Source organism: Bidens hawaiensis, unplaced genomic scaffold (genome assembly GCF_021521415.1).
Source record: "Bidens hawaiensis isolate Kalapana, Puna unplaced genomic scaffold, B.hawaiensis_p1.1 tig00013365_1, whole genome shotgun sequence".
In the NCBI taxonomy this organism is placed as follows: domain Eukaryota; kingdom Viridiplantae; phylum Streptophyta; class Magnoliopsida; order Asterales; family Asteraceae; genus Bidens; species Bidens hawaiensis.
The window spans coordinates 513,851-585,939 of NW_027492133.1; the positions used below are offsets into that span (position 1 = coordinate 513,851).

Below are 72,089 nucleotides of genomic sequence, written 5' to 3' on the forward strand. Positions count from 1 at the left end.
AGTATTCAATTATTTGTTTGTATAATACTTAAAAGACGTTTATAAAGAGTCCATGCCACATAATTGTGTCACATAAGATTTATTTTTTACAGTTGTGCATGTCACGTAAGCAACAGACTAACGAAGTGAATCGTTCGTTAGTTGCGGACCATTAAAAACAAATACGCATTTAGTTGGGACCGCCATCAACCAAGTGTAGATGTTGAGATTGTAATTTGCCAATAGGGCATAATTGGGGTTTTTTTTTTACCAATTCTCCTTAAAAGTAATATAAAAACAAGCATATTTTTATCTTATCTTAATCTTAAATATATATAAATGAAACATTCCTACATTCTCTCAAGCTACCAAATTACTTTATTTGTAAATTAAGTCTTCTCATGCATTTGACCCAAATTCACAGGTATGGGTCTCACCAAACCTAGATAGCCCTTAAATGGGTTATAACATCTCATTATATTAAAAATTAATTTCACTAACTATTTGATATGAAAATCCGATAAAATAAGAATATACTAAAAATTAATATCTGACTTTTTTTAAAGATATTTATAATTAAGAAACAATTCTATAGGAAAAAAATAAGCGCGTCATGGGTCTCACAAAACCCAGATAGCTTTTAAACCGGGTTATAACATCTTATTAATTTGTGAAACTCTTTTATTATCAAATCCTAAGTATATTATTAACTACCTTACAATAAATAAAATTAAAATTTTAAAAGATATATAAATTTTAGAAACGAATAATGTAAAACAACCCTGTAAAAGGTTGTTTGAGCAATAATGAGTGAAGTATATTCTTAATGTTAAGTTAGGGTAAAAAAGAAAAAAAAGTGTAGATGAACAGTAACACGTATACTAATTAATTAAGGAAAATACACAGAATAAAAAATTAACATAGATAAGGTTACAACTCACACTCCTCCTAAAAAAGACAAAATATATTTTAAAAAGACAACCAGTCCATTGCTAGCATGCTATTTCCGCAATTTTTTCAACATATCTAGAACATTATACTCAATTATTCACCTTTGCTTGCATCTTTATCTTTAGTTTCACACAAGTGTATGGACCAAACGACTCGATGCTAAAGTGACATTAAAATAAAGTACTAACTTTATTTCTATGTATTTATGTTCATAAATTTTGGTAGGCCTATAAACCACTATTAATGAATCTCTCTGTCTGCTGCCAGAATATGACTGCTGGAGTTGAACAAACGGCAGCAATCATCATCGGGGCCGGTCCAGCCGGCCTCTCAACTGCGGCAAGCCTCCACAAACTATCGGTCCCATACGTACTACTCGAAAGAGAAGATTGCATTGCTTCATTGTTTAACAAGAAATCATTAGATAGGTTTCATCTTCATTTACCTAAACGATTCTGTCAGCTTGCACACATGCCTTTTCCCGCAAGTTATCCGACGTTTGTCCCTCGATTGGATCTCTTGAATTACTTCGACGATTACGCGAGTCATTTCGATATTAAACCGAAGTTTGGGAACTTAGTGAAGTCAGCTAAGTATGATGAAGATAGGAGTATATGGAAGGTGGAGGCTAAGATAAAAGGTATTGAACTTATGTATTATTATTATGGGAAAATTCTCAACATGATTAGTTTTGATCAACAGATTCCAAAAACAGTCATGGTTTCGGAAAAATTCTCAAAATGGCCATGTTATTCCGTTTGATCCGACGGAAACAAGAACTGATCCGACGGTAGTATAGACTATCAGATGTTGACACGCATTGAAATTTTTCGGCGGATCCCACTGATTATGAAAGTTTCCGATGGATTCGTGAGGTAGCCAACGTAATAATAAATAGTCGTGTCAGACGGTGCAGCTCATGCTTCCGTCGAATCCGACTGTTTAATTTGTCCGACAAACCCTATATTTTTAATTTGGGGTTTTGATTTCAAGTTCTAGAGTGAAATTGAACACTATGGCTGGGTAAGCAATTTACACTATAGAGTTGCTTGATTTTGTGGAGAAATAAGAAAGATGGAGATGAAGGTTATGGAGGTTTAGAGTTGAAAGTTCGAAGATGAAGAATTCCGCCGAATCCATTAAAAATTCTGTTGGATCCGACGGTTCTTTAACTAATTTTTTCAAATCCATTAACACGTTGACACGTGACGTGACTTTACTGGTCAACGAATTCCGTCGGATCCGACAGAAAAAATGACTATTTTGGGTATTTTTTTCAAACCATGGCTAGAATTGAAAAATGTTGATCAAAATAGACTATTTTGTGAATTTTTTCTATTATATATATATATATATATATATATATATATATATATTATTAAGGTTTGTTAGTGTGTGTTCACGCCTACACAGACTCATTTTTAGAGTTTCTTTATAATTCCTATGTATTGTAAGACAATCTTTACCAACAGATTATTTAATATTTTATCATTTTACAATAGGCGATGTTATGAGGGGCGGTATTTGGTGGTGGCTACGAGAGAAAACACCGAGCCGTTTGTACCAAAAGTTGATGGGTTGACTGAGTTTAAAGGTGAAGTTATTCATTCGACTGAGTATAAGTCTGGTGAAAAATACGAGAATAAGAATGTTTTGGTTGTCGGAGCGGGTAATTCCGGCATGGAAGTTGCACATGATTTGGCGGAGTGTGGTGCAAAAACCTCCATCATTGTCCGAAGTCCGGTAAGCTTTAATCTTCCTTGCACGTGACTACTTACGCATTGTAATTAAACATCATACAAGTCATAACGTTTATACAGACAGTAAGAGAGTAAGAGGCCGAGTCAGAATAAGGCATAAGCCCTCAAAAATCCCATATGAATAAAATGTAGTCAAAATTACTTATATAGGAATCTTTCATGTTACTACTGCTAAAAATTTTGCTTAAAACAACCTTTATTTTATAAAAAAAGCTGCATTAGGTGAAGTTGCATTAGACCTGATGCAACCTCTTGGTTTGATAACGCAACTGTTTCTTTCAAATGCAACATTTTTAAAAGGTTGCATTTGAAAGAAACAGTTGCGTTATCTGATAAGAAGGTTACCATAGGTCTAATGCTACTACACCTAATACAACTTTTTTTCTTAAATAACGGTTGCCTTAGGCCAACTTTTTGGTATTTACTATATGTTTTCTGTTGGTATTGTAGATTCATATACTTTCAAAATGGTCGGTAACAATTGGATTGTTGTTATTAAAAAAATTGTCACTGAATGTGGTGGATAAGCTTCTGGTTTGGTCTAGCAAGCTAATGTATGGAGATCTAACAAAGTATGGGATCCAAAGGGCCAAAGAAGGTCCATTTTTTTCTCAAAGTGAGAGACAATCAGTTTCCGGTCATCGATATGGGTGCATTCGAACATATTAAGTCCGGCAAGATTCAGGTCTAATTTTCTTACCCTTATAATTACAAATACTAAATTTAGGACTAGAAGAAAAGGAAGAAACCTAAATCGTTATACAATCACATATTTCCGTATTTAGCATTAGGGGTGTTCATCAGCTCGAATAATGAATTATTCGAGCTATTCGGTTCGGATTGTTCGGATTTCAAATTAGGACCCTATCCGAAATCCGATCAGATCGGAATTATGGGTGTTTCAATCCGATCTGAATTGATTTCGGATGGATTCGGTTTGGATAATCCGAAATTACCCGAATAACCCGAAATAAACCGTATAACAAACATTCAAACAACGTCTAATTACATAAAAAATACAGAACCGAAAAATTAATATAAAACACACACAAACAAAAGTCAAAATTCGAACAAAAGTCTAATTAAATCCATGATCCATCATTGTTTTAAAAATTAAAACAGTACACGAATAAAGTCGAACTTCAAATAATTAAAACACAAGTTATTTGTTCAGATTATTCGGATATCTGAATTATCCAAACTATCCGAATTTTTTAAAATCTATATCCGAATCCGTTCCGAATTAGTTATTCAGATATTAGGATCGATCCGATCCGAATAAGAATTCAGACTAGGTTTCGGTTTCGGTTCAGATTTCATTTTTTTTTTTTCGAATTTCGGATTTCTTAAACACCCCTATTTGGCACGTGATTTTAAATTTCTAACACGTGTTTCTATTTCAGAAAAAATGTTTTGGTGGAAAATACAAATGTTATAACTAAATCAAAACTTAGAGTAATGTAAAACCTATCATTAAAAATAGGAAAATTAGTTATAAATAATCTCAACTATGTCATATTAATAAATGATAGTTCTAGCTAAAGGTGTACTTGTTTTCAATAGTTCGTGACTAACAGATGGTTAACTCCGTTAGTCTGTTACTTACGTGGGACGCTCTACTTTAAAAGAAAAAATCTTACATGGCATAGACTTTTTATAAACATCTGTTAAGTATTAAATAAACAAAATTTTGAACTCCATATTTTCATTCACTAACACGAATACGAACTAAATGAAGAGACAGAGAGTTTTCAATTTTTAGTTTGTATAATACTTTAAAGACGTCTATAAAGAGTCCATGCCACATAACTGCACCACACAAGTTTTATTTTTGGCATATGTGTGTGCCACGTAAGCAACAGACTAACGAAGTGAATCATCCGTTAGTTGCGGATCATTAAAAACAAATACACATGCATTTAGTTAGAACCGTCGCCAGCCAAATGTAAACGTTGAGATTGTAATTTGCCAAGAGGGCATAATTGAGATTTTTTTTCCAATTTTCCTTAAAAATAATATAAAATCAAACATATTTTTATTTGATTTATAAAGAGTAAAGTATATTCTTAATGTTAAGTTAGAAAAAAAAAAAACACACTTTAAGAGAAAAAAAATGTGTAGATGAACAACACGTTTACTAATTCAAAAATTAGCCTTATCTATAGATAAGGTGACAACTCAAGCAAACATGGAAGTACCGATAAAGACATGTCACTTGTTTCGTATACGGCATAATCACATGACATATGATGTTATTGTTCGCTAGTACGGTATACTACATGTATTTGAATGAGTTTTTTTTTAATTATTATTATTATTTTTTTTTACGAGATATCAAACATCTATACTGATTTTGATGTTTTTGTCTTGACTCACGCATGAATACCAAGGAAAGCTACTATTATGGGAAAACCCTATTAAGTCAGGTTTTAAATATAAACAATAAAGATCTCAAGATTTAACCACCACCTCATAAAGAGAACAATTGCGCATAGTCATTGATGTATGAAGTTACATAAATATCAGCCACATGAATCTACGAAAATTTTTTTATTATCTTGTTAAAAATAATATAATTCTAGATGAATAAAACAACCCCTAGAGACCTCTTTTGTATTGTGAATCTAAATTTGGGTTTACACATAAAGACTAATTTCGATTAACACAGGTAAATACAAGTGCGACTAATATTAGAAGTTAATCTTAAAACAAGTTTAAAATTTTAATAAATCATAGAAAAAACAATATAAAATACAAATTTTATGTTTTAAATTTAAATAAGACTAAAAATTACAAAGAAAGCAAATAATAATAATAATAAATAAATAAATAACCATCTAAGTATAACACTAGTTTGTTTCAATCACATATTGCATAATTTTAACCAAAAATATAGGTAACATTGTTTTAATCACGCCTCTTGATATCTCGTAATTATCTTAGTAACTTAATTTCTCACATGATCCATCCTCTAATTACACACACACACACAAACACACACATATAAATTAAAAACTAAAGTGAGCGTGTAGACCTTTGCTCGTGCTTGGCTCGTTTAAATACCGGACCATGACGATCAGCTCATTTACAACCGAGCCAAAAATCGACAAAGCATTTGTCCATCGGTCGAGCTGTTTGGAAAGTCCTACCACAAGCATCTAAAACAGGACATGCCCTTTAGTTCTCCATGACCAAAATTAAAAATAAAACAAAAACAGTAACTTGGGTTCCCCTTTTGTAGGCTTAAGAAGTAGTGCTTTCATGGTGAGTCAGACTACATCAATAGTTGCTTCATGTAAAGTGATCAAATACGAGAAAACGTGTCTTTACAACCAATACGTGTTTATACAATTTGAGTTTGATACTTTGGTTTCCTTACTCCTGAGCCCGTGGAGACTCTTAGTCAAGTTCGACAAGTCATGAATAGTAGCAGAGTCGCCTCCGAGAATCCCTTTAAATTTCGAGGCCATGACGAGGATAAAAAAAGTGCATTTCGTATCACACTTTTAATTATGTGGTAAATAATTTTGACAATTTTAACAACTGAATTGCATTTTCAAAGCCCAATACAGACAAAAGCAAAACGATTAAAAATTATAATCATAAAAAGTTACTAAAACAACATGAAAGCTTTTTCATAAAAACAACTCCACAAACGGAAATTTAACCCACGAACCTTTGTTTTCATACACCACCACTCTTTCCATTGCACCAAGGAGTTATTTTATAGAATTATATTTTAAAACAAAATTATATATATATATATTGTATATAATTTTTTTAACAATTATAGGCTTATCGGGAGAATGGATCGGGGTTTGTCGCCCTCCTCGACCCCCTTTGGGCCGGCCCTGAGCAGTAATGTTATGGCCATAAGATCTATAAATGTAATTTTTAAACGCTATTCAAAAAGGGTTAGTTGCGTTGCTTATTGCGTGTTTGTCGTCTATTTCAATGTAACCCCTACTCGTTTAAATGAAAATGCCAGTTTGATGCAACTTAAAAAGATAAATTCAAATGATCTAGTGGTGGTGTGGTAAGGGAGAGACTTAGTGTTCCATGTGACCCAGGTTCGATTCCTATCCCAATATTTAGTTTCAGAGGCACCAAGGTGATGATGAGAGACTAGGTGAGTCGGTGACTTTCACTACTTGGATCCTTGAACTGAACGATTTTTATCTCACTGCACTGTCGTGCCTTTGGTCGAGTATTCACGGGCGCTGGCCTTAGGTGAGAGTTTTCCTGGATCGAAAGACGAGTGTATCCCACTGTGGCGAATTTAGCCAGTAGCCTATTTGAAGGATACGTTTACCCGTTAAAAAACAAAGAAAGAAAGAAAGAAAAAAAAGGGGAAAATAACTCATTTAACACAATTTTCAACATTAAAGTCGTCAAGTTAAGAAAAACAAAAGTCCATATTATGATGAGTGATGCATGGACCAAATTGGATACATTATTTGTTGGGTTGAGTGGCTTACCAAACTACCACGACAATAACAGGACCACACTTTCCAAGTCCTATTAATAACATTTGTAGCATTATTAACAATGAACCTCACCTTGTGCACCCAAACATCATGACAACCAGTGTTGAAACTACGGTAGCAATCATCGTTGGTGCGGGCCCAGCCGGCCTCTCCACCGCAGCAAGCCTCCACAAACTTTCAGTCCCATACATACTTCTCGAACGAGAAGATTGTATCGCTTCAATATTCAACAAGAAGTCATTCGTCCGGTTTCATCTCCACTTGCCTAAACGATTTTGTCAGCTTGCACACGTGCCTTTTCCCGATAACTATCCAACCTTTGTCCCGAGAACCGAGTTCTTGAAATACTTGGACGACTACGCGTCACGTTTCGATATTAAACCTAAGTTTGAGAACTTAGTGAAGTTATGATGAGGATAAGAATCTATGGAAGGTGGAGACAAAGGTAATAAAAGTGTTTATGGTATTGAATATTTTGGGCTAAAACGAACTTAAATCTGGAATTTCGGTTTTTTAATTTTTGAAAACTGTTCAATTTGGTTTTTTCGGATTTGCCATTTGAGCTTGTAAATTTTGGGGAAAAAATTTTAAAAATGACCAAATTAATGAACTTAGACTTAATTCATTTAGGCTAAAATATTTGAGTTAGATTTATTTAATTCTTATAAATTACAAAAAATACAAAATTGAAAATGAAAATCTTTATATTCGTTAGTTTTTTTTGGTTTCTATTTGGGCAAATTCGAAACAAAACCGTAAGTTCAGTTCTTACAATAACATAAAATCAAACCGGAGGTTTTGCAATGTTTTTTTTTGGTTCAATTTTTTCTGTTTCGTGCAAACTTATTGAATATATATATATATATATATATATATATATATATATATATATATATATATGTATATATTATCCTCTATTAATAGATAATAGGTGATGGGATGCGGTGTTACGAGGCACGGTTTTTGGTGGTGGCTACCGGAGAAAACACTGAGCCGTTTATACCAGAGGTTGATGGGTTGAGTGAGTTCAAAGGTGAAGTTATTCACTCGACTGAGTATAAGTCTGGTGAAAAATATGAGAACAAGAATGTTTTGGTGGTCGGAGCTGGTAATTCTGGTATGGAAGTTGCACATGATTTGTCGGAGTGTGGTGTCACAACATCCATTGTTGTCAGAAGTCCGGTAACTATATTAACTATTAAGCTTACATCATTTATATGTTTCTTTAGGTCTTGCATGTTAAGCTTATAAGTATAGGTATGATATTTTGTTCTCCAAATTAGATTTGAAGTGACAAGAAAAAATTAACAATTATTTTTATGGGAAATTAGTATAAGTTGATATATAGAACAATTTAATTAAACTGAATTTGAGAAGTGGTGGTGGTTTCAGGATTTTAAGATATTGATATGGTACCAAGTTGTAAAATAAGGTTTTGTTTTTTAAGATATTGATATGGTACCAAGTTGTAAAATAAGATTTTGTTTTTTTAAGATATTGATATGGTACAGGTTGTAAAATAAGGTTTTGTTTTTTAAGATATTAATATGGAACCAAGTTGTGAGATAAGGTTCTACAATCATTTTTCAATAATAAATCCAATAACTATGATCCCAAATTGAGTGAACAAGTGAAGAGGTAGGTTCCAGCAGAGCCCAGTTGGACCCGCAAGACTCACCTCAAAGAGGGACGTCTGCGCAGTTGGACCCGCAAGACTCACCTTAAAGAGGGACGTCTGCGCAAAGACCAACTCGATCCGCAGGACCCACCACGCTCAGAGATGACGACCTTACGCGCAGTACGCAAGCTGTTCCCGCAGGAAAAGCCTCCCAATGGTGACGTACCCCGCCTGTTTCCGCAGCTGCGGATACTAGCCATCAGGGAAGGCTACCCGCACTAATAGCAAGGCTACACGCACAAGGCACTAACTCTTAAATGATTCAGTAATGTCACCTGAAGAAGGAATGAGCAAGCCGGGAATACTCCCGCCCAAAGCCGGGAATACTCCCGCCCAAATGAGCCAGTCCGTACGCTCCTGGAGGATCTTTTGTACTATACCTGCCAAGGTATGGACAAAAGATCTGACCAAAGCAGCGACAGCTCACTGACAACAGTACGACGAGCAGCACGCTCTAGTACTTAATGTCACTATCAGGCGCTGCCTACTCACCAACCCTTGTCGTGGCACGTACATAGCCTGCAGTTGGTGGAAAAGGAATAGTACACAGCCGGCCATGTCACTATCAGCCGCTGCCTACCCACCAACCACTAGCATGGCACGTGCGTAGCCCACAGTTGGTAGAAAAGGAATATTATACAGCTGGCTGTACCTTCTTGGACACCTACATTCGGCTATAAATACTCCAACACCTTGGAACGGTATCATCATTTTGTATCTTATCTTCTCTCTAGCTATTTCTCTCTATATACACTTATATTCAGAGCAATCTAGTCTGATTCTCACGCCGGAGGGTGGTCACAAGGAGGTACCCCCCCCCTTCTCAGTGACGAGCTCACGGTGTCTGTTTTGCAGGTCATCAGAAGAATAACCATCTTTGCCGGACGTAACCCTCGTGGGAAACATCTACTTAACCCCCAGATTATCCGTAATCTGCCCGGGGTCACTTATTGTTTCTTCATTGGCGCCATCCGTGCATAAAAGCTAGAACTTATTTTTTTTCAGTTTTTTCAAAACTTCTGGAAAGATGGTTAAGGTTACTCCGGTGCCAAGGCCAGCGAGTGACCAAGAAACCCCGGTAACCACAACCCCAACTACTGGGGGGAACACCGGCGAGTACACAAATTTTAAGAGCACTACCCCGGTTACCCAAGCCGGGGCAAGTGCAGTAAATTTTACGAACACTTCCCCCGGTTACCCAAGCCGAGGCAAGTGCAGTAAACAATCCTTCACTGGGGTTCACCGATACCCAGTTGGAGAGACGACAGACGAGGCTCCCCCACCAAACACTTGATCAAGTTAAAGCGTGGGCGGAAGCACGTCAGAAAGAATTCCAAGCTGAGTTGGATGAACGCTTACGTTCACTCCAATAGGCTGACGAATTCGGAAGTACTCGACAACAGCTCAACATGAGTAATGAGTGCGAGTATGATGATAGGGAAGAATCTGACAGTGACGCAAACCCACGCCATAGGGCGAAAGGGAAGCGTAAACAAGCAGATTTCCACAGAAGAAATTTTGGAGAAGCCTTCAAACCAAGGAACGTGGGTGGAAGCCCACGTGACTTCTCTAAAACCTTCAGACCAACTGTTGCAAATGCGGGAACGTCCAAATTTGCAAGGGACATTGCGGAAGCAATTGCCCCGAAAAGTGCCAAACAAATGTCCAACATAGGCACATATGATGGTATATCTGACCCAGACAATCATTTGAACATATTCATAGCGGGGGCAACCGTCAGGAATTGGACGGAACCCACGTGTTGTTACATGTTCCAAATGACGCTTGTTGGGGCAGCCAGAGCGTGGTTTGACCGTCTACCGGTCCACCACATCTACGATTGGGCAGACTTCCAACAGAAGTTCAGCCAACACTTCAGTCAACAAAGAAAGTATACCGAAGAGCAATGGACGATCCTCAACTGCATCCGAGAGGAAGATGAGTCTTTACTCGACTTCATCACTCGCTTCAACTCAAAGAAGCTGAGTCTGGGTACCATAAGCGAGGATCTTGTTCGCGCAGCTTTCATCCAAGGCGCCGAATACCCAGAGCTTATCCGCACATTGACGGGTAAAGATGGCATGCCATCCACATGGGATGCCATCATGACAGCAGCTAAACGCTTTGCGTAAATGGAAAAGCAACTGGGTAGAGATCTTCCCCAGAGCACAAACCTCTACACTCAGAAAACAAGAGAAAACAACGTCCTTACCGCCCGACTAAACAAAAAGAGGAAGCTAGGTATTTGGCAGTCAAGGGTAAACTTTGACACCTCATCCGGCTCGCACCCTCGGTTAGGCGGAAAGGATAACATGCAGTTGTCGAACCGGAACTCCAGATGGACGCCACTCACCAAAAGCGTCACCGAGATATTCGCCACAGAGAGGCTCCCATGGCCAGAGGCTCCAATTATCCGACAGCGTCCAAACGCTGATCAAAGCAAATCCTGTGACTTCCACAGGACAAAAGGCCACACCACCGAGGAATGCGTAGACTTGAAGGACGTCGTCGAAGCATTCGTCAGAAATGGGAAACTCGCTCACCTCGTGGCGTAATGGACGCTAAGCAGGCTAATGCGTGTAGAACCACAGTCGGGGAAAACACGGATGAAACTGCAGCTTCAATGTTGGAGACTACATACTGCGTAAACAACGAGATTCCGAACCAGGTGCATATCGGCTCGGAAGGCTCGATGACACCCCCATCCCAAGAACATGGAAGGAAGCTCAATTACACAGGTTGCATGTAGATCAATTCCAAACTTGTAAAGAAAAGGCCCAGAGCCACTTCTAATGGAAATGATTCTCCTTATCACATTGACGCTGATGGTCTTACATTTATACTTATGAACTTTCCACACTGATATGCCGGTATTCACCGCATAAATAAGTGTGAAAAGAAGTCGTTGCATGTTGACGGCGGCAAAACCCGCATAAACACAAAAAACGGCAAAAATTTCTAAGAGATGAGGACAACCTTCACGCAGGTCAGTTATAGGTAAAGTTTGGTCATCCCACTAAATGAAAGTGACGGTCCTACCCGCACAATCATGATAGAGGAAACTGAACATTAACCTATTGACAACCGCGCGTCGAAAGGTTTAACTTATTCAAAACACTGATATGCCGGTATTCACCGCGTAAATAAGTGGGGAAGTCGTTGCGTGTGGACGGCGGCAAAACCCGCATAAACACAAAAAACGGCAGAAATTTCTAAGGGAAAGATGAGGAAATCCTTCACGCAGGTCAGTTATAGGTGAAATTTGGTCATCCCACTAAATGAAAGTGACGGTCCTACCCGCACAATCATGATAGAGGAAACTGAATACTAACCTACTGACAACCACGCGTCGAAATGTTAACTTATCCAAAACACTTGGAAAATTGCTAAGTTAAACTAAAGTATGCATGAGCGAATCATATATTGTTTATGAGGCAAAACAAGTGCCAAATTAAACTATAATATGCATGAGCAAGTCATATAACGTTTATAAAGCAAGTCATCCAGTGAAAGTGACGGTCCTACCCGTACAAACATTTATATTTCATAAAAAATTCAAACATTACAAGAATGGCCAGGTATCTACCCGCCTACAGAAATATAAATCTATCCTAACGGTGGGAAGGGATCTCAAGGTTCAAACTTCAGGACCACTCCCTCCAAACCCACTTGAACCCGCACCATCAGTTGGTTGTGGCGGTTCAAGGAAAGTCTTGAGAATGGTTAGCCCATCATCAGCAGCAGCAATTTCGTTCACCTTCTCCACCACCGGATGCGGGAAGGCAGCATACTGGTTCACTGCTTGGTCATAGGCAGCTTCAGTGTCCACGTCATAAAGAGGGAAGTTGGAAGGCGGGATGCCCTTCTCAACAAACCCCAGACCAAGCAAGAAACCAGCCTTTTCCCCATCCTCATAGGAAGCGTTGAGGGCTGCGCTCATGGCATCGTCATAAGATGTGTTCGTGAAGATCCGATGCACAACCTACAAAAAAAATATATATCAAAAACTTTTATAAGTATAAAGAAAAGCGTAAAGACATTATGAAGCTACGCATACCTGCGACAACGCTTCTCGTAGAAGCCATTCCTTGGTAATCAGAGCCTCCTGGAGGGCAGCTTGAGCTTGGTCACGGGCGCATTCGGCTTCATTTTTGTTAAGGTTGGCAAGCAACACTTCCTTAGCAGCAGCCTCTTCAACGCCTTCAGCTTACGCTCAGTGTGGTCAAGCATACCCTTCTGATCCAAGATCTCTTGGAGCTTCTTGGCGTCTTCCATGGCCAAGGCATCATGAGCCTGCTGGAGCCTCTCTATTTTGGCTTTAAGATCCTCATTCTCGGCGCGCACAGGCTCAGCAACAGCTTCAGCTTTGGTGGCCCTCTCGGTCGCATTCCGCGCAGTTTCCTTAGCCAACCTAAGCTGTTCGTTAACAGCTTGGGTAGCCTTGGAACGGGCCTCGAGCCGGGCCTGAACTTCAACCTCGAGGGCCTTGAAGGCCTTTTCCTTCTCTGCAGCAATGCCGGTAAGTCTCCTGTTCTCCTCCCGGATAGCCCGCGCCTGAGCCACTTCCTGGCTACGCGCCGTCTTTAACTTGTCGTTTTCACGACAAAGCAACTCGACGCGCGGCTGCATCCGGGCAAGGATAATCCGAAGCTCATTCGTCAGCCTACCCTCCTAGTAGCTAGACAAAGCTTCCCCCAACGCACCACTTGGGGCTGCGTGGCGCGCCCACTCGACGCAGTCCACAGCCGTCCGAAGGGTTGTTCCCCGGCGGATGTTCCACCGTGGAACATACACCTCATTGGAATCCGACACTGTAAAAACAAAAAACAGTTATGAAAAGATGATGCAAAAAAAAGGGCCAAAATAACCCTACGCACCTGTAGGGTCGACAACAGGCCGGTAGCCGCCAAACTCATCACCCGAACCTAAGGGATATCCATCCAAGAGGTCAGGCAGATGGGAAGGAGGCAGAGATTGGCTAGAAGCCCTAACGCTGAACATACCTGATGGACCGGCCGGGGACGAGGTAGTCGCCGGTGCCGGAGGCACGGTTGAAGCCGCCGCGGTAGAGACCATCGGAGGTGAACTCACTGGAGGTGAACTCACAACCGAGGCCGCCGCTGCGGAGGAGCCTGCAGAAAAAATCAGCGCCGGCTCAGTGAAGGATGCAGTGAATATGGCACTGACAGCCGGCGGAGATGACGTTACAGTTGGAACAGTTGCCTCAACGGGATGAGCAACTGAACCAATGCTGCAAACAGGCGCAGCTGCCTGGGTCATCGCCTCGGGTAGGTTGACCAAACCTACCGTCGTGGGTCCAGAACTGCTCCTTCCCGCATCACTTTGGAATGCGGTTACATCCACGCCTGCATGAAGACAAGATATTAAAAACAATGGCGAAAAGAATTGCGGGTAAGATAAATAAAAAGTACTTACGAGTTTTCTTAATCTTGAAGGTTCTGACGGGCGGGGACGAACCCGATGGAACTGGCCTCTTCACGCCAGTCACCGTCGTAGAACTTGGTCGCGCGGAGGTGGCAGCTGTCTCAACCTCCGAGACAGTTGTCTCACCACCACCAGGGTTCCCCGCCGCCTCCTCACTTTCGGTCTCCGAGTCAGACCGGTTCCCCTGATCGGCAGTGGAGGCAACCTTCGCCTTGCCCTTCACGCTGGCAGCTTTCTTCTTCGTCACGAAGAAAGGACCATCTGCGGATTCCTCATCAGAAGATGACAAAATTAGAGAAACTCCAGCAGAGGTTTGAGCATGAAGAAGGCGAGGGTTAATGAAACCCTTACCTGGTCGCGTGGCGCTCAGAATTTCGTGGCCTGGCGGGTAGACCTCCACAAACCGATCCGCCGTTTGCTCCAAGATGGGCAACTCGTTCTCGTCGAGAGCACGAGTACCCAGCCGAGCGGGACCACCGCTCTCACGCGGTTGCAGAAGCGACTGCAAGTTGTTCCCCTCTGACAATAAACAGAAACAGTTAGAAGAAAAACCCTAAATCAGCAAAAAGATATGAAGCATACCGTAAGGGATAGAGTTCAAACCGTATTCGAGGACGATGGGAATCTGTGGCGCCTCTGCCCCAGCATCCTTCCATACAGTGTCAAGGCAAAACCCTTCACATACCTAGCACCCGCAGGGAATTGAAACCAAGAATACCTTGGAAGTAAAGTAACTATAAGACGAGTGTGGGTACAGTGTCAAGGCGAAACCCTTCACATACTTAGCACTCGCAGGGAATTGAAACCAAGAAGGGTCTTCTGGGCCATGCTTGTGGAAAGGGAAATAACATCCCCGCAGAGCGGGAACGTTGAGAACTAGATTGTTTGAAGCTCCAAGATAGAATTGGTTGTTTAACATAATTGATCACTGTGTCTAAAACTACCAAAACCCCGTGGAGAATCTACACAAGTGAAACTCAACGCTCCTGACTTGCGAGGAGGTTACACACCTACCCGCATCATACCCAAAGATCAAGCAGAAAAGTCGGGAATTTCTGCACGTGACATTAGGAAACCCGCGGGAAGAATCCCCGCGGAGAACCTTAAAACTAAACCCTTTTCAAAACCCCTTGCTTAAGTCCAAAAGTTCACCTCACTTATTAACAATTCATGAGAAGAACATTGGACTGGGGGGACTTGAAGAGGTAGGTCCCAGCAGAGCCCAGTTGGACCCGCAAGACTCACCTCAAAGAGGGACGTCTTCGCAGTTGGACCCGCAAGACTCACCTTAAAGAGGGACGTCTGCGCAAAGACCAACTGGATCCGCAGGACCCGCCACGCTCAGAGATGACGACCTTACGCGCAGTACGCAAGCTGTTCCCGCAGGAAAAGCCTCCCAATGGTGACGTACCCCGCCTGTTCCCGCAGCTGCGGATACTAGCCATCAGGGAAGGCTACCCGCACTAATAGCAAGGCTACACGCACAAGGCACTAACTCTTAAATAATTCAGTAATGTCACCTGAAGAAGGAATGAGCAAGCCGGGAATACTCCCGCCCAAAGCCGGGAATACTCCCGCCCAAATGAGCCAGTCCGTACGCTCCTGGAGGATCTTTTGTACTATACCTGCCAAGGTATGGACAAAAGATCTGACCAAAGCAGCGACAGCTCACTGACAACAGTACGACGAGCAGCACGCTCTAGTACTTAATGTCACTATCAGCCGCTGCCTACTCACCAACCCTTGTCGTGGCACGTACATAGCCTGCAGTTGGTGGAAAAGGAATAGTACACAGCCGGCCATGTCACTATCAGCCGCTGCCTACCCACCAACCACTAGCATGGCACGTGCGTAGCCCACAGTTGGTAGAAAAGGAATATTATACAGCTGGCTGTACCTTCTTGGACACCTACCTTCGGCTATAAATACTCCAACACCTTGGAACGGTATCATCATCTTGTATCTTATCTTCTCTCTAGCTATTTCTCTCTCTATACACTTATATTCAGAGCAATCTAGTCTGATTCTCACTCCGGAGGGTGGTCACAAGGAGGTACCCCCCCCCTTCTCAGTAACGAGCTCACGGTGTCTGTTTTGCAGGTCATCAGAAGAATAACCATCTTTGCCGGACCTAACCCTCGTGGGAAACATCTACTTAACCCCCAGATTATCTGTAATCTGCCCGGGGTCACTTAGTGTTTCTTCAACAAGAAAAAAAGAATTTAACTTTTAATAATAAAAAGTACCCCACATCCCATATTAGTGAGTAAAAGAGCAATGAATGAAAATATCTATGAAACTTACTTCTCATATTTGCTAATGTAACTTGGGATTAATTGGATTGAAATTATTATATAAAGTTTTTAATTTTTTTCGTACATACATATATTTTTATACACACAAACACATGTGCACACATTTTTCTGTATAAGTATGGAATCGCCGGAATATGCTGGAGTCATCGGAATTTGACTGGAAATTGCCCAAATTTGCTGGCAATCGGTTGGAGTTAAGGCCGAATTAAGGTCCGGCTAGGATCAACTTAGACTGACTAGGTCCGACTACCAATTTTCTGACTGATTACCGAAACATTAATCAATCACTGTCCAACTAGTAATTAATTATCACAGACTAGTCCCGATTTTTACAACACTGTTCCAATGATAAAAGACATTGATTTTCGATGCATGCTGCATATTTTTTGGACCATAACGACTTACTAACATGTTTATGTTTGGTATTGTAGATTCATATAATTTCAAAATGGTCTGTAACAATTGGATTGTTATTATTAAAAAAGTTATCACTAAATGTGGTGGATTCGCTCTTGGTGTGGTCTAGCAAGCTAATGTATGGAGATATAACAAAGTATGGGATGGAAAGGCCCAAAGAAGGTCCATTTTTTATCAAAGTGAGAGACAACAAGTACCCAGTTATAGACATGGGCGTGTTCAAAAATATCAAATCCGGAAAAATTCAGGTCGATCTAACTTTCTCAAGCTTTACAACATGTAACATCATTCATATATATATATGCTTGTTGATATGACCCTTTGCTGACATGGCCAACATTTCGAGTTTGGCACCGAAATTTATAAAAAGTGACGGGCCGTCTTCTAACCAACCATTACTTGATCCATGCCTAAGGTAGGCTAAATTTAGCCCACAAATCTAGTTTTTTAGCCTTCTGCAAGTATGCTAAGGTAAAAGGAGCCAAGCTGGTTAAGCCAACGTCCTTCTGATAGCCTATTTGCAAATGGCTAAAAAATGGAGTGTAAGCTAAACTTAACATGTTTAGGACACATGTTAAGTAATGGTTGGTCAAAGGTGGGCCTCCTGACTTTTTATAAATTTCAGCGTCCAAAAAATGTAGGCTAAGATTAGTCGGCTTGTCCCTCGTGATGCAATCCTACTGGTTTAGAAGGAGACGTCTAGACTCTAGAGTATGGATAAGCAAAAATCGGTATGGTAGCGATTGGTACCAGTACCGGTACCGTAATCGGTATCGATTTGGTACCGTCGGTACCGAATCAATACCAAGGTTTTGAGTTTTCGGGACCGGTACGGTACCGATATTTCCCGAATTTTACCTTAAATACTGGTACCGAACCGAACATTTCGGTACCAGTACTGGTACCAAAAATTTTCGATTTTCGGTACCGGTACTGGTATGGTACCGAGCTCATCCCTACTCTAGAGAGCTGTAGACTAAGGGCGCGTTTGTTTCACAGACTTTTTTTTAAAGGATTTGAAATTGGAATTGGAATTGGAATGGAATGGAATGTTTGAAAATCCCTATCAGGTGTTTGGTTGGTTAATATGTGTTGGAATTGGAATTGGTTTCGAGCTGACGCGAGTTTTCGCACTGGATAGGTTGGGTTTCGGTTTCTTTTGTTTGTTTTTGGTTGGTTAAGGATTCGTTTTTGGCCTTTTGTTTCGTTGTGTTCGGTTTTTTCAGATTCATTTCTGTTTGGTTTCAGTTTTTTTGTTTCGTTTTGATCGATTTTTTTGGTTTCCATCAATTCGGTGCAGTTTTTTTGTTTCGTTTTGATCGATTTTTTCGGTTTCTATCAATTCGGTTCAGTTTTGGTTTGTGTTTCGTTTTCCTTAACTTTCAGTTTCAGTTCATTTCTCGTTTTTTTTTCTTTAAGAACAAGGGCAAAGGCGGAAACGTTTTAGTTTTTTTACATTTTTCGTTTTTTACTTGTATTTTGAGTTATGATTTTTTTATTAATTTTTTTGAATTTTTTTTGGAAGGGTTTTTATTGTTAATAAGAAAATCCTTAACAATCCTTTAAAATATATGGGATTTTAAAATCCCATGAAATGTGGGATTTGATGGGATTTAGTTTCCATTCCCATTCTTTTATTTAATGAAACGAACATATCAATTCATGGGATTTAAAATCTCATTTCTTAGAATTCCTTTCAAATCCTTAAAACGAACAGTACCTATAAGTCAAGTTTATTTTTAAAAATTATATATATCAAAACATACCTATTTTGGTAATTTAATTTTCCAATTGTTAAAATGCAAGCAGGTTTTGCCAGCATTAAAAAGTATAAAAGGCGGAGGAGATGAAATTGTCTTCGAGAATGGGAAGTGTTATCAGTTTGATGCAATTATATTTGCCACTGGATTCAGAAGATCAACCCATTTGTGGCTTCAGGTTACTTTCATTCTTCTAGTATTGTTTTTTGCTTTTTTTTAACGGTCAATGAATCTTTCAATGATAGGGTTAGAAATCGTATGAAAGAAGAAAACTATGAAATCAAGAAATTTTACTCAAATTCTGGATATCCTTCACTAGGATATCTTTATATAAAAACTAGAGTTACAAATATAATCCGCAAACAAACAGAAAACAACCCATATTACCCCCTAGAATGGAAAGTACTTAATACCCAAATAAACTAAAACGACACGTAACATTCAAATTGGCTACCGGCTAAATTCATCACATTATGAAACACTTGTCTTTCGATACGGGGAAATCCCACATCTAAGACTAATGCTCGTGAACACTCGCCCGAAAGCACGACAGTGAGGTGAGATAAAACCAGTGTTGTTCAAGGATCCAACTAATACTAATGAACGCCACCTACTCGCCTAATCTACCTTTATCATCCTGGTGCATCTGAAACTAAATGTTGGCGGGCAAGAATCGAACCTTGGTCACATAGAACACAAAATCTCTCCCTTACCACTCCGCCACAAGCTCATTGGCATTCTTTTAGTGTATTGAAATTAATCATGAAAATATATGATTAATTTTTTTTATAAAAAATATATAATGCAGGGAAATGATTGTTTTTTGAACAAAAATGGAACACCAAAGCCAATGTATCCGAATCATTGGAAAGGAGAGAATGGGTTTTATTGTGCTGGACTTGCAGGAACAGGAATCATTGGAGCTGCCATGGATGCTCAAAAGATAGCTGATGACATTTTTAACCTAAGTTCAAAGTAATTATTGGTGTCTATTTGTGTGTGTACAAACACATGTATGTGTTAAAAACAAGCATATATGTATATGATACCTAATGCTAGTTATTAAAAGTTACATGGTATATTAAGTGAACCCTAAAATTGAGTAATTGTGCAACTCTATAATATTGTGATACTGAATATTGATTTGAAAGTAACATAAATTGCGGTGCATCTTACAACGCACTATTTAATTACTTATGACATGACGAGTGAAACTTATGATGGCTACCCTTGTGAATCGTGTAAAGATCACTTTCAGATTAATTTATGACGTTGCTACTATCGAATTTTTCAATGAGAAAATCGACATATAACAAGAGGAACATGTAGAATCTTTTATGAAAAAAAAAAGAGATTCCATTATTAAACCAAGACCTTTCTTATATAGGGAATGAATCAACACAACGTTTCAGTTTCAAATTCAATAGAAGGCCATTAGTAGAAACTCTATTAGCCGTAACTCAGTTACTGTTGATGACCACTACTCCAAGTTACTACTGATCTTTATTGTCACTAATGAACAAGTTGCTAACCACAATGTACAACTTTATAGCAACTTAGCACTCATAATCAGTGTCCACTGATACACATTTTTGTGTAATTTTTCACCAAAAATGCAAATCCGAGACAACTTTCAATATTTAAAAATAACCTTTGCAAAGTAGCATGGCAATGCACCCGGCCAGCGGCTCGGCTATTTGGACCCGTCAAAGCTCCGCCTGCCAACATGACCCCTCTTAATACAATATTTTAGTTTTGGACAAAGATAAAAAAAGGTAGAAACGGTACGGTAGAATCTTTGGTTCGGCCGTATACGGTTCATACTTTTATGTGATTTTCAAGAAAGTTTGATGTTGTTTTGAATGGTTGATTAGTGTGTGTGGTAATAGAAAGAAGCCTCTTAACAACGGTAAAAGATTTCGAAGGTTTGCCTCGGACCATTTCGCTAAAACAATTGCATCATCATCGAACAAAAGACGAGATGACCTTGGCCCGTGATTGTGGATATCAACAAGATGCAAGAAGCCAAACAATGCAATGTCTTTGATCATACTTGAAAATGCTTCCATATCAGCAACGAATAAGAACAGAGATAGAGGATCGCCTTAACGACCTCACGGCTAACATTGGAACTCCCAAGTTGGAAAACTATTAATAAGAGCTGATGCCGAGCATCAAATCCACCTCTTAACTAGTTATTTTCTGTATCATCTTAATTAACAAAATCTTAATATTGGAAAAAAATCTCATAAATGAGTTATTTTCTGTATCATTTCAATTAACAAAATCTTATCGCGTAACTTATACAACACATTTTGCCTATTAGGAGTAAAGAAATTAATGATTGATTTTATAAATTACATTAAAATTAATGAATCTCGGTGTTTTGAACAAGTATTCAATTAATTGCCTTTACTCCTTGGTATAGGTTTCCTATTGCAACCATGTCTCTCTCCCTTTTTTTTCTTCCCGAAACGCTAATTTCATCAACAAACGACCCGAGACAGGCACAGGCAAAAACCCAAACTACAAACGAAACAACTTGCATACATAAAAAGAAACTACTCCAATCTTTGCAAAGAATGTATTCGTATTTGGATCTATTTATAAACCATAAGAAGCCTAATGGTTTTATGTCTTTTATACTTAAGCCACTTTGACCTCTTTACTTGAAAAATGAACCTCATTCCTTGTTTTTCATACATACCAACATGCCATTAAATTAACCTCTGCTATTTTATGCACTTCAAATAAGTCTCGCACCCCAAAAGCAAAGACTTGGCCAATCTTACAACAACTATTAACGAATTGTCATATCAAAGTAGCATGTCTCTGACATATACTTTTCTTCTAGAAAAGAAAATTCTCTTATCATAAAGTAATTTTGACATACCAAAATATATGATTTTAACCTCACAAGACCGTTAATATATATTTCTATAATTCGATTATTTTACAAAGAGAAAATCTTATAGAATAGTAACCAACTTTCAAAAGTGTTCCAATTAGGTCACTGATGCATATTTTTCCCAAATCGGGTCACTAAATCTTCAAATCAAGTCTCACCGATTTTTGTGTACGTCAAGAAAGAAATGGATGATAAGATGTGGGTGTCGGAATTTGCAATATATGTAGTTAAATTTAAAAATTTTAAAAAAACGTTAATTATATTAAAATTTAAAAATTTTAAAATAAAAAATAAAATTCACGTCGCCACTCAACGTCAACTTCAAAAAAAATATAAAAAGATTTCCTACGTGAAACAGAAAAGAAATTGGCTAAAAAAACATGTTAAAACTTTTAGTTTAATCAAAGACGAAAGTTGAGTGACCTAATTGGAACACTTTTTAAAGTTAAGTGACCTAATTGGAACACTTTTAAAAGTTAGTTACTATTCTATAAAGTTGCCCTTTTACAAATATAAACTTTAGGTATATCATTTACTTGGGGTTTCTTAACCATATACAAAGGGCCACTAACTCACTTTACACTCAAGTAGGTTTCTATAGCAAATGTTACCCTAGTCGTTAACAACCTTTATTATGACTACTTACGATTATGTCATGTTCTTTTATCCCTAGATTTTTTAACTTCGTGTTGACCCGTGGTAAGCAACCAACTATATTAGCATCTACCTATACTAATAAAAGAAAATAATTCTTGACATATGCCATTATGAGGTTAATTTTTACTATCAAATTTTCTTTCAAATTGATGGAAAAGAAAAAAAATATTTTGGTTCAAGATATAGTATTGATTAAAAATTCAACATACCATGTTAAGTGATCAATCTCTATTGATTGAATTATTAATAACATAAGTTATATTGTAAACATATTTAAAAATATTAATGTAATAATTATGTGCCATAAAGATATTTTATTTAAAATTAAAATGTATATAAAATAGTTTTTTTTTAAGTACACTAACATTCAATTTTTAAGATATCTTCATATTGAAGAAAACTATAATAATTTTTTTTACAAATATTCAATGTTTAATAAGTCTTAGAAAATCATAGACAAATTTTCTATTTTTATATTTAGTATAAGACTATTCTGACAACTGAACAACGGTGTGTTTATAAGGATATCATGAAAGCTGCTGAAAAAGGAAAATATAGAGCCTTTTTTAGTTTTTTGTCTATGGCCAGGTATGGAGTGTAAAACATTTTTGTGAAAAACTTTAGATACATCTTTCAGATTCAAAAGCCTCATTGTTTTAAATGTTACTTCCAGTGGCATTGCTTCATTATTGAATATCGATGGTGGAACAACTCATTTTTTATTTAAAATTCAAATACATTTGATGATATAAAACGACTATACTTGTAATACATTTTTTTACATAATACAAAGAGACTTGATTATCTTTGTTTTTATTTGTATTAAATTATTTATTGTAATTTATACATTAACTTATCCCGTGTAATGCACGGGTTTCTAAAGCTAGTAATTTAATAACAGGATGAACGTTTTATATAATTAAATCTATGTTTTATTAATATTAACAATTATTGATTTTTAATTAAAAAATAAATAACAAGGGATCTTTTTGTGTCATATTACATAATTAATAAAGTAATATTTTACTTTTCCCGCTAAATCACTACTCTTGGACCCGGAAACCTAATCCACCAAAATCTCCCTTTCGCTTTCTTTCTTTCTTCTTCGGATTAGGCGTTGTCTCACAAATGGATTGCCATTTGTCAATCACCGATCCTTCACCTTTGATTGCAATAGGTAATCAATTACTTTGATTATCTTCTGCTTTGCCAACTAAAACTTACAACGATTGCTTTTTTGGTTTCTATAGGCCCTCTGGTTTTATCAATAATGTTTTGTTGGTTAATTAAGTCCTCTTTAAAAATGTCATACAACTTGCAGACATATGATTCTGGATTAGCTTCATATGTTGCAGGCCAAATTGGACTGATCCCTTAGTTGGAAAGTGAGTTTTTTTTAGTATTCTACATTTTTTGTATGTATTTATGTGAATTTTCACAAAAATGTTACATCATATGTGGCTATTTCATTATTTAGGGACTTTATTTGTACATTCAAATGTAAAAGTGGATTATTTTTGTCCAACAGGAATTGTTTTTGTTATCATTGATGTACTCCAAACGAGTCGTTTTAAAAGAGTTTCAAACTTTCAATTTGGTTTGGGTCAATGGATTCACTTTGAAATGAGTAAAACGATACATTTGAGAGAGATCTTAAATTGTTTGAAATTCTTTGAAGAAGAGTGTTTATCGATGGATTAAATGAATTTTAATTCAAAGTCAAATTGTATCTTTATTTCAGAATGTTGTTAGCTAAATGCTTAAAAGATACGTAGTTAGCATACCAAAGTCAAATTATATATCAATCAATCAATCATACCCAGTAAAAAATCTCACCAATAGCAAAGCTATAAGTAGGGTCTGGGGAGGGTTGAATTATATATATATATTCGTGTTTCACTTCCTGCAACAAACAAATTCGATAAAGATGAAAAATCTATGAATGCAACTTTTGAAATGTTATATATAAACAGATTCTTTTGTTCCTTTTCATTTTTTGAATTTCTTTTTTTTTAATTTGTAAAATTTTTTGCATAGATAGCATATGTAGAAGTATATGTTTAATATATATATATATATAGGGTAAGGTTAAAATGAAAACCCACTTGAGTTGTGAAAACCTGCGAAAACCTTATGTAACATCGTTTTTTTTTTGTTTTTTTTTACATGTAATATATTTTGTAACATTTAATACAAAATATCGAAACATCAAAAAAAATGTTTTACTATTTTTTAACATTTTTTTACTAATTTTTATATATGTTTTCAGGAGAGAGAAAAAATTATATTTATATTTACATTTTTTTATTCTCTTTAATTGTGGACCATAAGATTTAAACATTAATTAAAAACATGTGGTTGAGCATGAGTTTCTAGAGTTTTCACAACTCAAGTGGGTTTTTATTTTATACTTAGCCTATATATATATATATATATATATATATATATATATATATATATATATATATATATATATATAATGTACTTATTTCTTTATTTTTTTTATTATTTGTATCATCCCGTGTATTACACAGGTTCAAAAACTAGTTATATCATATTATGCATATTTATATCGTATCATATTACACACTATTACATTAATATTATTATATCACGTTACACTTTATATGCTTAACCTCTCCCTATATAAGACCTCATTGTTTTGGAAGGGATCAACCCAAACTGAATAATCCTTAGCAATCACAAAAGTTCGGGTAATTAATTTGGTGTTATTCGTCGATTCGTTGCCAACTTGATGAGATCGAAGATCATGTTCACCGTGAGAACAAGGTACGTGATATTTACATGAAACTTTTTAACGATTTTGTTGGTTCATTTATAATGTTTGCAACGGTTAGGAATTTTTTTGTTAGATTTAATTTCTTGGTTTGGAAGAACTTGTATGGGTTCAATCAACTTTGATATATGTATGATGCTTGCCTATTTACATGTGTATGATTTGAATGTTTTTATGTGTAGACTTTTTATGCTTCATGACTTCACACCTCAAATACAAGTTATAAAGGAATCCTTCAATGGCTAAATAAAGTCTTTTAAAGAATTTAAGGGGCGGTGAGATTCGGCCCCTCCTTTGTTTTGTATAATAAATTGGTGTTAATTATGTCGGGCGGTTTAGTGGGTTGGCAGATTAACGGGTTGCGGGTTGGAGGGTTGACGATTTGAAAGGTATAACTCGAACCTGACCCGTATTATTATTCGCGTCAAATATTTCAACCATAACCCGGACAAAAATAAATTAGGGTTGACTCAAACACGACCCATTTAACCTATTTATAAAAATAAAAATGATATAATTTTTAAGTTGGTAAAGTAACCGAGAAATATGAATATTTTATTTGAAAATTATTAAAAAAGAAAAAGTTGAAAATGTATTGTAAATTACAAGTTTATCTTGAAAATTTTGAAAAAACGAAAAAAAACAGAAATAAAAATATAATTATAAAAGTTTTTTTGATTACTTAAACGGGTTAATAGGTCAGCTCATTTTTATACGGGTCAATCCGAACCTAACCCGTTTTTAAATGGTTTGTGTTAATTCACCCAAACATGACCCCTTCTCAAAAACGGGTCGTATTAGTTGACCCAAAACCTTTTTTATATTATGTGGGGTATGAGTCATATCAAAATTTGTCGCCCCTATCTTCATGTATGATCCTTAATTGCATTGAAGAAAATAATTACTTTGTTAGTAACACTAACTCATTTTAACATGGTGTCGAGGCTTTTTGTTGACCGATATTTAATATTAAATGAAAATCCTTTTTTGGTTAACCATAGGAAAGCCTAAAAGCATTCTCATCCCACCTTCTATTCCTAAACCAAAAATTACACTAAAACTTATTATATTTTCTCTCTTTATTTTAATTAAACAATACTTTTTATACCTTTTATCATTACCTTTTCTCTTTCCTTCACTCACAACCACTTTCAAAATATATTAAATAATTATAGGGGGTGAACAGTAGCTTTTCAAATATACAGAAAAATCACTACTTTTTCTAAAATATAAAAACTCTTCACTCACAACACCCTGAATCATTTTCTAAATTATAAAAACACCCTCACATTAAATGAGGGGTTGGATGAGAATGCTCTAATGGCCTCTTTTTGAGTGATGCTCTTGCTTATAAGTTACAAAAGCACCTAGAGGTGTGTCATGCAATAAACTAAACTTCATCACTTAGCTTAATGATATATATATATACACACACACACACATATATATAGGGGAGGGATATTTTGAGAATCTTGTTAAGTTGTAAGAACTTAAGAATTTGATTCTAGATCACACATTTAATTAAATTGATTGGAATATGTGGTTGAGATTAAATCTAACAAAAAGTCAAAGTAGAAGAGAGAAAAACTATATATAGTGATTACACAACTTTAAACGTTCGTTACACATATGTAATAAGTCGACTCGATGCGTAAAAAATTCAGTAATTTTTTTACGTATATGTAACCTACACATATTACGTATGTGTAAAAAAAAATTTGTTACACTAAGTTCTTTCGAGTTTTTAAAACTTAAAGGGGTTCTCATTTGAAATCTTCTATATATATAGGGTTAAGTTAGAATAAAAACCTACTTGAGTTGTGAAAACTCTAGAAACTCATTCTCAACCACATGTTTTTATTTAAAGATTAAATCTTGTGGTTCACAATTAAAGTTAACAAAAAATATAAAAGTTTATTTTAATTTATACTCTCCTGAAAACATATATAAAAATTACTAAAAAAATGTAAAAAAAATAGCAAAACATTTTTTTTTATGTTTTCGATGTTTTGTATTAAATGTAACAACATATATTAAATGTAACAAAAAAAAACGATATTACATAGGGTTTTCACGGGTTTTCTCAACTCAAGAGGGTTAACTCATTATATTTTCTCTCTCTATTTTAATTAAATAATACTTTTTATACCTTTTATCATTACCTTTTCTCTTTCCTTCACTCACAACCACTTTCAAAATATATTAAATAATTATAGGGGGTGAACAGTAGCTTTTCAAATATACAGAAAAATCACTACTTTTTCTAAAATATAAAAACTCTTCACTCACAACACCCTGAATCATTTTCTAAATTATAAAAACACCCCTCACATTAAATGAGGGGTTGGATGAGAATGCTCTAATGGCCTCTTTTTGAGTGATGCTCTTGCTTATAAGTTACGAAAGCACCTAGAGGCGTGTCATGCAATAAACTAAACTTCATCACTTAGCTTAATGATATATATATATATACACACACACACACATATATATAGGGGAGGGATATTTTGAGAATCTTGTTAAGTTGTAAAAACTTGATTCTAGACCACACATTTAATTAAATTGATTGGAATATGTGGTTGAGATTAAATCTGACAAAAAGTCAAAGTAGGAGAGAGAAAAACTATATATAGTGATTACACAACTTTAAACGTTCGTTATACATATGTAATAAGTCGACTCGGTGAGTAAAAAATTCTGTAATTTTTTTACGTATATGTAACCTACACATATTACGTATGTGTAAAAAAAATTGTTACACTGAGTTCTTTCGAGTTTTTAAAACTTAAAGGGGTTCTCATTTGAAATCTTATATATATATATATATATATATATATAGGGTTAAGTTAGAATAAAAACCTACTTGAGTTATGAAAACTCTAGAAACTCATTATCAACCACATGTTTTTAATTAAAGATTAAATCTTGTGGTCCACCATTAAAGTTAATAAAAAATATAAAAGTTTATTTTAATTTATACTCTCCTGAAAACATATATAAAAATTACTAAAAAAAATAGCAAAACATTTTTTTTATGTTTTCGATGTTTTGTATTAAATGTAACAACATATATTACATGTAACAAAAAAAACGATATTACATAGGGTTTTCACGGGTTTTCTCAACTCAAGAGGGTTTTCAAACTATACTTCTCCTATATATATATATATATATATGGGAGATTTCAATTAAGAACCCCTTTGAGTTTTAAGAACTCGAAAGAACTCAGTGTAACGATTTTTTTCTTTTGAATATTTTTTTACACATGCGTGATATATGTAAGTTACATACAATTAAAAAAATTACACAATTTTTTACGCACCGAGTCGACTTTTTACATGTGTAACGGACGTAAAAGTTAGCATAACCACTTACATATTTATTCTCTCTCCTACTTTGATTTTTTTGCCAGATCTAATCTCAACCACATATTCCAATCTATTTAATTAAATGTGTGGCCTAGAATTGAAGTTCTTAAGTTCTTAAAACTCACTATGGTTCTCAAAATATCCATCCCCAATATATAGGGTTAGGTTAGAATAAAAACCCACTTAAGTTGTGAAAACTTTAGAAACTCATTCTCAATCACATGTTTTTAATTAAAAATTAAATTCTGTGGTCCACAATTAAAGTTAATAAAAAATGTAAAAATTTATTTACATTTTCTCTCTCCTGAAAACATATATAAAAATTACTAAAAAAAGTTAACAAAGCATGTTTTTTATGCTTTCGATGTTTTGTATTAAATGTAACAACATATATTACATGTAACAAAAAAAAACGATGTAACATAGGGTTTTCTCAACTCAAGAGGGTTTTCAAACTATATTTCTCATATATATATATATATATATATATATATATATATATATACACACTTACCTAGTTAATTACTATTTAATTAATTTCAGTAAGATAGAGGCTCATGTATAGTGTTACTCTTGCTCATGTTAGTGATCTTATGGTTTATCAGCCATAGGCGGGAAGATTTCATTGTATAATTTAGCAATACTTTAAGGTAAATGATCATGATTCTAAGCTTGTATTTTCATATTATATTTTTTATATTGAGGCTAAATGTCTTCTTTTTTATTGCAGACAATGACAACATTCTTGAGTCCATCACTGACAGTTTTTTTTTCTTGAAGGCCAATATAAAAGAGAGCAACTAACAAGACGCGAGAAAACATAAAGGATAAAAAACAACCAAAACACCAAACATGGCATGCACCTAACACAAATTACGAAGACAAATTGACAAAGTTCAACTAAAACTTCGGCTCCTGTGCTTCGCCCAAATAAAGGAGGTCGTTTTGATGTCGTTTAGTGCCTTATCCACTGAGAACGGTATATTTTTGAAGATTCAACCGAGCTTTTAATTGAAGGATGATGTTATGACTTTTATATTTTCCGGTTTTATTTTATTTGTATATCTAATCTAACTATCTAACTATTAAAACAAAACATATTGTTCACATGGCACCATACTAGCTTATCCACCACACAATTTATTACTATTTATAATATTTTCACCTAATTCTTTATTAATTAAATTCAATAATCACTTAATTGACTTTTATTATTCAATTTCCTAAATAATATTTCTTTTTACAATTTTAAACTCTTTTGTTACTAGAATTCAAAGTTAAAATATGTAACTGACATTCTTAATTATGATAATTAACTAATGTTTTATTTTAGAAAAACAATTAAAAAAATATTTCAAATATATAACATTAAAATTATTACAAAAATTTCTGAAGTTAATATTTACAGTATAACAAGATTTCTGATAGTGTATGGTAATTATTAAAAGAGATTTTTATATATTTTCCCTTCTTTAGATATAATATTCCACGGTTTTAGTTGATTCTTTATTTTATTTTTTGTATAATATTATTCATGATCTGCTAACTTGTTTTTTAAATCAACTATTAAGGTTTTTTGTATTTCAAATAAAGTTTGTCACCAGTTAATTTTTAAGTTTTGTTAAATATAGGGGAATCGAATTCAAGCTAACATTTTTAAGCAGTGGATTTTCTAAAAGGTTCCTTTAGTTTTCAAGTTTTGCAAAAGTTGTATGATGTTTTAAGTAATATAGATATATGGAGATGCAATTTTATTACAAAAAAAAAGAGTTGTTAACTTGGATGGTTTTTAATAAACATGCACATCTAAATGGTATTTTCAATATTATTTTATGGATTAAAGTTATCAATAGTAGATTTTTAGTGTTAATGACAAAAAATAAAATAAATGTTTCATGAATATTTATTGTGTAATACTTATTAATTTAAAAAATTCATTACTTACAAATTGTTAGGTTTTTAACTTATATTATGTTTTTTCAAGGTTAACCTTATAATTATAAGTTTAAAAATTATTAATTTCAAGATTACAAATAATAAGTTTAAATACTAAATTTATCTAACAAATTTATTATTTTCCGCCCATGTATTACACGGGCCACTATCCTAGTTGTAAATAAGAAATGACTTTAGTTGATCAAAGTTAGTATGATAGTTAACATTTAACTTGATGTTGTTGGAGGAATCTGCCTAACAATTAAATAAACGAAAGCAATAATAATATTGAACATGTGTCGTGTGTAATCACACTGCCTTAAAAGCGATTTGAGCATTACCGGGGTACAAATAGATGTTGCCAATCGCTCTCCAAGGTTAGCACAGAGATGAATTAAAGTATTCTTGTGTACTCAAGAAGAAATCAATGATGAAGATTGGATGAACATATGATCAGAATGTTGTTTGGGATAATTTGAAATCTATTAGGGTTAATTCTTTATAAAAGAAAAAAAGGAAAAGTGGTTTTATATTTTTAATAACTGTAAAGATGAAAATATATCTGATGGTTTCATATTGAGATATATTAATTTTATATTTAATAATATTAAATATAAAATAACTTTCTTTTAATTCCAACAATCCCCAACAAAAAGATAGTCACACCAGTTAAAAATATTCTGATCATATATTGAGTTTGTTTTGTACATAAGCGTTAATATCTTACGATTTGAATTAACACGTAGTGGAGTGAGGCAACATTAGAATTTCATTAAGTGAATAACTCTCGAACTTAACGAATTCAGATGAGACCCCCACAGCACATACCAAACCCGGTGTTCTATTCAATCTTCGCGGTACTACAACAAATTATGCGGCCATTTACAAACCTTGGAATTCATGAGTGATCTAAAGAGATAGCCCATATCTCTTATAGAAAGCGGCCTCACCTTCACACTCATATAGGTGATTTCAATTAAAAGTCTACCTCATATATAGACTAACCCACACTTTGGTTATGAAATCATTAAGAACATAAGAATGTTCAACCTCTACACATTTTCGGCGAATTCATCAAGTTCGTCTCAAAGAACCACCTCATTAGGCTATGAATTCATTAAGAGATAATTCTCAACCTTTATTTAAAACACTACCTTTCGCCATAGGGATGAGAATGTAGTGTAAATTAGGATTCATATGGTTTCGTTTGACCACTGTGGGTGCCCACCATACGATCCTCACTATTGGGCTTAAGCCCCATCCCCCTCGACGTTGATAAGACCAAACCTTTAGTCAATGCTTTAGTTAATGGATCTGCCAAATTTCTTTCAGATCTCACAAATTCCAAAGCCATGACACCGTCTTTCAACATATGTTTTACCGAACCATGTCTTAGGCGTATGTGTCTTTTCTTGCCATTATACACATCATTCTTGGCGACACTTATAGTAGCCTGTGAATCACAATGAATAGGAATAGGAGTTACCTCCCTTCCCCATTGTGGAATATCACCTAATAAACTTCTCAATCATTCTGCTTCTTGCCCTGCTAACTCAAGAGAAATAAATTCAGACTCCATAGTGGAGCGTGCAATACATCTTTATTCAGAAGATTTCCATGAAATTGCACCACCTCCTAACATAAACACATACCCACTAGTAGAAGTTACTTCATTATTATCAGAGACCCAATTAGCATCACAATATCCTTCTAACACGGCAGGAAATTTATTATAATGCAAACTTAAGTCTATAGTACCCTTAAGATACCTTAATAATCGATGAACCGCATCCCAATGTTCTTTACTAGGATTATGTGTATAACGACTGAGTCTACTAACTGTATAAGCTATGTCTGGTTGAGTGTGGTTCATTAAAAACATAACACTTCCTATGATCCTTGCATATTCAAGTTGTGATACACATTCACTTTTATTCTTTTTAAGGTGTACACTAGGATCATTAGGAGTTCTTACGGGTTTTACATCAAAATAACAAAACTTTTTAAGTACTTGTTCAACATAGTGTGATTGATTTAAAGAAATACCATATTGTTTTCTTTTTATTTTAATTCCTAGAATTACATCAGCCTCACCCATGTCTTTCATCTCAAATTTAGATGATAAAAAAGATTTGGTTTTATTGACATCATTTACGTTAGCATCAAAAATCAACATATCATCCACATATAAACATATAATGACATATCCTAATTCAAATTGTTTAGAGTATACGCACGAATCAGAATTATTCACCAAATAACCATCAATTTTTAAGGTATTATCTAATTTTTCATACCATTTTTAGGTACTTGTTTCAACCCGTATAAAGATTTTTTAAGTTTACATACTTTATTCTCTTGACCTGAAATAATAAATCCCTCAGGTTGTAACATATAGATCTCCTCATCTAAATCACCATTTAAAAATGTTGTTTTAACATCCATTTGATGAACAACTAGATCATGTATAGATGCTAAAGCAATAAGTGACCTAATAGTTGTGATCTTAGTTACCGGAGAATATGTGTCAAAATAATCAATTCCTTCTTTTTGAGTAAACCCTCTAATTACAAGTCTAGCCTTGTATTTATCAATAGTTTCATCAGTTCTTAGTGTTTTCTTAAAAATCCATTTACTAGTAATGGGCTTAGTCCCTTTAGGCAATTCAGTTAATTCCCAAGTATTATTAAATAATATAGAATCTAGTTCATTTTTAATTGCCTCTTTCCACAAACTAGCATCAACAGAAGTTACAGCTTCTTGATAAGTTTTAGGATCATTTTCTATCAAGTATACAGAAACAAATTCCTCATTAAGCATATCAATCTGAAAGTTTTCAGTTAAAAAAGTTGTAACAAAATCTAGCCCATAACTAGTCTGAGTTCTACATCTCTTACTCCTTCTAGGCTCAATATTATCAATAATCTCATTAATTGAACTAGAAGATGGTTTATTAGCAGACAACATAGCATTAGATAACACAATATCTTTACATCTTTTCAAGGGAAATTCATTTTCAAAAAATTCAGCATCTCTAGATTCAATAATTGTTCTATCACTTAATAACATGAATCTATATGCAGCACTATTTTGAGCATAACCAACAAATACCGAATCTATAGTTTTAGATCCAATATTGGTTCTTTTAAAATCGGGCAATCCAACTTTAGCCAAACACCACCACACTTTAATAAATTTTAAATTAGGAGCTTAGCCTTTCCATAGTTCATATGGTGTTTTATCTTTTCCTTTATGTGGAACTCTATTAATTATATGACAAGCAGATAAAACAGCTTCCCCCCACATGTTATCAGATAACCCCGAACTTAAAAGCATAGCATTCATCATATTTTTAAGGGTTCTATTTTTTCGTTCGGCTATACCATTTTGTTCACAAATTCTTGAAAAGTGTTAGTAATATATTCACCGCCTCTATCAGATCTCAACCTTTTGATTTTTCTATCAAGTTGGTTTTCAACTTCAGATTTATAAATCATAAAAGTTTTGTCGGCCTCATATTTAGACCTTAAGAGATAAACTTTAGTATATCTTGAATAATCATCAATAAAAGTCATATAATAATGTTTACCTCCTTTACTAGTTGTATTTTTAAAATCAGCAAAATCTGAATGAATAAGTTCTAGCAAATTAGTACTTCTACTAGTTACCTTTTTAAAAGATTTTTTAGCATGTTTGGCTTCTACACATACATGACACTTAACCTTTTCATGCATATTACTAACATGAATCGTGCCCGTATTTTTAAGTCTTTTAATAGATGAAAATCCAACATGACCTAATCTAGCATGCCACATATCAGCAGACTCAACAATATAAGCAAAACTAGATGCATTATCAGAAACATTAACAGTGTTCATCACAAATAATCCACCACTAAGATAGGCCTTCCCAACAAAGTTGCCATTCTTTGAAATAATAATTTTATCAGATTCTATTACTTGTTTCAGGCCAACTTTGTTGAGAACTACCCCAGATACTATATTGCTACGAAGAGAAGGAACATATAAAACATCAGATAAAGCTAAAGTTTTTCCAGAAGTAAGTTGTAAAAGAACCTTCCCTTTGCTGTGAACTCCAGCCGTGTCCCTTGTTCCCATGTAAACCGGTTCACCATTGACCACTTCTTGAAAATCAGACATTAAACTCTTGTTGTTGCAATAGTGCCTTGAAGCCCCAGAGTCTAAGATCCATTCGGTTTTGCTTTCCACCATATTCAGTTCAATCACAGCAGCAATTATTTCTTCATTTTCAGCAACATTTAGTTGAGCACCTTAATCTTTCCTTTCATGACATTGATAAGCTTTGTGACCAGTTTTCCCACATACATAGCACTGAGACGGTTTTTTCTTGAACTTTCCATCATTTTTTGAAACACCAATTTTCCCTTTTCCTTTCCCATAATTTTTAAAGTTGTTATTTTTCTTGTCTTTCCCTTTATACTTATTACTCTTTTCAGTTCCTGAGGATTCAATAAGATTAGCATTAGAAGCATTTAAAGAAATATTGGAAAGCTTATCTTTGAGTTGGTTAGCCTCTTCAGTTCGCATATGACCAATTAGTTCTTGCGAAGACATGTCTTTTTTCTTGTGTTTGAGATAATTTCTGTAATCACTCCAGGATGGAGGAAATTTCTCTAACAGAACATTTGCCTGTAAGACTTCACACATCTTCATTCATTCAGATAAAATAGCAGCCACAAGATTTTCATAATCGTGCACTTGATCCATTATTGACCGGTCATCAGTAATTTGGAACCGCAACCAATTCCCTACCACATATTTTTTCCTTCCCGCATCATCAGACCCGTATCTTTTATTCAATGTATCCCAAATATCCTTTGCAGATTTATATTCAATAAACAAGTCAAATAAATTGTTGGTCATATGATTTAATAAATGACCACGAACAGCCTTGTTATCCTTCTCATATTTTTTAACAGTTTCTGTTGAAGGCATGGATGAAGATGAAGCAATAATCTGAATAGGGGCTGATTGAACATAGTATTTGGATGGGTTTTCAAGTTAAACATAATCTATATCCAAATGCTCAAAAAAGATTAACATCTTTTGAGACCAACGACGGTAATTGGTTCCGTCTAATGGTTCGAGTTTCGACAAATTAGGAATAATTTTTGACAGATTCATATCTCCAATTGGGTGATTTGAAATCAAAATTGCTTTTAAACTGTTGGAGGAATCTGCCTAACAATTAAATAAACGAAAGCAATAATAATATTGAACCTGTGTCGTGTGTAATCACACTGCCTTAAAAGCGATTTGAGCACTACCGGGGTACAAATAGATGTTGCCAATCGCTCTCCAAGGTTAGTACAAAGATGAATTGAAGTATTCTTGTGTACTTAAGAAGAAATCAATGATGAAGATTAGATGAACATATGATCAGAATGTTGTTAGGGATAATTTGAAATCTATTAGGGTTAATTCTTTATAAAAGAAAAAAAGGAAAAGTGGTTTTATATTTTTAATAACCGTAAAGATGAAAACATATCTGATGGTTTCATATTGAGATATATTAATTTTATATTTAATAATATTAAATATAAAATAACTTTCTTTTAATTCCAACAGATGTAATCTTTATGACAAAAATTATATGGTTATTTTTTTTAATCGCCAAAGTGAGATGATTCTTGAAGTGTTCTAGCGCGCATACGAGTCTTTCAAACAATTTGCACCCTACATCTATGACATTAAGTCACGATCGAATAGTGGTTCGTTCTGTTGCCACCTTACAACACGAAACCGTTTTTCAGTTGTATACAAACCGGGGTATAAACTATAATTAATCAGTGTAGCTTGTTCATTAAAACTCATGAGAAAATATGTTTTCTGAATTTGGTATTATTTGTAAACAGATGTTGTCGATCTTTGTGAATAAGTTGTTCGCAATAACCCGAGCTCCAATAAATAGCTAGCACGTCATTGCTCGTTTCAGTTACAAGGCCGAGTATCGTGTCATGGCTCACACTACTTTGGAGGTTAGTTGGATTACGTCCATATTACATGAGCTTCATATTTCGATCAGTTGTCCACCCACTCTTCGGTGTGACAATCTTGGCGTTACATATTTAGTAGCCAATTTTCGTGTTTCATTAGCTTACAATTAAACATCTTGAGATTGATCTGCATTTTTTTCGATACATGGTTTTGGCGCATACTATTACTGTTCTAAACCAAAACGAAAACCGAAAAAACGAATGATTTCAAAAAATCCAAAAACAGAAGTTTTGGTTTTCCTTTAAAAAACCACATTGAACAACACCATAAACACCCTAATAGGAAATTTGTTACAAAAGTTTCCAATGGGATATTTATTGCAAAATTTTCGAAAACATAAATTTCCTATGTACACATTTATATCAAAATGCTACATAATTAAGAAAACCCATATTGCTTTAAATAAGGTATTAAATTTACAAATTATTATTCTAATCATTCACTAATCAGTGATCTGGTACACTAAACCTAATACTTTTCTTAGATGTAAAACCACCATCCACCACAAGATTATGGCCATTAACAAACTTAGCATCATCAGAAGCAAGATAAACCGCGGCATTCGCCACGTCAGCAGGCTCGCAGTAACTCCCTTTGAACTCACCAGCATTATGCACCATTTTCACAATTTCATCATCTTTAACATCCGGGAAATACTCTTTCATTTCGTTCATAACAAACGACGTCGGGATAGCAAAAGGCGATATGCAATTAATCCTAACACCATGTTGAGATAACTCAGATGCTAATGATTTCACAATCCCTATAACCGTAAACTTTGATATGGAATACGTGTGTTGGGACAACCCGCCCAGTATTCCTGTCACACTGGCGGTGCATAATATGCACCCGCTTTCACGGGGAATCATTACCCGTGAAGCGTGTTTTATTCCTGTCAGTACGCCTCGGACGTTGACCGACATGACTCGGTCAAACGTGTCAAGGTCGAGATCCACTATGGCTTGTGGGGTCCGGCATGGGATCCCCGCGTTGTTATACATAATGTCGAGTTTTCCAAATTTGGATATTGTGAAATCGACTGCATTGGCGATATCCGGCTCGTGAGTGACATTGCATGAGACGAAGGAGACGTTTGGGCCGAGTTTTGTGGCGGTCTCGTGCCCGAGGTGGTCATGGATGTCCGCAATTACCACTTTCGCCCCGTTGTCGATGAATTTGGCTGCGGTTTCTTTGCCAATGCCGCTCGCTGCTCCGGTTATCAATGCTACTTTGCCTTCTAGTTTACTGTGATTTGTGATACACAAATTGCTCAAATTAACTTCAATGCTAAACATTTAGTTATGTTGTAAATTAAATGTGAGATGCATTATGAGTACTTTCTTTCACAAAAGTGAGTAAACTTATAACTTTATAAAATATATATAGAGAGAAACTTCGATAAAATGGGGGAAAAACTTTGTCATGGTCCTTAAATTTATTACAAAGTAAGCATTCGTTTCAACGCCAAAAAACTGTAACTTTTTTTATAGGATCGGATTCGGATTTGTCATTCAAAAAAGGGTGACAGCACAGCTTTTTGTCTGCTTATCTGTCTCTCTATTGTAATTAGGTCATTTTATATTATAAATGAGAATAGTTGATTTCAAAATCAAAATTCACGAAGTTAAGGTAGCGTTTGGTACGCAGGAATGAAAAAAGTGGTGTTTGGTTGCTCAATGGAATGGAATCATCCATTACACATGGAATCCCATTCCATCAAATCCATTCCTTCCTACTCCCCTTTTTTTTCATTTCATTCCTCATTCGCCCTACTTTCTCAACAACAACACCACCACCACCATCGGCACCACCACCAACTCTGCCGACACCACCACCGCTGCCACCACCACACCACCGCCACCACCATTTTCGTCGCCGGAGCTACCACCATCGCCATTGTAGGGTTTTTATTTTTATTTTTTTTGGTTAAAAAGTATTTTGAGATAGAAGTGTTTTTATTATTTCTATTTCATTTCTACAATTTTTTTAGATACCAAACAATAAAAATTAATAAATGATTTCATTCTTATAGGTTAACCAAACAAGAAAAATGAATGGTAATGATCTATTTCATTCCCTTGTCCATTCCATTCATTCTCCCATTCTATTCCCCCTTCATTCCATTACCTCCAACCAAACATACCCTAAGTTTTTAAAGAAAAATAAATCATACCCAAAATTTTTTACAAAAATAAAACTGTAGTTGCTAGGACTGGCAAACGGGTTGGGTCAGGTCAAAACGGGATAGGGGCAGAATGGGTTAGGGTCGAAAAAGGTTAAATTAAAAAAAAAAGATTATTTTGGGTTGGATTGAAACGAGTCAAATTGTCAAATTAAACCTAGTTGCGTTATTAATTTTTTTTCTTCAATAACATAGGTTATGATTGATATAGCATAATTTCCCCTTAACATAAAGACAACATATTACAGCTAAAAGCTTATAAAAAAGTAAAATGTTATCATAATAATTTTGGATTTTGTGTTCCATGTGAACTCTACTCTTTTGAAGTAACGTGTGAAAGAATCTTTGAATGAAATAATTGAAGTCTTTCTGCTCCCAAGTGGTCTACATTTATGCACGCATGTTTGGATCTGACCCACATGATCATGCTTCATCCAATTTCTAAGTTAAGTTGTTTTATCAAATAAATTAAAAAAACTAAATTTCAGTACAAGAGTTAATACTAATTCGTTTACTATGAGTGTGGTCATACATATTTTAAGATATATTAGATCACATGCAATAATTATTCAAGAATTATGAGAAACAAACCTTGGAGACTTGGAAGAAAACCTGCTAAACTTGAAGGTTGAAGCAGCCACACCTCTTGAAAAGATGTTGCTTCATCAAAAACAAGTCAACATCATATATATGTGTTTGTTATATATCTTTTACACTCTACACACACATAGATGAAGTAGCAGAATTACTAACCAAGAGGATTTGATTGATCTTAGCATCATTGATCTTGATTACAACAATATACACCTATAAGAGAAAAAGGCTTGATCGTTAGGGTAAATATATACATATATATGTGTGTGGAGAGAGAGAGAGAGAAAAAAAATTGTCCTAGAAGTGTAATGTTGCTCTATGTTATGTATGCATATATGGATGATCCACACATGGGATGACATCATGTGTCTTGGAGTTACACATTAATGGAGTTAATTTTTTCATTTAATTCATTAATTAAATTACTAACTTTAAAATCAGAGTGTTAAATGCAATGTTTAAAAACCGGTATTTAACTCGTATCAGATTTGACTAAAAAATGGTACAATCGGTTGAATCGGGTTGTACCGAGAGGTTCAACCGGGTTAATAGTTTACCTTGTAATATCATATAAATGTAACTTCAACTCAAAAAATAATCCAAAATTATATGATTCCATAATAAAATATAATAAAAAAGTTAATCCATAATAAAAAAAATAATACAAAAGCTTTCAATTTTTAAAAATAATCCAAAGATTCACTCATTTCGATGCTAATTGTTATGTTAAAGGTAAATTTTAAAAAATATGAGCCTCAAAATATCAAAATTCGCTTGGGCTTAGAACCGGTTTGCCGGTTTAAACCGGTATTTTAGAAAAAACCGTTGATTCAATGATCTAGCAAACCGCTCAAAAATACCGGTCACAAAATACCGATTTGATATGTGAAATCCGGTATTACCAACCGGCCGGTATGAATCGGTTTTTAAAACACTGGTTAAATGTTTACATCTTGTCATTCACACATGTTTGGATCTGAGTTATCTACTTATCTGACCACATGCCTCATCCTATTTCTAAGTTAATCTGTATTAACGAATCAATCTTAAAATTAAAACTAAATAGAATAATTAAAACTAATTATATAAACTGTTTTCAAATTTTTAAACTAATTAAGTCACTGAGTAATTGAGTATGGTCATATATATTACTCCGTATAAGATATAAAATCACATGCAATACTTAGCATATTATGATTATCCAATAGAAACAATCCTTGGAGACTTGTAAGAAAACCTGCTAGACCGGAAGGTTGAAGTAATTAACCACGTACACCTCTTGAAATGAAGTTGCTTCGTCAAAAAAACAAGTCAACATCATATAGGTGTGTGTCAAACATGTGTGAATGGCAAGATGTAAACATGTGTGAAGTACTTAAATGTTTACAACGCTACCCAGATAGGTGTGTGCAATTTTTAAGCTGTCAGATTTCTTGTTAGCTCACTACCCCCTTTTGCGAGTTTAAGTCTGCATCTCAAAGCTCGCAATCCCCTACAGCGAGTTAACTCACTTTTGCAAATAACCAAGGAACCTACCTACAAATACAAATATTTTACCTATACCACCTACTTTTTCAACCAAAAAAAATAAAATAAAAAAATCGTGTGTACGTACAAGAACATAGATGAAGTTGAGGAAGTACTAACCAAGTGGGTTTGATTGATCTTAGCATAACTGATTTTGATTACACCAACAATAGAGAGAGAGAGAGACACGTAAAATGTTATAATAATTTTGGATTTTGTTATCATAATTATTTTAGATTTTGTGTTTCTTATGGCTTTACTCTTTTGAAGTAAAATGCTGTGTGTATTTTTACCTAGGCTATTACATATGTGACACGATGACAACGGGGTTTTTGTCAATTTTTTTTATTCTCTTAGGTTTTTTCCCTCGACAAAAAATGCTCGTAAGAGTGTATAGAAGCTCTATAAAACTTTTTAAAAATTAAAAAACATTTTATTCTCAAAGTTCTCATAACTATGTTTGGTTCTCAAAAGAACATGGCCCTATCTGTGTGTGCGTGCGCGCATACATATATATATATATATGTGTGTGTAGAGAGAGAGAGGTGAGGGAGAGGCTTAAAGTCCTAGAAGTGTAATGCTGATCTATGTTATGTATGTAATATATGGATGATCCACACAAAGGATGACATCATGTGTCTTGGATTTACACATTAATGGAGTTGGTGATTTCTTCATTTCATTATTCATTAAATGACTCAATTTAAAATCACAGTGATCGATTGCATCATGATTTATCTGAAACTAGTTTCTATAGTTTTGAGAATAAAATGGCAGCAGCTTAAACTCATGTATCATCTTGTCTCAATCACTTTCTCATATATGTACCTTCTTTTTAATTTGAAACGGAAACTTGTATTAAAAACTGTTGTCGAGACTCCAAAAACCAAACAACCAAGATATATACAACTAGTCATAACTTAAGGCTATAAATCATTTTTCTTTTCGAAATGGAAATCAGCAATTGCAAAAAGGTAAATGACTTTCCTGAAAGGTAATTAATTAATGATTGACATAGATTAGCAAACATTTTATACAATATAATGAAGCATCTAAACTTTGAACCATTCTCATTGGCTACACAATAGTGCTTATGTAGGGTCAATCCAATAAATAAAAAAATACTTTATTCATACAACTTGGTAGTTCACTCCTTTAGTCCTTTTTGGCTTATTTGGATTGGGATTTTTATATTGTCCACTTGTTAAATCCAAAGACTGATTTAATTTTGTGTCTACGGTTGAAGTAACAGCGTATGTACTATGGGTTGGTTCTTTTGGCTTAGGGCTAAAACTGAAATATCGATTTTTGAGTTTTCGAAAAGCATTTGTTTCGGTTTCCACTTTTGTCATTGGATCTTGAAAACTTTATGCTAGAAAAGAAAATTTGGTCAAAAAGGCAAAAATAGTGATTTAGGACAAAAAAAAAATGTTTGTCAGTTAATAATTAATTATTATTATGCATTTGTGACTATTTGAGTTAAAATATTTATGTTAATCTATATATGAAACTATTTTAAATTGCTATTTTTAAAAATAGTTTCATATATAGATTTAACATAAATATTTAAAATAGTTTGATTAACATAATATTTATGTTAATTTATATATGACTGTTTGAGTTAAAATATTTCGTTTTCATTTTATTTCATTATGGTGATTGGTTACTCGTCTGTATAGATACGCGGATGATGGAAATTACCCAATACTGGAAGGATAAAAGGTGGAGACATGAAAAACTTCAAAGCGCTAAAATGGAGATGTTATCATTGTTTTTCCCTTGGTTTCTTGATCGTATACGCTACTGGTGAAACTCGAATAATTCATACGAGAAAAAATAAATGGTTATCGGTTTAAGTGAAGTTAGCGTGCCTCAAGACGAGGGTAACACTTCTAATTCAAGGATTCTGGTTTGTATGATGATGGAAATGTTGGTTAAAAAGAAGCCCTTAATGATTGAAAATGACGTTGATGAGGTATATGTTAACTATCAATCTGGGGTCAAAAGGTTTTATAGTATTATGCTAGGGGATGACAATGGATCGGGCTTAGGTAATCCGAAACCCATACTCGGTGATGAAAATTTTTAGTTAATTACACAATGATATGGGAAAAAAACAAAAAACGACTGGCATAGGCACTAGTCGTTTAAAGGGTGTATGGGCGGTATACGAGTAGTATAGGCTATACAACTCGTTTAAATAGCATCACTGTCTCGTATAAGTCATACGACTCGTTTAAGATTCTGGTCAAACGCCTTTTCAAAGTACGGAACTTAAGGGTGTCTCTTCTTATTAAAAACATCATGCCTTATATCCCAATTTTCCCTCCAAAACCCACCATTTTTATATTCATTTCATTTCCCCCCCAAATTCTCACTCAAATTCATCATAACCTTATTATTCTCCAGCTTCTCAAGCACGCTTCCAACTGCATTCTTGTGTACAAATCATCTCATTTTGTCCTTCAATGGGAGTTTAAACAACTGATTATACTTTATATTATGCCTAGATTTGACCATCACCAACCTGGTACGCTCTTTTCCCCTTTTATTTCTCCTCAATTTTGGTAATTAGGGCTGTTCACTAACCGAACCGAGTGAGGGCTTGCAAAATCGAATGAGCATTTTTCGATGGAGCGAGTTTCCGAGCATTGCTTATCTTTTTTTTTTTGCATAAACAAGTTATGTGTAGTGGAGGGATACAAAATAAGGGCGATTTTTGACACGTGATGTCAAATCAGCAAAGGGGCGATTTTCACTTTAGGTGTAATGGTTTTGTATCCCCATCACATCAATATATATATGTATATATATTACACACACATATTAATATAATAATATTATTCAAAAAAACAAGCACCGCCACAAATTCCACCCCCCCCCCCGTGTCGCCCAGAATTGTTGCTCACTACACTTTGTCTTAGAATAAAGTGACAGGTAAACGGATAAATTAGTAGCTTTTAGACAAACTTCTAGTGGTTTGCAAGTTTTGTAAGAAATAAGCTTTTAAACAAACTTGTTGTAGTTTGCAAATTTCTATAAGAAATAATTTTGCAAAACTGAGCGTAAATCGAACGAGCATTTTCGATCGAGCGATTTTCCGAGTATTGCTTATCTTTTTTTTTTTGCATAAAGAAGTTGGAAGTTGGATATATATATATAATTTGTTTATTGTAAAATCCTTTTTTTATGTTATATAAAAAACCATTTGAACAATTACACTAAAGTGCAGTTAAATAGACAAATTAGTTGCTTTTAGACAAATTTCTAGTAGTTTGCAAATTTCTATAAGAAATAAGTTTGATGTTGGATATAATGTAGCCTGAAATTATGAAAGTGACAGAGTGAGAGAAATTTTAAAAGTATTTAAAAATTGTGTATTTGTATATATATTATTATTTAAATAAAAAAATAAGTTTGAATATAATTCGAGCTGATTGTCTCGTTTACAAACCAACCCAAACTCGAACAAGCATCGAGCAGTTTGGACAGCTCTAATTAGAACAATGTAAACTATTTAGTTTCATAATAATAGAATGGAGATGATATGCATACTTAGCTCATGGATTCTTATAATATTTCTAATGTTTTATGTGCATCTTTTATTGATTCAACAGGGAATATGGTTGATGTAGGTGTTGAGGACAGTTATAAGATTTCTAGGGCTTTTGATTACAGTTACACTGAAGAAGAAGAAGATGAAGAAGAAACTCAATTTGTGAATTTGGATGACAAAACCGAGGAATTAGATATTAACAATTTTGTTGGCGACCTCAGATCACTAATGGTGGAAGATAGTGAGGATGTAGGTGTGTTGGATAGTGATGATGATGAAGTAATATCAGAGAAAAAAGACCGAAGAGGAGGTATGATAAACAGTTATTTAAAGCGAAAATTTAAGAATTTCATTTGAAGATTGTGACTTGTGCATCTATTATGATCAACTCTTTACCTTTTAACATGTATTCTCATTTGGCTGCATACTGTAAAAGTAATGGAATACATGTTAACAGAATTTTGTGTAAAATTATAGGAAACAAACATTTGAGAAACGTAACTTGGGCGTGTAGGACAAACGCAATTAAACCTTGATACTGATAATTTAATGCATATCTAAGTAGGTTTATAGATGAACTGAAAGTTCAATGGACCATTCATGAACTCTTCGGCCGGAAGTTTGTTTATGTTAGTTCTTTTAATAAACAAACAAACATGAACAATTTTTTTTATCATTTAGTGAAATGAACGAACATGAGCACATGTCTTGTTTGTTCATTTTTGTTCGTGAACTTTTGTTCTTTTAAATTTGTTTATGTTCGTTTGTTTACGTTTATTTATTTTTGTTAGTTTACATTTATTTATATTCGTTAGTTTAAGTTTGTATAAGTTCATTAAGACATTCATTTAAATCTTTTAAGTCTATTACATTTTAATCTAGTTTTAATAACTTTTTAGCATACGATTTGCGGAATGTTATGGGTAAAAAACAGCTATTAACTGAAAAACCAGTAAAGTGATGAAGTTGGATGTTTTTACTAACATTTTTGTAACTGCATTTTGTATCAGGACTTCTGTGGCGACGCGCTAGTGCAGTTAGTACACCGTCATTAGAAGTCAAGTCTTCTGCAGGAAGCAATTTGACAGATAAAGTAACTGATAACGGGCCCAAATCACTACAAGCAGACACATGTTTTCAAGAAGTACTAACTGGGATATCAAATAATGCAAATGCTGCAAAAGTTGATCATGACGAGAATGCCTGTTATAATAATTCTGAGAACGTAAATGAAATAGTTGATGATTCTCCGGAACCTGGGGAGTCAACACAAGCTAATGCATTGAGATTTGTGGATCATTATCTTTCAATTAGTGTTGAAAATTTGTCTCCAGAAGTCAAGATTCCAAAAACTAATGGACCAAGATCACCTTTTACTTCATTTGCAAAAGGGTCCCATGAATTGGTAAAAAAAGCCAATCGTATGAACCAAATCGGTGTTCCAACCTTCGATTGGAACGCTAATCTCATTTTGGAAAAGGAAAAAGAACCCAACATCCAAAAAAATATACATTTGGATGGAAGATCACTTGATCAACACTTTGAGGAAGAATTACCAAAATGCCCCTCGGGAAACGATATGTTTGATGCTAGTTTCAACACTCAAATGGCAGCTGAAGTTATTGAATCCTTGCTGTATGTCCCACCTCCCACTTTTGATGTTGATGAAACATTGAAACAGGTTTCTTTTCCTTTAACGGATGCCACAAATTTTAACCGAAACGAGCCGAATGTAGAATCTTTAACTGAAAATGTCAAGAAGTCACATGATAAACCCTTGAAAGTTTTTACCAAAAGGAAGAAAAATCAAGATTCAAAAAAGGAAAACGTTCAATATGTTTATACAAGGCGTGGATCCCACCGTGAAACTCAAAAAGCTAAAACCTTTTCACCCGTGGCTACTAGAACTAGACGCGGGTCATCGGTAAAAGTTTCAAAGAGGACTGAGCATTCATGTAATCTTGAAAATATTACACATGGTAACATAAAGTTTGAGGCATGGAATTGGCCCAAAAAGAAAAGAACATGTAGAAATACGAGACAAAATGCAACATTAAGTGGCAATAGAGTTTCAGTTGTGGGTCCCAGTGAGACAGAAGGGAGCCTCAAGGAAGCTTTTTTGATGTCGAGCGTAACAAGGAAAGCACGATCCGCTTCCAAATTCAGATCAGCAGTTAGAAATAAGTCCTGGAAAGGATCTTTGATGCAGGACATTGGTCAGCTGAGTTTAGCAGAAGTTACTAACACTAAACATGTTGCAGAATCGTCCCCGGATTCCATAACAAAGGATTTGAGAAAACGTAGAAAAAGGGTGGAAGTTCGTGTATTGTTCAGCCAAAATCTTGAAGATGATGTGGTTAAGCAGCAGAGAAAGGTTATTTTTTTATAAACTTCTTCGTTTATTATCATAGCTAAATGTGGAAATTTTGATTTTTGCTGGTAAATGGGTCGATTTGGGTTATGTTTGACTTTTTCAATGTGTCAAACAGTAAAAAGAAAATTAAAAAGATAGCTAGAAAGGAAATGTGTCAAACGGGTCAAATGGATCCAAGAGTTTATATAGGTCAAAATTGCAGTTTTAATGCATACAATCTCCTAAATCTTTGTTTAAATAATTGGTATTACAGGATAATATAATTTATTTAATCTTTTTGACATGCTAATTGTTATAAGAATATCACACTTTTTTAATTAAAATGCCTGTCTATTTTGCCACCTCTAATAATACTCTTTTTGTTTGAACTCTTTATAACCGATCACAAGTCATAAATCTCCCATCTTTTCTATGCAGGTAATGAAAAAATTGGGAATTTCAATAGCAAAAGATTGCTCGGATGCTACACATTTTGTTTCTGATAGATTTGCAAGAACAAAGAATATGTTAGAAGCAATGGCGTTTGGTAAACCAGTAGTGACCCCGTCATGGCTTGAAAGCTGTGAGCAAGCAGCATGTATTATTGATGAAAAAATTTACATACTTAGGGACACTAAAAAGGAAAAAGAAATCGGCTTTAATATGCCCGTTTCATTGTCTCGTGCAAGATCACATCCACTTCTCAAGGTAATAGTTTGTGTGTAAACACACACTTAAGATTCAGTTGATTGTATGATTTTAAAATTTTAATTATTCAACTTATTTTTAAAATACAGGATCAGAGAGTGTTAGTTACCTCAAGTGTAGAGCCTGACCGAGAAATGATTAAAAACTTGGTCAAAGCAAGTCAAGGCAAGGTAAGAAATCGTATGCATTAGATACATACTTTGGGAATTTTGTTATAATGTTATGCTTCACAGGTTATGGAAGGTGTTAAGCAAGCTAGGATGGAGTACAAGATATCAGATGATCTTTTAATATTGTCTTGTGAAAAGGATTATGAAGTATGTGTTCCATTTTTAGACAAAGGTATAGATAGATGCATACTTATTTCATTATGCATACACAAGTTATTACTAGGCCTGTAAACGAACCGAATGTCTGGTGAACTGTTCGTGAACCGTTTGGTGGGAAGTTCATTTTATGTTCGTTTATTTAATAAACAAACGAACATGAACACATGTTTTGTTCGTTCATTTATGTTCCTGAAAGTTTGTTTATGTTCGTTTATTTATGTTCATTTATATCCGTTTATTTATGTTCGTTTACATGTTAATAGAAAATAATTAAATATTATTTTGAAGAGTCATCTACTTAATGGTTTTATATTTGTTCATTTGTGTTCATTTATGTTTGTTTGTGTTCATTTACATTTGTTTATATATGTTCATTTATGTTTGTTTATCTTTGTTCATTTATGTTCGTGAACTGTTCGTTTATAATTTAAACAAATGAACATAAACGAACACGAAAACAAAAACGCAAAATATGTGTTCAATTAAGTGTTCGTGTTCGTTTAAAGTTAAATGAACGAACACAAGCATGCCCTTGTTCATGTTCGTGTTCATTCGGTTCGTTTGCAGGCCTTATTACGATTAAGTTCACATGTAAAACATATGGTCTGTACTTTCAGGTGCAAAAGTTTACAGTTCAGAACTCTTACTAAATGGGATTATTATTCAAAAACTAGATTATGCAAGGTAATTATAAACATCAAATTAATATGGTTTTGAAATCATTTATGACACAACATATAAATTATTATGCATCAATGATTGACTACTTTTTATTTTCAAAATTACAGGCACCAAATCTTCAATGCGCATGTGAAAATGAAACGGTATGCTGGAAAAAGAATGAGAATTGGTATGCATATTAATGGTCCTTAGGAACATGAAGTTACAAATCATGTTGTATATCTGTGGTTATATATTTGTTAGCTGTCAAAATGGCCAATTTTGAAACATGGGTTTTTATTACTTTTTGCTACAAATCTCAGATGCCATTTTGATTCTTAATATGAAATACAGATGAGAGGCCATGACCGAACGTGCTTATGTTTTCAGATAATGTGTGCATCTTCTGTATTACTGTTGTGTTCGTTTAAATTAACGAGATGATTAACAAAAGATGATGCCGATCTAGTGGATGCGAATAATGTGATCGATATCTACTTGTACGACGATGGCACGAAACAATAGTACAATACCATGGCTCCTTTTGAGCTCCTAAAAGCACCGACTCAATTTACCATATGAAAATATGACGTAGTAACGCCATGACACGTTTTGAGCTTAAAAAAGCACCAATAAAGTTTTTTTTACGTCCATGTGACATCTTTTGACTGAGTTATTCTTTTATGTAACAAATTTTAACCACCATAATAAGTTCATCTTAAAAACTTACCTGAAGTGTGATTTGTATAGAATCTTTACTGGAAACATGATTTACCATATTTAAACACTCAATACCATACGTTTTCTTCTTTTTTTTTTTGGGGGGGGGGGGTGGCGACTTTCTTGTGTTGTGTTGGCTTGGGTGTTTTGTTGACTGCCACTTGGGAGTCGTTGTGCCACCACAGGCTTCAGAGTTTGGCTTGGGCATTTCATCGACTGCCACTTGACAATCGTTGTGCCACCACAAGAGCATAACTCTCTGGGGTAACACACGACGGAACAAAAACCCAAGTGGGGTCGGGATTCAAACTGACAAGCTCGCAAGGCCAAACTCAAATCCTTCGTTACCATAATCCACCAAAAATGACACAAGATTCGAACTAGGGTCTCCACCGAATAATCCAAACCTTCTACTGAACTTATGACTTATGAGGGTGTAAAGTGCACACTTATGGTATTCCAAAGGACCATAACTGTACCGATCCCAATACTTGCAGTTCTAACAAACTAGGGCTAACGAAAACTAACAAACGCAAATCAACAGATGCACGAACGAATAAAAAATGCTTCAGGTTTGCTCTCGTCATCCTGTATATTCATCGATTAATCGTATTATATGTTTTAATTCAGCTATTTCAGCTACAATTCGCGTTTAACATTCTCAATTTCGCTAAAATTTGCGGTTATATGGTTGTTTTACGCCTTCGGAAGCCTAGGGTTTATGTTATGCTTGTATTATGCTAAATTGACACGGTTTGACGAGTTTTCGCGTATGTTTGATGCAATTCAGCTACAATTCGCGTTTAACGTTGCCAATTTCCCTCAAATTTGTGATTACATGGTTGTTTTACGCCTTAGGAAGCCTATGGTTTATGCTATGCTCGTGTTTTGTTAAATTGACGCGGTTTGACGAGTTTGCGTGTGTGTTTGATGCAATTCAGCTACAATTCGCGTTTAGCATTGTCAATTTTGCTCAAATTTATGATTATTTGGTTGTTTTACGCCTTCAGAAGCCTAGGGTTTTTCTTATGCTTGTATTATGCTAAATTGACACGGTTTGTCGAGTTTTTGCGTATGTTTGATGCAATTCAGCTACTATTCGTGCTTAACATTGTCAATTTCGCTCAAATTTGAGATTATTTGGTTGTTTTAAGCCTTCGGAAGCCTAGGGTTTATGTTATGCTTGTATTAGGCTGAATTAATGCGTTTTGATGAGATTTCGCATATGTTTGATGTAATTTGAGTAGAATTCAGGTGTTTTGTTGTTAGATTACGGTGTTAGGGTTTGAAATTGGGGATTTGATTGTATTGTATGCTTTCATTAAGCTGCAAATTGCCTTTAACATTGTCAGTTTTGCTAAAATTTGTGATTATTTGGTTGTTTCACGCCTTCGGAAGCCTAGGGTTTATGTTATGCTCGTGGTTTGCTGAATTGACGTGGTTTGATGAGTTTTCGCGTATGTTTGATGTAATTTGTGTAGAATTCAGGTGTTCTGTCGTTAGATTACGGCGTTAGGGTTTGAAATTGGTGTTTGAATGAAGAAATGGAGGATTTCATCGTGTTGTATGCTTTAGTTCAGCTAATAATTGCGATTAACATTTTCAGTTTTGCTAAAATTTGTGTTTATTTGGTTGTTTTACGCCTTCGGAAACCTAGGGTTTATGTTATGCTCATGTTTTGCTGAATTCATGTGTTTTGATGAGTTTGCGCGTGTGTTTAATGCAATTAGAGTAGAACTTAGGTGTTTTTTTTATTATAGAATGGTGTTAGGGTTTGAAATTGGTGTTTGAATGAAGAAATGGAGGATTTGATCAGTGTGGTTTGGTTTCATACGATGTCGTGTGGTATGTTAAGGTGTCGTACAGTGTAAATGGTGTGGTAAGGCGTCGTATGGTTTGGTAAGCTTTCATATAGTGTGGTACGGCGCCGTACGATGTGATAAGGTGTCATACATTGCTGTACGGTGTGGTAAGGTGTTCTATGGTATCATATGATTTCATAAGGTGTTGCACGGCATGGTAAGGTGTCATAAGGTGTGGTAAGGAGTCGTATGGTGTGGTAAGGTGCCAATGTGATAAGGTGGCATACAATGTAGTATGGTTTCTTATGGTGTGGTACAACATCATACTGGTAAGGTGTTGTACCATGTGAAAGTTTATCTAAAATTCGTGATTATTTGGTTGTTTTATGCCTTCGGAAACCTAGGGTTTATGTTATGTTTGTATTTTGCTAAATTAATGCATTTTGACGAGATTTCGCGTACGTTTACTGTAATTCGAGTAGAATTCAGCTGTTTTGTTCTTAGATAATGCGTTAGGGTTTGAAATTGGTGTTTGAATGCAGAAATTGGGGATTTGATTGGTGAATTTTGGAAATTGCAGGTGAGATGGGAGTAAAGAACAATCAGAGTTGGTCAGCTTCACCGTCAAATGTTGCATCTCACTTTGGAACAAGTGGCGTTGCTGTTGCTACAGCCACGGCCCTAACACATCCACTAGGTTTCCTCTTTCAATTATTAATAATTCCATTTTGCACTTTTAGTTTCGACCGATTCCTGTTGTTTCACCTAGATTTATTAATTTAATGCATAACAGAAAAAAAAAATAGAGGCCGAGTTCAGTCATTGTTAAACAGTTAAAATTTTTATCTCTACTTGTATATTATAAGGCAAGGAAGTTTGTTATGGTATGCAGATGTACTTAAAGTGAGACTACAAATGCAACTTGTTGGACAAAGAGGCCCATTAACTGGAATGGTATAAACCGTTAACCAACTATGTTATTTAGTTCTTTATTATAGTTGTTAATTTATGACAAAAATGACTGACTGAAGGTTCTTGTGTTTTGGTATATACAGGGACAAACTTTTGTTCAAGTTGTTAAAAAAGAAGGACCTCGGGCGTTGTATCTTGGTTTGTCCCCAGCATTGACTAGGTCAGTTGCTTATGGAGGTCTACGATTAGGTTTGTATGAACCTTCTAAAAATTTATGCGAACTGGCCTTTGAATCCACTAACATCTTCATGAAGATTGCATCTGGAGTTGTTTCCGGTGCTTTTGCCACTTTGCTCACCAACCCTATGGAAGTTGTAAAGGTATCTTTTAGGCATTGTTATACATTTAAGGTGGAAACATGGGCGGGTTGGTTAGCATAGAGGTGCACAAAGCCTGGTCTAACCAGGCCTGGGCCTGGTCTCAAAGAGCCCAGTCCTGTTATAGAAAATGTCATAACATATTTTTGTAATCCCTTTTAGGTTATGTCATTGCATGATTTAATTAATTAATAGCTGGCTTATTTCCTGTGTATTCATGGGTCTATTTCAGTAAAAACCTGTCTATAATATATTGGTTTTGTGTTACTAAACTTACCGGTATTAAATTCAACTTTGAATGGATGTAGTTATCTGATTATATAGGTGATGTCTATTTGAGTAAAAGTCTTTTAAGAATTAAAATATAAAAGAGTATTATAATTCTTTTAACAATTGTTTGTTATATTTTACAATAAGATTACAAAAAAAGGAAATGCCAATAGTATGACGATATTGGGTTCATTCTGAAGGTATTAAGAAGATCTCTTAAACGATGCAACTTGTAAAAGAAAAAAAAAACATTATCTTTATTTATATGTGTCAATGTGTGTGTGTGTGTATAAGTGTATTTATAATTATTTATCTCTTTTATCTTAACTGAAAATAGATTTGGGGTAAGTAGTTACATTGCTGTTAAATATTTCATAATATATAAACTATATAAGAGGGAGATATATATTAGATTTGTCTATAAAAATAATTCAGATGTATTCAATTAACCAGTAAGATTGTATTACGTATTTGTTTTTGGAAAAAGATAATGTCATATTGATTTGGCTTTATCAAGGTAAGAGATATAAACCAATAAATTTAGACACCTTTAAAGCAGTACTTCAAATATTTTCTACATTAATAACCAAAAAAATTCTACAAAATTATACTTGCAGCTTTTTGGTCCTAAGGACCAGGATTAAACCGTTCAAGGCATTTGCTCCGATTTTTTTTTTTTTTATTGCTTACCTTTTTAGTTTTACCCTTATGGCTCAATGCCAATAGGGTATGACCCAATGTAACCCGTTTTACATATATACTCTCCAATAATTTGTTACCATTAGAACCTTTTTTCTGCTTAAAAATGAAAAGGTGGTTATTATTTAGGTACGTCTGCAAATGAACCCTAATGTGCCTATAGGAGCGATTGGTGAACTGCAAAGAATTGCTGCAAAAGAGGGAGTAACGGCTCTATGGAAGGGGGTGGGGCCTGCCATGGTTCGTGCGGGGGCTTTAACTGCATCACAGATGGCTACATATGATGAATTCAAACGGGTTAACTTCTAAAAACTTATGTCCTCTGTTTTATTATTTACAAAATTTACAATTCTTATTTTAAGTTTTGTTTACGTCACTATAAGGCAGGTGTTGTTAAAATGGACCCCTCTTGAAGAAGGATTCTATCTTCATCTTGTGTATGCATCTCTAGTTCTCTACCTACAATCTTTCAAACAAATATAATCATTAATATTAGATGCTAATTGTTTGTAACTGTTATTTTATCTGGATCTTATGAAGGTCGAGTACAATAGCGGGTGCAATGAGCACGCTCATAACTGCGCCTATGGACATGGTTAAAACCCGTCTCATGTTACAAAGCGAATCTATTAGAGACGGAGCTTATAAAAACGGTTTCCATTGTGCATATAAGGTAATGCATTAATTTCTGATTTTATGTTCTTTATGATTCCATAATTACATTTGTTGTTGACTTGTTGGGGTTAATTATAGATTTCAGCATCATTAGATCTTCTTTTGGCGATTTCAAGTTCACTATATATTTCAGACGTCGTGTTTGTTCTTTAAGTGAACTTTCGATTTTATTGGATTGAATTGCCTAACATTTTAATATGTTTAAATTCTAGGTTTTGATCACAGAGGGACCTCGAGGACTCTACAAAGGGTGAGAACCAACAATGGCCGTCTACTTTTTATAATTCCTATTAGAGATTAGATATAAATGGGTAGATTTGGTCTAGGGTAAAATGCTTGTGGCTTGCTTGAAGCTCGCTCGAAATGAGTGGAGCCGAGCCCGAGCCAAGGTAAGCCAGATTGACGAGTCGCAGGGCCTGCTCGGCTCAGCTCAGTTTGTAAATGAGCCGGCTCTAAGCGTTTGCTACCCTAATTTGGTCTATGTTTGGCACTAACCAGAAACATGTCAAAAGGGTCGTGAATTGGTTTGTAAGTCGTCAAAAGTGTATTTTTATTGCAAAAAACGTCATAAATCATTGCATTAAAATATTATACTGTTGTTAAAACTATATAATTCTTTTCGTTTTTATTTAACACACCAAATTGGACCAAAAAGTACCTTGGGCCAACCAACCCAATCCACAAAGAAGTTATCCATTTTGACCCGTTTCCTAACCTGGCTTCTGACCCATTTTGACACCTCTAGAATTTTTACAATGTTCCAATCTTGTTTATGTTTATCTTCCATGCTAACGCTTGTCTATACCAAAAACATTGCAGCGGGTTCGCTATTTTTGCACGACTAGGTCCCCAAACTACAATCACATTCGTACTATGTGAGAAACTGCGTGAACTCTCTGGACTTAAAGCAATTTAGTCTCACAACTTGCGGTAACATACTAAATGTTGTTCATGCCTGATTATTATTATATATTTGCATTCTGCAAGTAGAATGCTCATATGCTACTATTTTTTTTTTACATTTTTTTCGCTTTCAAAATACTATTTTTATTCATCCATTTGTACCACATTGATCAAATATTATAAATTTCACTAACTTACATGACCAAAGGTTGCGATTTGTTTACGCAACCTTGACGTGATTTTTTATGTTTTTTTTTTTGTATTATTTAATCCAATATATAAAGTTGCATCATACATCATCCCATGTGTAAATTAAAAAACTTTCTTAATCATATCATATTGCTGTTTAGTTCATATGAAACAAAGCAATTACGGTATGATTATGAAACCTTATCCTCAATGTTAATCGACCCGGGTTCATGACTTCCAACCCTAACAACCCGTCGGCCCGATTAATTTTTAATTAAACCATTTAAAGTTAAAACTTTGTATAGGCATTTGGTATGGTAGTTACGTTAGATCACTACCAAAAAGAGAGAAATTTAAACACTTTTCTAGAAGTGGAGCACTTGAATCTTGACTCCTTGATTTAATAACGAAATCACAAGTGAGTTTATAAATATTCTAACATCTTTAAAAGTTTATGATTATAAAATATAAACTCGTTTTAGATTCCATATTTGAGTGCATCACATAGTGATAAGAGGCTGACTCAAATTGTTTTTGAAAACGTTAGCTAACTTGTCTCATTTAGAAGTTAAGAGTCTCTTGAAAAGCTTGGCTTGTTTAAAGTAAGAGAGCTCGAGTTTGATCTAAGTAGTTTTGCAAGTTCGGGCTTGACTTGTTTATTATTTACTAGTTATCTTATGTTTATCATAACACAAACCCTTGTAATCACATAACAATTATTGGTGTTTATGGTTCGGTTTAAACTCTTAGACCGGTCATTGGTTTGGTACTTCGGTTTCACTGTTTGGTTTTCAACGTCAAAAAAGATGTTACTAAGAGTTTGGGTCATGGGTTTAACATTCAACCGTCAAAACCGACTGTAAACAACCCTGAGTAACATATTAATTTTGTTTTCATTTATAAAACTATTGCAATCTATACTCAAATTAAAGTGAATAAAATGCTTATTTTTATAGCGTAACTTTTTTGAAAAATATAAGCGTATGAAAAAGTTAATTTTATCATAATTTTATGTATAATCGAAACTAGATGAACAACAAGCTTATTTAGATTCGTGAGCCTAATCAAGTTTGATTAGTGAAGCTTAGACTCTTGCTCTGCGTCTTTACATCATCGCCCTTTTTAGTAAAAAAAATCATATTCGATGGATAATGCCTCTTAATGTCCCTTCAATCGTTACCATTTAAGACACATATGGGCTTTATTGTAGAAACGTTCATGTCGCCATAACGAATCAAAATGCTCGGGGTGTGTAGGGGCTTTATCCGTCTCTACAGTGCCCATATAATTCCCCATTACGCATGGTCTAGGCTCGTCTTGATTAAAACTTTTAGCATAATAATCTCAAATGACTCAAAAGTGGCTCAGCTTATTTACTGTCCAACGCAAGCTGTATTTTACCCGATTCCATTAGTTAACATGATATTAGTAAGGTCTGGTGAATTTTTCAATAGAAGGTTGTCATGGCTTAAAAAAAATAATATTAAAAGAAAAAAAAATAAAAGGAAAAGAAAAGGTGCTATGTGAATCTCCATGTCATGAAGAGGTGACATTTTGATATATACCTAATGCAAATTTAAACTATTTGAAACTATGAACAAATTTGGTAAGCAATTTGTGAAATGTCTTGTTTACCTTTCACATGGGTGATTGGGTATGAGCCCTTTGACCTTTGGCGGGCTTCTTATCTTCCTCAAAAAGCCCATAAAACTAAAATTCAATAAGTTTTTTATTAGAAAAATTGTTAAAATAAATAAGAAAAATTTTGGGTTAAATCTTAAGAAAATTAACAATCGAGTTTGATGGTTGTTATATCATGAAGTTAGATGATTAGACCATGCTTCGTACGTAGCGACATCAGTTAGCAACTAAGTGTTTTAGAAGTGTTTGTTCGAGTAGCATGGCTAGCAACGAAACATATTAGAAGTGTTTGTCTAAGTGGGCATTGGTTAGCGATGAAAGTTTAGATTGGTCATTGCAATCGGTAGTTGGTACGCCTTTTTAAAAGATTACAGTGGCTCATAATTAAAGTGATCGACAAGTGTCACAAACTCCTTCATGTGAAGAATATGATTATTATTCTTAAGTCTTAACCAAACATATTTTGTTTCCCCTACTCTAGATTATTACTATTTAATATATTTGAAACCAAACATGGTTTTTGGTTAATTAAAATTCTTGAAAAATAACTTATTTTAGTATTTTAGGAAAAGAATTCATCACAAACCCAAATATTATTGTTCTATTAAATAGTGGTGTTTTCATTTTTAGTTTTTTTATAGTACCTTTTGCTATTAAATAGAATCCTAAAAACAACACAATTTTTAATTATTGACTACAATTTTGGCTCTTAAGGGATGTTAAAAAATTGGCCCACATTTTATTAATCAATAACCATTTTCCAGTCATAAAATGACTCCTTTCTTGTAACATTCTAAAGTCTTAAAAGTAATTATTTTTTTATATTGAGATAAATTATAAATATTAAAATGATGGATAAATAAAATAGGTGAATCGTGGTAACATTTTAATGGTATGAAATGCTGTACTTTGATTAAAACTGTGAAAGAAAATCAAAGTTATAGAGGTTCAATAGTCTAAACTGGTTGATAAAATGATGTTACTAAACTGATGACTTATGATTTCATCATGGACTTCATATAACATATGTACATGTTTTTATGATGTTTTACCATCTCGAAATTTGTTTTATATTGAATGTTATATGACAGTGGGTTCAAATGGAACAACTGCAAACTTGAGAACAACTATAACAGTGTATCTTATCTTAAATATATATAAATGAAATCTTTAAAAACCCTCTGATTACTCCTTACATTCTCTTAAACTATCATATTGTTATATCTGTAAATGGAGGCTTCTCATGAATTTGATCCGAATTCACGGATATAGGTCTCACCAAACCCAGATATCCCTTAAACGGGTTATAACATCTCATTAAATTAAAATCGCATCAAATATTTGATATGAAAATCCTATAAAATAGGAATATACTAAAAATTAATATCCTATTTTTTAAACGATATTATTTATAATTAAGAAACAATTTTATAGTAAAAAAAATAAGTGTGTCATGGGTCTCACTAAACCCAAATAGCTTTTAAGCTGGGTTATAACATCTCATTTATTTGTGAAATCCTTTCATTATCAAATCATAGGTATATTATTAACATACTTCAAATAAATAAAATTAAAATCCAAAAATATATATATAAATATTTGAAATGAATATTATAAAACAACCCCGTAATACGGGGATAAAAACTAGTATAGTATATAATGGTAACTTGTTCGATTTTGATTTCGATCATATTCTTCAATTTGTTATCTTCATATCTGTCGTGTCGTTCTCTTGAATCAAGATATTTAAAACTACAGATGGAATGTGTGAATACCAATTTGTTACTAATGGCAAGTTACAACGACGAGCTATTACTGATAGATATAGGTAAATAATAATGATTAGTGGCGAAGCTTGGACCCTGTTTCGAGGGGAGGGGGTGAAAGTCACGGAATCTGTTACGACCGGGGGGGGGGGGGCAGAATCAATACGTATTAAAAATTTAGACAAATACGAGTAAAGTTACTGATAGATATAGTAAGACACAGACACACACCCATATTACACACTTTTGTATTCATAGCAGCGATCGGACACCTTCAACACTTGTAATCACCGAATTTTACTTAATATAATTGAGGCAATGGGATAGTTTTTACCTCCCGAGGTTTGTTGCCTGAGATTCTCTAATGATAAGGGTTTTTCCTCGCTATATCGTTGTGTCACTTGCAACATTTACTTATTATTTCATTTACAACATCAAGCATCTGTAACGCCCGTTAATTTCGGTTCCAAGAGTTAAAGCTTGTAAAGTATGTATAATTCTCGGGATTTAACCGACGTTTCTCGGAAGCCTTTAGGTCATCTCGGTACGTTAAACCATTTAACTTTCCTTCCATAATGCCTTATACTTCAATTTGGAGGGACTTGGATGTAACTTCTTATATTATATCATAAAACAAAAAATAACCTAACCCTAACTCCCATTAGCAGCTGCGATCGGACCTGGTACCCCCCCCCCCTTTGCGATTTTCCTTCTGTGCCGCAAAGATTAAACCGTAAAAACTCAATTCAAGGTCGGTTTTATGATTCCCCATGTCTTTTACACCTTAATTGATCATATTAACGCGCTTATTGGTCGTTAAGGTTGAGTTTTGATGATAACAGTTTGCTGACAGATTCGTATACGTTTATTGTAGGGTCTATAACGCGATGATAATCCATTTTTTTTTGATCGATTCTTGTTTCCATGATGTTCTACTTTGAGTCTAGTTTCAAGAAAGGTATATTATGTAATTTTTGGACGAGATTTGAATGGTTTATATGATTTTATAAGATCGAGTGTCAAAGCTGATGCGGGATGACGGATTCTGGTCTGTCTTCCCGACGTCATAACCCTTTTTCTATAAGTCCAAATTGGTTAGTTCCACTTCTGGAAGTTAGTATTTTGAGTTAGGAACCAAACCCCATTGGATTCATTTAATTTGGCTGGTTAATGATTTTTATAAAAATAAAACCATTTTGTTGCACACTGAAATAGCTGCACGTACCTTGCTGTGTTGGAGAAATTTTTATAATTTTTGGGTCCATTAGAAAAATATAATAAAAATATTTTTATAGACCTAAGACATTTATTAAAGTCTGGTAAAAATTTAATAATTTATTTCAAAGGTTATCCTATGTAATTAAATGCATCTTCGCATGCTAAAATCTGCACGTTTACTTGTTATTGGTCGATAAGTTCGTTTTAGGCTTAATCGGGTGGCTGTCCAATTGAGCATTTCCGGGACTGTTTTGGTTGAGGTTTTTGCACCAAAATCTTCCTAGGTATGTCTAGTATAACATATGTGAGAATCATGTTCATTGGTGTTCGTTAGGTAGGTCAACTAATTGTAGTTTGGTTGTTATGTTTGGTTGACTAGAATTGTAGTTTGGTGCGTTTAACGCGAGAGTTGAAGTTATTAACAACCAATTCAGCTCGGGGACACTCGGTTTGATGTACGGGCTGTTCAAAATTCATTTTTATAAGTTATTGGGCTGAATTGGTTGTCGGTTACTCCAACGGGTCGGTACAACGCGCAATTGCGTTTATTGAATAGTTGGTGCGTTGTACTTGCGGGTTACCGACCCATTTGACTCGTGTGGCGTCGTGTGGACTTGTTGTCATAATGGGTCTACACGGGGCTGAGTTGGATGTTAATGGCCTAAACGACTCTTAAACGTGCGTATTGGTATCACCTAGTGCTTCCAGGGGTAATTTGGGAATTCTTTATTCCCGGGAGTATCTAAGGGTCGTATTGGTGAATGTGAGACCTCGGGGGCTGTTGTGATTTATTTTGATGAGGTCCAGGCTTTAGGTGACCCGAACCCCGTTAGAACGTCTCATAGGATAAACGAGTCATCTTGATGTCATTAGTATTGACTGAATGTAAACCGACAGGTGTTTGAGTTTTGGGATTACTTAGGGATTCTCTAGCTCGTGGTGAATCCGTGTCTCATGTCAGGTGAGTTCATGATGCCCCTTTTTACTCTTTTAAGTTTTGGGCTAGCATGCACACCTAAGTGATTTTACTTGATGAAACGTTTAAATTGTTTACATAGGCTTGCTAGTATATGGTAGGCCTTGGGATGTTATAGTATATATATATATATATACATTATTGTTTGGCCTATATTTGGCGATGTTGTAGTCGTATCGACTACTGATGTTACGTATGCCTACTTTGTGTTTGCATGCGTTGATGAGATGTTACGTGTTTGGGTTGTACGTTTGCTCGACCCTGATGTTACGTGTTTGGGTTGTACGTTTGCTCGACCCTGATGTTATTACTTGGATGTTATATATATATATATATATATATATATATATATATATATATATATATATATATATAGGGATGCACTTATAAAGATGTTTATATGTAGGTTTGTATATGTATATATACATAAGGATGATTATTTATCGGAGATGATGGCCTAACTGATGTATCCTTTTATAGTTTAAAACCTTTGGGAATGACTATTATGATTATTATATTTATGTTATTTATTAAAACTTGAACTCACTCAGCTCAAGCTGATTTTGTGTGCATGTTAGTGTGAGGGTTAGGAGGTGGATGCATTGCCACTTGGACGTGCACGAAGCTACTTGGACGGTGGAGAGCATACTTAGTCAGATGTTTCAATAATAATAAACGTTTTCTTTTTAACATTTATTTAAATGCATTTAAATTGGTTTTGGGAACTTATTTTATTATTTATCTTTTCCGCTGAATTATACTCTGAATTGGTTATTTTAATGAAATGTATTATTTTCAAGTTCAAATATTTTTATAAGTGTTTTGTATGAATACCAATTGTGGGGTTCCCGGGGTTCGGGGCCTTACAGCATCCTATATCATAATCAAAGTTTGGTTTCTTGATTATCCTTATGTAATTTTTGACCAAAACAGTTTGGCGCTCACTGTGGAGCAAGTGGTGCTTTAGACGTTCGATTCCTCAGTTTTATGATCAATCACTACATTTCAATCGTCACTAATGGCATCTCAATCGAAGCAATCATCGTTTTAAAACAAGTCAAATCACATGTCAACTCAATCTTCAAGTGCGGGTTTAAGCCATTCCCTTCCACTGATGCCACCATTTCCAAGAAAGTCGGATAACACCACAAAAAATACATCTACTAGCTTGCCTTACCCGCTATTTGCTCAAGCTAAGGATCCTATCATGGTTTCAAATAATGATATCCTTTCTTTGTTCAATCAAGTCCGAAAGCAAATGATAGAGCAACAACAGACCAACAAAGTATTCTTGGAAGATATACAAAAATTGAAATTGGAGTAGGCTAAAGCAGCGAAGCCAATAGCTACCTCGCAGCCTAGGATGCTGAACTTTGAAGCCTTAGAATCCAAGGGCAAAAGCAATGAAAAATTCGGCACATCAGGATCCCGAGGGAAAAGCATTGAAGATTTCATTCCTATGGATCCTCTGCCTGAAGTTCAGAATCACGAATCACCAGCCAAGATCACAGCAACAAAAATCCCTGAAAGGATCCCATGATTATAACATAAGGATCCTAACACCGGTAACATCAATTAAGATCCTATTTTAATTTCTACAAAGCTGGATCTATGCAAGATATAGAGATCAATCCTACAATGGTTAAGGAATTGCAAAAGTTGAAGAACATGATTTACCACAAACCCGACATAGTTCAAACTATACCGGAGGTAACCGCTGCAAGTACAACGGTTTCGAGGTTCGCCTCACCAATATGTGATGCTAAAATCCCAAAACGCTTTCAAACTCCCACCATGAAGCTTTATGATGGAATAACGGATCTTGAAGAACATGTGGCTTAATATAAAGAAAGGATGGAGATCACACCCATCTCGGGTGATTTAAAGGAAGCATGCTTATGCAAAGGCTTTGGATCAATTCTTACATGATCAGCCTTAAAATGGCTATTGAGTGTCCCTCCTAATTCTATTACTTCTTTTGCACATTTAGTTAATTTATTTAATAACGATTTTTCTTGTAGCAAGTTTAGCAGAGAAGCATTTGGCATCCCAAACATTGACATGTCTACAACAGTCCAAGCTTTCAAAATGGGATTGCAAAATGGTTCTCCATTTTACGAGGATCTTGTCATGAATTCTTGTAAAAACTTAGATGAAGTCTGGAACCAATCGCTGTGGTTCATCTTAATGAAAAAGATCAGAAGATCCGAGAAAGGATCAATGAACCAGCATATAGCTATGATCGTCCAACCATCATACAAATCCAAACCTTACACAATACCTAACAATCGTAAAGTTAACTCTGTGCAGGGTAAAGATGATGAGGATGAAGAATAACCGAGGATCAGCGATTATGTTTTTCTATTGGCATGTCTAGACTAATGTTTGTTATGGAGGATCTTGGAGATAGGGCTCGATGGCCAAGAAAGAATGACAAAATTTCATCCTGGAAGGATCAATCCAAGTGGTGTGCTTATCATGAAGACTTTGGCCATACAACTGAAAATTGCATCACCTTAAGAAGAGAAATAAGTCACCTTTTGAGTAAAGGATACTTGAAGGATCTTTTGGGAATGAAAGGAAACAAAATGCAAGAGGATAACAAGCCTTCCGAAAGGGCACCATCACCTCCTCCGGATGCAAGGATAGTTAACCTTATTTCAGGAGGATCTGATATACGTGGTACCTCCTACTTGTCACACCCCAACCTAAGGCGGAAATGACAGGGCGTGAGCTGATTGTTCACAGCTCGAAGATACTATCATAAATAAAATGTGACAATATCTATTAAATTAATTATTTCCAAATACAGTGCACAAATATTCAAAACACAAATAAATAATTTAAAAAAGGTAATCCAATCAAGATTTAAATTAAAATAGTCTTTATTAAGTTCCCTATGGTCTTTTCTAGATGTCCTTCATGTCAAACTTCAATTCAAAACGCAACCTGCATATGCGTAGGAAATAGAGTTTGTCAACAACACATGTTGAGTGAGCTTATCACCGGTTTTTGCAATGATATAATATTAATATAATAAATAAAATAAATAAGCAAAACGTAATAAATTGCGGTAATGAAATCAAACCATGAGCAAATAAGGTGTCAATTAACCATTGCCAAGCGAGTCGGACGCCGGTAAATCAACTATGAGCAAGTAATAAGACCCTTGCCAAACGAATCGGGCGCGGGTCAATAGTATGATCATACTATAAATGAGAATATGTTGGACCTCTCCGAATGCAATAAAGTAAACAAATAAGCAAGTAACAAGTATACTTGATCAATCACACACAATTACACGTTTGCTAATTTTGAGATATATAGATAATACGAAATACGGATAAGTACGCATAGTCCCCAAAACTTTGTGAAAATTCGGTAAAAATAGGGGAATGATAAACTCACCTTGATTCGTAGGCAAGCGAATAATAACAATAATAAACAGTTAAGAAGTAAACGGATCTTCCATTAACGCGTCGAACAAAATAAACCAAATGAACCTAAAACTTTGAGATATGAAAATAAGAGTAAAAACGAACTCGTTGCCGCTGGAATCATTCCAAACGGATGTTTAGAACTCCGGTTATGTTAAAATAAAGATTTAAGCGAGTCGGTACTTTCCAGAATCCAAACAGCGATTCGGAAGTCAGGTTTTGGTCGGTAGGCTTAAAATTTCATTACGAGAATAAAAGTCTTCTGGACCGAACATCGGTTCTGACCAGAAGCATGAGAAAATGAATAGTCAAACTTGTTGACTATTTTGCCCTTTAACGGGTTTAAACAAATTGACCAGTCAACACCCTTCAACCATGAAAATTGATTGAAGTTTATTGACTAGGGAATATGTATGAACGATTTTACAGTTTACAACTTACCCGGAAAGTGAAAGGATCAACCAAGAAGATGAGTCAAAGATCGATGTATAAGCAAAGTCAAACTTCAAGGCTTGTGTCTTCAAACAATAAAGAAAAAATGAGCAAGATGATGAAGGTCAGAGGATGGTGACAGCTGGGGCATGATATATTAGGGTTTAGGGAAGTTTGTGGCAGAGGTTGTATGTGTTATTTATATAGGAAACACTATAACGAACCAAATAAGGCTAGTTTACTCGTTTAAGAAATCGAATATGTTTTTAATGATCAAATCAATATAATAATTAGTAAAATTCTTTCTTGGATAAGGGGTAATGAATATGGACATGTACTTAGGCTATATGAGTTTTCTTGGAGCTTAAAACACTCGATTTAGTCCAAAAATAAGCGATTTCAAGCAAAAACGAACTAGGAAACGAAATAAACAAAATCGATCTGCACAGTAAGGTGGAGGCGCCGCGCGGCGGCCATGGGCCTCCATGGTCGCGCAACGCTCCGGCAAGGAAGAGGAACTTTTTGGTTTTTGGCAAGTTTAGTCCTTGAACTTATAAAAGTGGTTATTTCTTGTTTATTTTAAAGTTTAAACAAAATGTAAATCTTAATTACTTTTAAGAACTTAAAGGGTATAAAATAAAAATGTAAATCTTAATTACTTAAAATTGATTGATTTGATTACTAATAAAGATCCAACCGGATCGGGTTAGATGTAAATAAATACGAGTTCGAAAAATCCGAGATGTTACACTCTCCCCTGCTTTAGGGAATTTCGTCCCAAAAATAAGGAAAACTAAAACATAACCGTTTTTGAAAATAATTAAACTTTTAAGGAATATATCGTAAGATAGAACCTCTAACAATCGAAGCAACGCTCCAAATGGCAATCCGATAAGGGCACTTATATATAGGATGTACAAGCGATGTATCCACCATGTCCTTATCATCTTAACATTTGTACCGTTACTAAAATACTTTAAGTTCTAGATTATGACACACAATTGTACGTATTATGATTTCCATGCGACGAATTTGATAATTACGTGCCAACCCATAATTACTTAGATCGTCGGATCGTCCGCATGCCGTCCCATCATGTGGGTTTACAAAACATTGAAAATAAAACAAAGTTTTGAGAGAAACATAAGTTTTGATAAATTTAAATATAAACCCAAAAGATAATCAATTTATGAAACACTTCTAAAAATAATTGATTAGTAAAACAGTGTAATTTCTAAAACCTCTTTTTCTTATAAAAGTAGAATTTTGAAGATTGAAAGGAAAACAAATTTCTTGTAGCAGCTGTTATTATGAATCGTGATAATCGAGAATAAGGAAATAAGATAGAGGTACAAGATCCTAATAAATTAACTTCGATAAAAGACACTTTATTCATGAGATGAAATGCTCAAAATAGTTCAAATTGAAATCATCCAATATCACAAATAACTAACGAGCCGATACAATGCATAAACGAAAAAGATAAGATAACTTAAAATATAATCAACGAAAGCAACAAAAATATTCAGAGTTTTCAAGGAGCTTCAGTTACGGTTGCCTTGATTCACTTAACTTGGAGCACTTGAGGTAGTTGGATCCATAATAACTTGAGCAGTTGAGGTGGATGGATTTGGGGTAGCTTGAATCAGTTAAACTTGAACAGTTTGCATGAGTGGGGTTTGATTGAAGTGAGTTTGGTAAACTTGAGCTTGCGGGTATGGGATTTGGTAGGTTTGTGTTAAGTATAGAGGGTCTCAGTTGACAGAAAGAACTTGGAGAATGTAAGATTGATGGGTTTGACCAGAGGAACATTGGTGGTTTAGTAAGCTGCAGGTATAGCTTGGGCTTGATGTGCATGGATGAGTTGAGGACACATAATGTGAAGATGACTAGGATCTCCACAATTGTAGCAAGCACAGGTAGTAGGGGGTCTAGGCACAGATGGTGCACGACAAGTGTTAGCAAGGTGACCATAACGGTTGAAGTTGGTGCATACGCGGCATGGAGATTGAGTCAGGTGATGGTAGTTACAAATAGAGCATAACGGGAGAGGTCCGGTATAGATTTTCTTGTTAGGAGCATTTTGGTTGGTGGGTTGAGGGTTGTTGGTTGGCTTGGTTAACGGCAGCGTTTTGGTTGTTGGACTTACGTTTGTGGTGAGAAGGGTCACTATTGTGCGGAGTGGGTTTGGGTTCGAACTTAGCATCGATTGAGGATTTAGTTTTGGAGTTTTCCGAGGTAGGTTTAGAGTCCTTGCGAGGTAGGTTTCCATCTCTAACATGGTCATCGGAAAGTGAGGCAGCAATAGCAATAGTTTCCTTGAGTTCCTCCTAAGGCATACTCGTACCAATCCCAAGCATAGCAGCAGCAAATTCCTTAGTGATTCTGGCAGCCAAACTGCAATCATGAGCAGCCGACGAACGACGTTGATTTTGACGATGAATTCTTAGGGAAGACATTCTACGAGGACCAAAAACGAAGTTTTATATGATGATGGGTAAGTTGTGTGAATGAGTTGATGTGAGATGATAGAGAAAGAGAATTTAAATGCTATCGTGCTAGTGATTTATCATGTCTTGGGGACGCGTAGGAATTTAAAACCATGCGAAAATGAGATATTTAAATTACTCAATCAATGTTTATCTAGAAATAAAATCCAAAAGTGAAATGTTCTTGGGTTGGACTTTCCATGGGCTTCTCATGGTAGCTCAAGAACCCAATTTAATTAATAAAACATATTCAATGAGTTGGCCTCTCATGAGCTTTCCATGGCAATTTAATGGCCCAACTAAATAAAGCAACATAATTTTTTGTGAATTGGGCCTCCCATGAGCGTTCCATGGCAATTCATTGGCCCAATTAAAATAATGAATAACAAACAATTGAGTTGGTCAGCCCATGAGAGTTACATGGCATTTAACTGACCCAACTAATTAACGAATTATCAAATCAATGGAGTTGGTCGGCCCATAAGTGTTAGATGGCGTTTTAACCGACCCAACTAAATATCGAATTAACTAATCAAATATGAGTAGTTGGAGTATCTCGGGAACTGTCACACACCGAACAAAGGCGGAACATGCCGGGGCGTAATGTATTGATTGGACAGTAGCTCAAAAGACACTAATTAAAGCGACAATAATTAATTAACTTAATTAACATTAAACAAGTACACAATTTCAATAAGTAAATACATCATAACTTGTAATTTGAATAAATATCCTAAGGTCAACTAACTATCTTCGATCTTGAATATATCAAATACTTGTACCTGTAACATGTATAAAAATAGAGTTAATCAACATAAATGTTGGTGAGAATACATAAGTTTAGTTGTATATATATATATGTGTAAATCACAATTCATATGTAAATGGTGAGCATTACAACACTTATGAAAATGTAAACAACTAAATAGATGTAGACTCATTCCTATTGATATAAAATCAATGTACTTGGGTAAGTGTATGATCATACTAGATGAGAATAGATGAGGATAAGATACGAACCACCAAACATAAAATAAACACTTAAGCATATAGAGCATAATCAATAAGAATGCAATAACCACACATAGACATAAATTGGATTGTGTTTTGAATAGATGAGGAAATAAAACATGAGTAAAGTTAATAAGGTATACATGCTACCCCCAAAACATAAAAGATGGAAAAAGGGGGTATATAAACTCACCTTGACGAGTGGATTAATGAAGATGAGATGATGATAAAATTAAGATAAAAGCGGTTGAGATCTTCGAGATACGTCAACAAAAGTTCCTAGTTGTTAAAGATAATAATCATTAATTAAAAAGGAAATAGTTATAATAACAAGACTATGACGGGTTTGAGATTTGATGGGGTTTAAGTAAAAATTACAATATTATTATATTTGTATAAGTAAGTTATAGAGCATAAATAAATTAAATAAGGTAAAGCGATACGACGTAACGGTTATTAATGGGTTTAAAAGGATTTAGAGTCTTTTAGAGTTATGATTATGATATATATTATTTATTATTACTATTATTATTAGTATTAATATTTTATATTTATGATTGATAAATAAAATGAGAAAACCCTTATGTGACATATATCTATATTTATATTTAAGAGTAAATGAATATTAATAACCAAAATTAATTATTCAAAAAGATTTATATATAATATCTATCTATATATGTTTTAACGGGAAAATTATTTGAAGCTCAAAGCTAGTTTGGTTTAATAAGCGAGTGATAAGAATACTCGTCATGTTTATTATATGTGTTATATATATACATATACATACATTGTGAAACGAAGGTTCAAAACAAGAGAAATAGTAACCCGAGGTTCAGTTTTGCAAGGAAACGTGTTTATATCACGAAGGTTCAAAACAAAAGAAATAGTAACCGAGGTTCGGTTTTGCAAGGAAACGTGTTTATATAGTGTTATAATTGTATTAATAACTAAAAATGATTTAAAATGCCTTTAAAAATAAAAACAGAGAAAACAGGCCTGGGGGACTCGAACCCACGCCCCCAGGGTGTTCCGTGACTAGCATATCATGCACCTGTGTCTAACTTAGTTATAATATGAAAACATTTTGATATATGCAACTGGTCAGTTCTTCCCCGAAACATAGATAAACCCTAGAAATCATAATCGGATTAACTGATTATTGTTAATTCAAATTGCTTTAGGGTTAACGTTAATCGATTAAAACCGAACTTGATGCATGTTACAATTACCAGATTAGGTGATGAAATGGGTGTGAACCGCGAACTAGGGCTTGCGGCTCAAACTCGAATTCAGAATGGCTATTGTCGACTTCGTATGTTGCAATTAGGTTAGGGGTATGAGTCGTGGTGGTGAGGGGATGGTGTGGACAAGTTTAATTGTATTTTTATCACGTATTTATAGTGTTTCATGGGCGAGTTAGGCCACGGTGGTTAGGGTTGTAATTATAGGTCCAATTTGCTATCATATACCAGTTCTAGAGTGTCGGTGGAGTGCGATTAAGGTAAGGAATCATTTGAAGATGCCAATTTCCTTTGCTAATCCGTGGATTGAGTAGCAAGAAAGAAGGAGTGTGGTGACGGTGGGAAGGAGGTGGAGAGAAAAAGGGTTTTAATTTAATTGCATCTTCCTAAACAATTGGGTTGGGTGCGTAATTGGGTAAAACTTTGGTTAGGGGGTGTTTTTGGTAATAATTTGATATATGTTAACAATTTAAATTTAAAAACAAAAATAAAAAGTTTAAACGAGTCAGATATTTTATTGATAAAATACTCGATTCCAAAATGGGTCCGGTTTCGAGTTTGAAAAATAACAAATGTTACAGGAACCACCCCAGACGAGAAAACGGGTTGAGAAATGGATAGTTGGAGTGCCCATGGATTTACATGGATTTTTCACCCAACTAAGCATTTAAAATAATTAAAAACACAATTTTTGGAAATTTTCCTGAATTTATCCACGAGCCACCGTGAATTCGGTTTTTATAAAAGGAATGTAACCGTTTAGCCTGTTACGTTTAACCACTTAGGGTTCCGGTCATATGACATCTTGTCTTGCTTTGGCCTAAAGGCTCGAATACTATGGTCAGAATTATCCTCCATGTAAGGAATAGCGTCTTACGTTTGGTTCTTGGAACTGTTTTGCCAAAGCCCGACTCACAATTCTCTCACCCCCGACGGTTACTTACTGAACATGTGTTGATGCAGCAGGTTGTGTAGGTCTGATTAGGGATGAGCAAAATCGGTACCTATATATACCGTCGGTACCGCATCGATACCAAGGTTTTGAGTTTTCGGGACCGGTACGGTATGGTATCGGTATTTCCCGAATTTTATCTTAAATACCGGTACCGAACTGAACATTTCGGTACCGGTACGGGTACCAAAAATTTGCGATTTTCGAGATCGGGATTTTCGGTACCAATACGGTATCGAGCTCATCCCTAGGTCTGATAGTTGTTTGTGATGGGCATAGGATGTGCTGCTGTTTGTATGGTGTTGTTTATGTTTGTCGGCTTGCGATTTTGAACATATCGGTGTATTTTGTATGTAACGTTAAGTCGGTGTCATACACCGGGTGCATAGAGTGGTATATTGTGCAGGTGATATTAAAGGAGGTAGGTATTTAGTTGTTAGTGGTATATTATTTGGTTTAATATAGATGTGTTTAATTTTTGTATGTCGTGTATGTAATAAAGTGGTGTATGCTGTGTATATTATTAAGTGGTGTATGCTGTGTATTCAAGTTGCTGGTAAACTCAAGTGTGTTTTTGGTGTAGATGTGTAGGAGTTTGTTTGTGTAGTTACAGATTGTGGTAGACACCGACATTTGTTTATGTGGTGCAGGTCATAGCCGGACAAAGCGCACTCTAAAGATATCGACTAGTAAGTTATTGTTATTGTTGAATAAGTTTGTTTGGTTGTTTACTTGTACATTGTAACTTGAGTTTCAGTTGTGTGGGTTGGTTTAATAAAGGTTCGTTTATATATTGTGCAGAGAGGAAAAGTGAAAGGATTGCTAAGAGAATTAGCTTTTCTAGGTTTGTAAACGATAGTGCTAACTCAGTGGATGTTGGCACGCAAGATGGTAATAAGCTTAAGACAAAAGGTATGTGTTTGGTTTTAAACAGTTTTTTGGTGGGGTTTAAATAAATTAGGTTGATGCTATGTTCGTATATATCGATGTTGTGAAAGTCGATAGTATAGTATGTTGCGTTGTAGCAGACCTCGAGCGCCCACATGAGACAGAGAAGGTACAGAAAGCACAGCAGTCACCGGCTAAGAAGAAACAAAGAGGTATTTATTATCTGTATCATAATCTTGTAACTTAATTTTGGTAGAAGCATTTATTTATAGAGATATGGATTAACGGTTGACAACGGTTAATATAAATGTAGGGGATGTAGCATATGGTGAGCAAGAGGGGAATAAGCTTAAGAAAAAAGGTATGTGGTTATTTTTAAACAGTTTTTTTGTGTGCTATAAAATAAAAAGCCTGCTGTTTCGTTCGTATCTATCGATGATGTGAAGGTCGATAGTATAGTATGTTGCGTTTTCTAATCCGTGTTTGTGCATGTAGCGGACCTCGAGAGCCCACATGAAACTGAGAAGGTACAGAAAGCACAACAGTCAACGGCTAAGAAGAAACAGGGAGGTATGCATGATTTGTATCATAATCGTGTATCATAATTTTGTTATAGGCATTTATTTATAGATATATGGATTAACGGTTAACAACAGTTAATATAAATGTAGGGGATGTAGCGTATGGTGAGCAAGGGGGTAAGCTTAACAAAAAAGGTATGTGTTTGTTTTTAAATAGTTTTTTTTTTGGGGGGGGGGGGGGTTGTAAAAGAAATGCTTCTGTTAGTTTGGTAGCTGTTGATGTTAGTGTAGTATGTTACATTTTCTAATCCATGTTTGTGCGTGTAGGGTACCTCGATAGCACACATTCAACTGAGAAGGTGCAGAAAGGACAGCTATCACCGGCTAAGAAGAAACATAGAGGTAATTATGTTTTGTATGACAATCGTGTATCATTTTTATTGGTAAAGCCATCTAATTTTAGAGAGTTGGATTTACGGTTGACAACGGTTTCTATAAATGTAGGGGCTGTATCATACGGTGAAGGGGGATCTGATGTTGTGGTCGGGTCATCGAGAGAACTA

At 34.9% G+C, this 72,089-nt stretch overlaps 2 protein-coding genes and 3 pseudogenes across 4 annotated transcripts; 4 read left to right on the forward strand and 1 right to left on the reverse strand.

Annotated features, from left to right (window-relative positions):
* Positions 1–1,200: 1,200 nt before the first annotated feature.
* LOC143543955 (putative indole-3-pyruvate monooxygenase YUCCA9 pseudogene) lies at positions 1,201–3,359 on the forward strand (annotated as a pseudogene).
* Positions 3,360–7,195: 3,836 nt separating this feature from the next.
* LOC143543943 (putative indole-3-pyruvate monooxygenase YUCCA9) lies at positions 7,196–19,790 on the forward strand (annotated as a pseudogene). Its single transcript, XR_013137170.1, has 5 exons — positions 7,196–7,622; positions 8,102–8,359; positions 17,047–17,280; positions 18,842–18,970; positions 19,601–19,790. The product of XR_013137170.1 is annotated as a putative indole-3-pyruvate monooxygenase YUCCA9 (transcript).
* A 17,133-nt stretch (positions 19,791–36,923) lies between these two features.
* On the reverse strand, positions 36,924–39,456 carry LOC143543956 ((21S)-21-acetoxyl-apo-melianone synthase SDR pseudogene; annotated as a pseudogene). Its single transcript, XR_013137172.1, has 3 exons — positions 39,431–39,456; positions 39,269–39,337; positions 36,924–37,740 (listed from the first exon to the last, which is right to left on the reverse strand). The product of XR_013137172.1 is annotated as a (21S)-21-acetoxyl-apo-melianone synthase SDR pseudogene (transcript).
* A 3,182-nt stretch (positions 39,457–42,638) lies between these two features.
* LOC143543957 (uncharacterized) lies at positions 42,639–48,739 on the forward strand. The gene is made up of 8 exons (XM_077036156.1): positions 42,639–42,849; positions 44,416–44,664; positions 45,365–46,728; positions 47,146–47,415; positions 47,505–47,585; positions 47,649–47,757; positions 48,362–48,428; positions 48,533–48,739. Exons 1-8 carry the CDS (start codon positions 42,639–42,641, stop codon positions 48,615–48,617), a joined length of 2,436 nt encoding a protein of 811 aa, XP_076892271.1. The 3' UTR covers positions 48,618–48,739.
* Positions 48,740–49,624: 885 nt separating this feature from the next.
* Positions 49,625–54,809, forward strand: LOC143543938 (uncharacterized). Its single transcript, XM_077036143.1, has 9 exons — positions 49,625–49,696; positions 51,507–51,623; positions 51,819–51,880; positions 51,982–52,218; positions 53,314–53,481; positions 53,572–53,621; positions 53,725–53,857; positions 54,072–54,109; positions 54,679–54,809. Exons 1-9 carry the CDS (start codon positions 49,669–49,671, stop codon positions 54,773–54,775), a joined length of 930 nt encoding a protein of 309 aa, XP_076892258.1. The 5' UTR covers positions 49,625–49,668; the 3' UTR covers positions 54,776–54,809.
* Positions 54,810–72,089: the final 17,280 nt, after the last annotated feature.

What these genes read in the sequence shown, in the direction of transcription:
- LOC143543957 (XM_077036156.1), top strand. Translation starts at nt 42,639, where the DNA reads ATGGTTATCGGTTTAAGTGAAGTTAGCGTGCCTCAAGACGAGGGTAAC. An exon ending in TCAAAGCAAGTCAAGGCAAG is followed by an intron (nt 47,586 to 47,648) that starts GTAAGAAATCGT and finishes TATGCTTCACAG; the next exon opens with GTTATGGAAGGTGTTAAGCA. An exon ending in CAAAAACTAGATTATGCAAG is followed by an intron (nt 48,429 to 48,532) that starts GTAATTATAAAC and finishes TCAAAATTACAG; the next exon opens with GCACCAAATCTTCAATGCGC.
- LOC143543938 (XM_077036143.1), top strand. Translation starts at nt 49,669, where the DNA reads ATGCACGAACGAATAAAAAATGCTTCAG. An exon ending in ACGAATAAAAAATGCTTCAG is followed by an intron (nt 49,697 to 51,506) that starts GTTTGCTCTCGT and finishes TGGAAATTGCAG; the next exon opens with GTGAGATGGGAGTAAAGAAC. An exon ending in GGCCCTAACACATCCACTAG is followed by an intron (nt 51,624 to 51,818) that starts GTTTCCTCTTTC and finishes TATGGTATGCAG; the next exon opens with ATGTACTTAAAGTGAGACTA.